At 31.8% G+C, this 71,245-nt stretch overlaps 7 protein-coding genes and 1 non-coding gene across 11 annotated transcripts in view; 3 read left to right on the top strand and 5 right to left on the bottom strand.

The window, feature by feature from the left end:
• The window catches only part of LOC106779448 (ATP-dependent RNA helicase DEAH13), a 7,167-nt gene extending 4,313 nt beyond the window's left edge, over positions 1–2,854 (bottom strand). Inside the window, exons 1-9 of the mRNA XM_014667550.2 lie at positions 2,696–2,854; positions 2,365–2,442; positions 2,191–2,263; positions 2,037–2,108; positions 1,908–1,957; positions 1,753–1,813; positions 1,311–1,664; positions 719–955; positions 407–622 (exon numbers count right to left, since the gene is read on the bottom strand). Coding sequence (XP_014523036.1) covers positions 407–622; positions 719–955; positions 1,311–1,664; positions 1,753–1,813; positions 1,908–1,957; positions 2,037–2,108; positions 2,191–2,263; positions 2,365–2,414 — 1,113 coding nt within the window. The 5' untranslated portion in view covers positions 2,415–2,442; positions 2,696–2,854. The remainder of the gene's footprint in view (positions 1–406; positions 623–718; positions 956–1,310; positions 1,665–1,752; positions 1,814–1,907; positions 1,958–2,036; positions 2,109–2,190; positions 2,264–2,364; positions 2,443–2,695) is intronic.
• A 1,522-nt stretch (positions 2,855–4,376) lies between these two features.
• Positions 4,377–4,904, top strand: LOC111240809. The gene is made up of 2 exons (XM_022776575.1): positions 4,377–4,421; positions 4,500–4,904. Exons 1-2 carry the CDS (start codon positions 4,377–4,379, stop codon positions 4,902–4,904), a joined length of 450 nt encoding a protein of 149 aa, XP_022632296.1.
• A 4,254-nt stretch (positions 4,905–9,158) lies between these two features.
• On the bottom strand, positions 9,159–23,357 carry LOC106779431 (protein transport Sec1a-like). Its single transcript, XM_014667532.2, has 21 exons — positions 23,050–23,357; positions 22,260–22,315; positions 22,066–22,147; positions 21,146–21,224; positions 19,104–19,154; positions 18,863–18,959; positions 18,733–18,765; positions 18,118–18,243; positions 17,277–17,468; positions 17,120–17,203; positions 16,550–16,648; positions 16,024–16,100; positions 14,645–14,741; positions 14,261–14,383; positions 14,085–14,177; positions 13,479–13,601; positions 11,325–11,405; positions 10,394–10,599; positions 10,192–10,282; positions 10,014–10,103; positions 9,159–9,425 (listed from the first exon to the last, which is right to left on the bottom strand). Exons 1-21 carry the CDS (start codon positions 23,123–23,125, stop codon positions 9,366–9,368), a joined length of 2,016 nt encoding a protein of 671 aa, XP_014523018.1. The 5' UTR covers positions 23,126–23,357; the 3' UTR covers positions 9,159–9,365.
• A 6,456-nt stretch (positions 23,358–29,813) lies between these two features.
• On the top strand, positions 29,814–33,808 carry LOC106779441. Its single transcript, XM_014667541.2, has 7 exons — positions 29,814–30,058; positions 30,168–30,224; positions 30,404–30,529; positions 31,282–31,351; positions 31,878–31,970; positions 32,095–32,208; positions 33,482–33,808. Exons 1-7 carry the CDS (start codon positions 29,907–29,909, stop codon positions 33,533–33,535), a joined length of 666 nt encoding a protein of 221 aa, XP_014523027.1. The 5' UTR covers positions 29,814–29,906; the 3' UTR covers positions 33,536–33,808.
• A 912-nt stretch (positions 33,809–34,720) lies between these two features.
• Positions 34,721–40,767, bottom strand: LOC106779437 (tRNA 2'-phosphotransferase 1). Its single transcript, XM_014667537.2, has 8 exons — positions 40,532–40,767; positions 39,131–39,238; positions 38,685–38,832; positions 37,884–37,973; positions 36,807–36,861; positions 36,386–36,508; positions 35,214–35,270; positions 34,721–35,075 (listed from the first exon to the last, which is right to left on the bottom strand). Exons 1-8 carry the CDS (start codon positions 40,702–40,704, stop codon positions 34,951–34,953), a joined length of 879 nt encoding a protein of 292 aa, XP_014523023.1. The 5' UTR covers positions 40,705–40,767; the 3' UTR covers positions 34,721–34,950.
• Positions 40,768–44,755: 3,988 nt separating this feature from the next.
• LOC106779439 (probable leucine-rich repeat receptor-like protein kinase At1g35710) lies at positions 44,756–47,505 on the top strand. 2 transcript variants are annotated; one of them, XM_022776580.1, is made up of 3 exons: positions 44,756–45,339; positions 45,487–46,893; positions 46,995–47,505. In XM_022776580.1, exons 1-3 carry the CDS (start codon positions 44,919–44,921, stop codon positions 47,366–47,368), a joined length of 2,202 nt encoding a protein of 733 aa, XP_022632301.1. In that variant the 5' UTR covers positions 44,756–44,918; the 3' UTR covers positions 47,369–47,505. The 2 variants fall into 2 exon arrangements, with proteins under 2 accessions (XP_022632301.1, XP_014523025.1); XM_014667539.2 differs by having other exon boundaries at positions 44,757–46,893.
• Positions 47,506–47,545: 40 nt separating this feature from the next.
• Positions 47,546–47,619, bottom strand: TRNAV-AAC. Its single transcript has one exon. It is a non-coding gene; the product is annotated as a tRNA-Val (tRNA).
• Positions 47,620–61,750: 14,131 nt separating this feature from the next.
• Positions 61,751–66,701, bottom strand: LOC106779426 (AT-hook motif nuclear-localized protein 7). 3 transcript variants are annotated; one of them, XM_014667525.2, is made up of 7 exons: positions 66,589–66,700; positions 66,385–66,481; positions 65,060–65,498; positions 64,665–64,732; positions 63,895–64,026; positions 62,498–62,659; positions 61,751–62,375 (listed from the first exon to the last, which is right to left on the bottom strand). In XM_014667525.2, exons 3-7 carry the CDS (start codon positions 65,448–65,450, stop codon positions 62,037–62,039), a joined length of 1,092 nt encoding a protein of 363 aa, XP_014523011.1. In that variant the 5' UTR covers positions 65,451–65,498; positions 66,385–66,481; positions 66,589–66,700; the 3' UTR covers positions 61,751–62,036. The 3 variants fall into 3 exon arrangements, with proteins under 3 accessions (XP_014523011.1, XP_014523012.1, XP_014523013.1); XM_014667526.2 differs by lacking the exon at positions 66,385–66,481 and having other exon boundaries at positions 66,589–66,701; XM_014667527.2 differs by lacking the exons at positions 66,385–66,481; positions 66,589–66,700 and adding an exon at positions 65,615–65,740.
• Positions 66,702–71,245: the final 4,544 nt, after the last annotated feature.

The raw sequence follows: 71,245 nt of genomic DNA, 5'->3' as shown, positions 1-71,245 counted from the left end.
ATTCAGCAAATCTGTTACATATCTTGTTTTAGTGTAACTAAAGAATGGAGTCATCATCACAACAATACTAAAATAATAGCAAATGACAGGAAAATTTTTAATAAACCAATTTTCAGTTTCCAATCTAAAGTGACATGGAATATGCATCATTCTGAAATGTGCTCACATTCACATACAAATAGTAATGTTCTCAAATATTTCACAAATGAATACATGTTGAGTGATTTTCCTTGGAATGAATAAGAGGTTACACAATAAATAATAAATTCATAGATCTCATCATGTATTAAGTTTTAAGTAACATAAAAGGATCCTTGTTTCTTGATATAAAAAGGTTTCTACTTTCTTGTGATTATGATAGAAGGACTTCTCAATATTAAAAATTGTTGGTAGGGTTAATAACAACCTGAACTTCTCGTAGCAAAATTCCATCAGTCATAAACTTGATAGAACAATTTTCACCAATCTTCTTGTCATATCTGACTTGAAAACCAACCTCCTTCCCTAAATGAAGACCAAGCTCATATGCCACACGCTTAGCTGTAGCAAGAACGGCCACTCGACGTGGTTGAGTAACACCAATGATACCCTTACTTGAGCCATAACCAGCTTCATAAAGAAACTGATCAATTTAAAAAATTCAAAAGAAAATAATCAACAGGTAAGCTGAATAAAATGAAGAATGGTATCACCATAATCAAGCATCAGACAAACTCACCTGAGGAACTTGAGTTGTTTTACCACACCCAGTTTCTCCGCATATGATAACACTCGAACAGTCATTTATAGCTTCCATTATCTCTTGCTCCATCATAACTATAGGCAAATCCTTTCTTTTATCTTCAACTTCACTTGGTCTATACACATGCACAACAGTAGGAACATTTGAAGGCCTTGGTGCAGAATAATCAAGGTTGCTCAATCCATTCGGATTATGGTTCTCATCTGTTCTATCCTGTCCCATGTCAACAAAAAAGTGCCAAAAAGCATTAAAGCAAATTAAAGAAAGACAAAAAGGGATCTCAAAAATCATGTCATCAGTTAATAACAAAATATGAGATGTCAACAAACTACTGTTACAGGTATTAAGTATAGTGTAGTGTGTGTACAAGATTATTTCTCCCCAAAGTAGAAAATAAAATTTTGAAAGAATGTATAAGTTTTACATACACAAAAAGAATGTAAAGTGATGAATATAAGAACTAAGTGTTATATTTGGGATATTATTTCAATGGTCCAAATGAAACAATTGAATTATATCATAAGCCTTGATTATCCACACTAACTTGCAATTTAATTAGGCACTATACCTTTAAATTGGTGTTTTTTATTTCATTGGTCGAACAAGACAATGGAGAACTTCTGATTTCATAAAGTTGTTTATCAATGGAAATGTCAGCAAGATTTCCAGAAACATATTTATAATTTTCAACTTCATTGCCATGAACTGTTTCTTCAGAGGACTCCATAGGTGTTGAAGTTGTATTTAAGACTTCTTCCGATCTAATGGGTTGAATTTGAATGTCATTTTCTTCAACTTCATCATCCTGTGCTAAATGAATCTCGTCCATCTCAGGTTTCTTAGATAATCCATCATATGAAACCTTCAATCCTTCTTTCAATAAATGAACAGCCCTCCTACGCTTTTCCTTCATAGTCTCATTCTATAAATATATGACAGCACCAGTAAACTATCAGTGTCAACACTAATTAATTTTACCATAAATCTACTACTGTTACAACAATACATACCCGATTTATATTGCATGAAGACTGCAAAAGATGATATGCATACTCTGGAAGTGTGTTCTCGCTGGAAAAGAATTACTTCAAGCTTTTATAAACGACCCACAGAAAACCACATCAAAGAAAAAAACTGTAACTGAATAATAAAGTCATTCACATACTTCATCGTCTTAATAGCTTTTTCCTGCAGTCGTTGTTTCTCCTTGTCATCCTACATAGGCAACTAAACAAACTGAGACTAATAACAGAAGAGAAGAGAATGGAAAGCGTTAACTTTTTACCCAACAAACCTCAAACTTCTTCTTCCTCTTCTGAGGTTTGCTCAATTTCTGTTTCTTATTTGATTGAGCTTTTCGATGATCCTAAGTAACAGAAGTTTGCTCAGACAAAGTTTGTAAACATTCAAAATTGAATGAACAAAATCGCATGTTCAACTGTCTCTACCTGTTCCTTCCCTTTCCTTTTCTTCATCCTCTTTGCAGGCAAAATCAGTGCATTACTACCACCATCTCCCAGACTAGCCAAAAGATAAACATCCAAATCATTTAAAGACGAATTAAAAAAAAAAAAAGTATTTTCCCTCATTTTTGCAGCTTCCACAAAAAGGTGTAATTTTACCTTTGAGAATTGATTTCAATAATATCGCCAGAACTTTCCCAAGTTTCCATCTTGCTATGCTTAGAAACCAGTGCTTCCCTAAACACAGAGGAATTGCGTGCATTTTGAATTAAGACAGATAATTACGAAAAAAAAAAAAAACATTCTCTTTGTTTTTAATGTGCTACTCAGAAATCAAGAAGCAGAACTGCAAAGATAGCCTATCTTTACTTCTAGGTGTATGAAACTAACAAGCACTCAAAATATTATTGTAATTTAGATAGAACCACAAGTTTGATTGGAATTTCAAATCACTACAGAATTCGGGAATCAGGAAAATAGTGTGGCTAACCTGCAAATGCGTGAGTATGCCAATTGCACTGGAGTATGGTGGTATGGTACGCGGCGGCAGGAAGCTTCGTTGGAATTGGACGGCGGCACACGGCGGTGAGGGACTGGGAAGAACTGGCTTTGTTCTGAACTTCTTTCAGTGTAGCCAATAGGGTAAGCACTCCGCTGACCCAAACGGCGGTCGTTTTGCTGATTTCACACTACTTTATTTTATCATTATTTACAATTTTTTTCTTGATTATTTGTTTTTTTATCTCTAATTCTAAATTAAATTTTATTAGCTTTTAATAATTAGGAAGAACCCTGTAATAGAATATACAGTATTTATTTTTATTTTAAAATAATTTAATAAGAGAAATTTCATCTATATTTTAGAACATTAAAAAAAAGACATTATTCCTATTAACTAACTATTTTTTTTCTTCATGCACAGATCTTTGTCATTTTATCCATCAAGTAATTATTCTTAAACTCAATTAACTATGACAATAAAAAACAAACTCCATCATAAAAACTATTTACGATAAAAAAAAATTAGGTTTAATAGGTTCGGAGGTCCCTATATTTGGGGGTTTTTCACCCTTTTATAATCACCTATGCACTTGAAACGATGCCACCTGGAAGCGTCAGCGTGCCACATGTTCAAAAACTTCACGGCCTTAACTGCATGGAAGGGAAAGACTTTTATTGATTCAAATTGTCAAAATTAGGGACCTAATTGATCACTTTCAAAATTGGAGGACCCAATTGAAACAAACCTCCAAATATAGGGACCTCCAAACCTATTAAACCAAAAAATTATAAAAATTATTTATTTTTATGATTAATTTTTCATTTTTAATAATTATTATGATAATAAATATTTAATTTTCGTTATTATAAGAAAAAAAGATAGAAACACGTAATTCCAGTAATAAGGATGAGATCTATACAAATTATGCACTTATATATTTTTTTATAACATCAATATTAATATATATATATATATATATATATATATATATATATTAATATATATATATATATATATATATAATATATATTAATATATATATATATATATATATATATATATAATATATATATATATATATATATATATATATATATATATATAATATATATATATATATATATATATATATATATATATATATATATATATATGGTTTAAACTATTTAGGCGTCCTTATTTTTGTTAAGTATTTTCAATTTGGTCCCCTTTTTATAAAGTTTCCCAATTAAGTTCTTATAACGGCTAATTTCAACCAATTGAGTTCCTGCCGTCAAATTTCGTTAACGGAGTTAATTTTCTGCACAGGTGGTGGACTGACGTGTCTAAATGGTTTCAAAGTGTCACTTTCTTCCTCCCACGCCATTTTCCTCTTCCTTCTTCCTCCTTGTGTTCTTCTCTCTTCCAACCACTCCCAACCTTCTTAAAGAAAATTCCAGATCTGCATAATTCACTGACCACTACTAACTCCCACCTAATCAATTTCGTACTTCTTTCTTCCAACAACGTTTTTCATTCTAGCCTTGATACTCCACCATCAACGCTACATCACCAACGAGATCCACCCACCATGACTACTATCTACAAAAGCATAACTTTGACTGTCATTGTTGATGTCGCATGTATCTTAGGCGGACCAAATTTGAGTAATCAGTTAAAAGAATGAAGCATGAATACTGGAAGCAATTTTGTTTGCCTTTCCAAAGAGTTATTGGTAGATGATTAATTTTCCTTAGTCTTTCATTTTACAGTTGTCATACAAAGTGATGCTAAATCACTTTATTTCATGCAGATTTCCAGCAAGAAAGATCCTTTGGTCAACCCTTCAAGGAACCGGTTGAAAACTCTAAGCTGGCAAGAGCGGCGAAAACTTGAAAGAGAAAGGAAGCAACAAGAAGAGGATGAGCAAACATTAGCAAAAGTGGAAGGATTAGAAGATCCAGTGGGAATTGAAATTTTGCGGTCACGAGCTGGTGTAGGATTAGAAGATCCCCACAAGGAGAAGAGGAAAAAGGAGGAAAACATGATGAACATGAAAAAAATGTGGAAAGAAGAGGACCTAATGAAAGAATTTGGGTCCAGGCAGAAGTCACAGTGGCAGAGTAAGAGAGTTATAATTAATTATAATAAGACACATACCCTTGTCTTACATGATGTGTTTAAAGTTAATGGGCTTCATATGAGTTTGAAGCTTTGAATCTGCATGTAGGATCTGAAGTTAATTTGTTGCATGTAAAATATGATGCTTATCTATTATACATTGAGTTTGAAATTTATCTATGGGAATTTGTCTAATAAAAGTTTTCATTTTCTTAGTCTTAAAATAAATTCCTTTTTAAAGGAATAATTTTATGAAATGAAATATAGTGAGAATGTTGTTTAGTTCAAGTGAGTTTGTTTTGTTGTTAAAGTTGTCAAAATTTGAAATGTTTAAGCAAATGTATCATTTGAATCCCTTTAGTGTGTGGTTTTCTAATATTTTGTTGAACAAAAATATTGTCTAAGTCATTTATAAAGACATCATTTAATACTTTCGCTCAAAAAAATATGAAACACTTAGGCCTTGTTCATTTAAGTGAATTTGAGGGAGAATAATTTAGTGAATTTGAAAGGATTTGAAGATAATTTTTGTTGTTGTTTATTTGAGTGAATTTGGAGGTAATCGAGAGTGAATTTTGAAGTAAATTTTTTTAATCTGTAACATAAATTAAATTCCATACTAATAATTCTTATAAATTTTATTTCAAATAAGCAAATGTATCATTTGACTCCCTCTACTAAGCATTTCTCTAATATTTTATTTCAACAAATTATGAAGTTTTTGAGGAAAAATACCATTTAAGTCTTTTAAGTAAGAATTTTATTTGATATGCTCACTCCATGGAAACTATTTTATCTCATGTGGAAATATCACATGATATAGTTTTTTTCTTGGTTTTTTTTAATATATGTGTCATGTATATGTATATTTATATCTAGAAAGTGTTGATTTATAAACTTGAATAATTTTTTTTAATTTTAAGTGAATTATGGTGGATGCATATGATTTGAATTGTGAATGACATATGTATTGTACGACCGTTTGGTCAGCTACCTAGTCAACTATTGGTTGAATGGTCCACAACAAAAGCATATTAGAACTCGAATTAGCCAACCGCTAAGTCAAACTCTAGGGATGGTCAAATGATCATAAACATTTAAGCACCTTAAGTATCATCAATAATCAAATTTATAGGTAAACATGCTTACATGTTATTGGGCTATAATTAAGCCTATACTAATTACAAGCTCATTTCGAAATAAGTTTAAGATAAGAAGGTAAGTGATTGTATTTATTGCGAATTTAAGATTTTACTTAATTATGTCAAAAAGGGTTGGAACCCATGAGCCAACCCAGTCCGAACCCGTGATGGGTCGGGTTGGGTTGAAAAAGAAAAATGAAATTTTGGTACAGACCAATTTTGAGATCGACCCATTAAGAACTCGACTCACTCAGGTTAAACCAGTAGTGTATCGAGTTGGCTCGTCAACCCACTTAATTTTATTTTTTGTGTTTGTCTTTGGATTATATTTGGAATTTAAGATGTTTTTTATTGTATTTTGATTGTATTATATACTTTTTATTTTGATTTGTCTTTAAAATTTAACATAATTTTGGATTGAAATTTATTTAGATTTAAATTAGAAAATATTTATTATTATTTTTTTTGGAATTGAAAAAAAAAAAAAAAACTTGTCATTAAGTGAGCTAGTGAGTTAACCTGTTTAACCCATCAACATGTGGTGAGTTGGTCTGTGTTCAAATTTTTTCAACTCGTTAATAAGTGAGTTAGGTTAAGTTTGCTTCACTAACTGACCAACCCATAATGGATGGGTCGGATTGAATCGGGTGACCTGTTTTGACAACATTAATTTTATTGTGCTAATAAAACGGTCATGTTACTTACTTGAATACAGAGTACTGCAAATATCCTGCAAGGATTAAAGAAAGAGTATTAAGGATTTAAGAGAAACTTTACAACTTATTAGAAAGTTTGAAGAAAAAAATGTGATATAAAGTGTTTTGATTGTGACTCAAAGCCCCACGTTCGAAATAACATGTTTATGCAATGTATGATGGGTGAATTGAAGTCACAAATCTTAGATAATTTTATGAATTGTTATTTGAATTTTTGCATATTGAAACTTATGAAAGCATCTTTTACCTTCATTAATATTTTAGGTTATATAGAATAAAATACAATAATGAGAGAGTTTATTACTCATCTATCACATATCTTAAACTTATCTTGTACCATAAAACAAAAGTGTTTATATAAAAATATGTTAGTATCTTATAAAACTTGATTGTTTAAAAAAACATCAATATGTACTTCTTACAGTATATGAGTATATGAGTATATATATATATATATATATATATATATATATATATATATATATATATATATATATATATATATATAATAAAGTGGAATGGACTAATTGAAATGTGATCTTATTGTTAAGATGAATTTGTACAAGTAGTTGTGGTACTATAGTAAATTTCTTTTTAAAAACTTATTTGTTACTAGTGTAATGATTTGTTATTGATATAGTATTCATATGAATAAACGTAAGTGTACATCATAAAATTATGTCCGGAAAAGATTGAAGACTTATTTTGTGTTGTTGTTCAAAAAACGTCTAAATACACATATTATGAAATGAATTAAACTTACTATTTTAAATTGCTGAATATTACAAAATACTTTTAATATTATATAATGAATTTATTTTTACAAATCATCGGGTTATAGATTATTGATACAAGGTTTTGGAGTGTTATATAAATTATATTAAACTTAAGTTCCTTAATATTAGAGTCCAATATTGACTCATGCGAACAAAGAAAAATTGTTAAAAGCTATTACTTTAACGTTAACCCAATTACAACTTTATTTTCTATTTGTTTAATTGAGATTTTTAGATCATAAAGACATATTTATCGATTCAACTATACAATTAAATCTTCTTAATGATTTGATATTTCATTAAAAAATTAATGTAAAATATACTTTTTTAAATATAAATAAATATTCATTGTAAGATTACATTATAAATGTTTGATTTATATACAACTCAACATGGTTGATCATGTTCATAACAAAATTTTCAATCATGAGATTAATATAATTTAATATTATATATTAATCAATAAAGAAAGTAATTCCATAAAAAATATATTGTTAGTTAATCCTAAATTCCCTTCTTCTGCATTACTAAGGGTTGAACCACGCACGGAAAGATGAATTGAAGGCTTTCTTTTGGATCACAGCTGAAAGGAAGAAAATAAAAGACAAAGTGATAGAAATAAAACAAAAAGGAAAAATGTGTTGAATGAATAAAATAAAGGAAAAAAAGGGAGAGCAAATACATGTGAACGAACGAAGAAGAAAACTAAAAAAATAAAATAAAAATGATATACTTTTTTAAGAAAATGTCTTTTTTATTATTATTATTTTACCTATGATGCATTTTTTTCCATAAAAATTAGAACTAGAGTGAGAGGAAATATATTACTGTGCACTCTCAAATTATTGCAAATCTTTATAATTCTCCTCAAAAAAAAAAAATCCGATATTTCTGGTAACTTTCTTCCTCCCTATACCAATTTCCCCTAATCAAACACAACTTAAGTTATTATGTATAAAAAGAGTAGCTTTTGGAGAGAGAGAGAGAGAGAGAGAGAGAGTAAAGAATACAGTTTCTAACGAGACGCAAAGTTCTCTTAAAGGATGTATAAACCATAACATTACAAGACTACCTGCACTGTTATACAATAATTTGGTTTTTAAGCAGAGCTAAACTAACATTTAGAAAAACTGGCAGTGAATTATACCAATTTCTCAAGTTAAATCAAAATAATTTTATACAAATTCTATGATTTTATTTAATGGTTAGGTTTTGAATTTTGAGATTTAGATCTACTTGTTGAATTATCAAAACTATAATCTCATTAATTAATATTTCCTTTTCAATCTTAAATAAGTTGTAGAGGTAGGGTAAAGAATGACATTATGCAGCATAGAGAATGGACTGAAACTTTTTCTTACGCGAAGAAAAGTCATAATAAGACAGCTTTTTTAAGGTTTTTGTAATTATCTTAAGGTGTTAATATTATTTAGTAGAAAATTACTTCTTTTAAGTCATAAGTGAAAAATAATAATTAATACTCTAAATACAGCCTACAAAGTTCAACCTTTGAAAACATAAAATTAAACTATATCTTTAGTTGGAAGAGGCAACAAAAGATAGGGAAGAGGCAAATATAATTTCTATCCCAAATCAAGGTATCCTAAATCAAGTATCTCATTTCACTTGAAATCGACATGAAAAATAAATATACTTTAATAGCTTATGACAAAAATGTCCATTGTATACACTCAAAAGAAAAAAAAAAAGATGTCCTTTGAATATGTATGAGAGTGTGGTGTGATGTTTTAACAAAATTTGATATCACAGAAATTGAAAGGGGCCCCTGTGTTCATCCCTTGTCAAGAGGGTATAAAGTTTAAACTTCTAATTTATAAACAATTAGGGATAATTATAAATTATAATTGATACAAAAAAGGGATATTGCCAACCTGCTTGTAATTATCAGTTCCCCGAAAAAATGTTATATGCCGAGGCCATTCAATGGTGGTTCAACTGGTCGTTCGCCCAATGACCTTAATTTCTGTACATTCACCACAGCAGGAAAATGTAAATCAATGAATAATATGAACAAAAAATAAATATCAGCAGCCAGCTGCTTCAGTTATACACTTTTTCCTACCCAACAATCTCTGTCTATCATGATTTATATGGTATTTTTTCTAACTATATATCCTACTTTTTGCGATATTTCTAGCATTACTCTATGTTGTCTTTAGTAAATGGTCTAAATAGTTTCTTGTGGTTAATTAACAAGGTGTTTGGTTTTCAGTAGAAAAAAAAAAAAAATCCCAAAGGTTAAAATGAAGTTTCAAATAATACGCGGATAGTAGCCTCAAACTCAAGAACTTAATAGAAGGATATCGTGTAACTACAGAGTCACTATAAGAGTTAAAAGGGTCACTTTAATGACGTCAGTTGAACCAGAAAATTTAAACTGAAATCATTTGAGAAGAATTTAATTCAAAAAGAAAACCTTTAACAGCACAAAGCAAAATACCAACACGATGATCGACAAAATCGGGGCATTGCTTAACATAAAATCTACATTATAAGAGCCCTTCTCATTGTGAGAAAAATTGTGCAAAAGAGAATAACATGGGCTTATTACCGTCATATATTGCGGAGGATCGTCCATGGAAGTAGTACCTAGGATTACTTCCCTTTTTAATTTTGTTGTCAACTTGTGACAAACTCGCAGCTGAAAAAAGTAACAAAATACAAGTTAAGATTATAATTTAAACATTCAAGATGTTGTTCCTAAAGTTTGTTTTTTCATCACACTCTACCTCGGATCGAGTAGCCCCGCCAATAATAAATATAAAGATTCGCTTTCCCATCTTCTTGAAATCAGAAAGCACATTCTTCAACGTGGAGTCACTATTGAAGGTGGGAAAAATTATAAAATCAGCTTTGAAAATTGAAAACCATTAAAACACAACTTGTTTCTGGTAAAGAAACAAACTTGGGGGAGATAATAGCTCATGTCACCTTGAATATCCATCATCTGAAGTACGAGATCTTCCCCAGTTTGCTGTCCTCCTAGATCTAATTGAATGAGGAGCAGTGGTTGGGGCTGTTTGGGGAGTTTTGCTGCCTTTTGCTGGAACTCCTTGGGCACTACTTTTACTTGGCTCATTTATACACGAATATTCATTCTTAGGCAATTCACTCTTATTGAGCTTTTCAATGACCTCCTAATAAACACAATATCATAAATATTTTACATCTGATCATATAAAAGAAAGCAAATAATATTTTATACTAATACCATGCTATGTTTAAGCAAGCAAAATGATTTCTTACAGCTCAGCTTGTTGCACTCACACACTACAAAGAAGAATACTCGATAAGGTAATTTTATCAACTCATCAAATATGATACTCTCAGCACAAAAATAATGAACTACCACACTGGATAAGAAACAAGCTAACGAGAAAAATTATTGCAACTTATGACTGTTGACATCTAACCGAAACTAATGTCAATTTTAGATAAACTTCATGTTACTCATAATAGAGAAAAACTTAAAAAACATATTCAATTTTTTTTTAAAAAACTAAAATTAATTAATTAATTTAATTTTTGTAAACATCTTATTATTTTTTTTTTCAAAAAGTTGAGATATATAACTTATAATTTATGAAATGTTTTTTTTTTCTTTTATAAGCATTCACTGATAAATTTATTGAAAGAGACCTAAATTAAGCATGTTGAGTATTTGGAATGGGCATATTTTACTAAGCCAACAAATTTTCTTTTATCTTTTGCTTCTTTCTCTATGATAAATTCAAATGACCGATGAACTCAATTTATTTCTTTAGTTCCAGTCAACAAAAAAGGATAAAGAATAAATCAGATCAGGTAAAGGTTGTACACAAAAAATTTGGGAAAGAAAGAATTGCATGAACTTTAGTTGTACCTCTATCATGGGAAAAAATCGAAATAGTTGCCACGTTTCTTCCTCTTCGTCAGTCCGATCTTTGCGTGCTGCATGTTTTGTCTATGAAGAAAAACAATCCTTTTAAAGATATTTGATGTGAAAGAGTTATGGACAACGCCCATGCAAGAGATATATCATTCTTGGATATAAAACCAAATTCTTAAAGAAAAAAATCCACTGTTTAAATATTCTGGTTAAGACAAATATGATTATTAACCTATAATAAGACTAATGTCTTAATAGATTATAATATGTTATTTGTTGTGTCTTATCACTGTAACTTATATTTTTTTATATTTTTAAAAAACATATAATTTTGTTGATATTAGTTTATATAATAATTTATACTATAATTTTATTTAATATATTATCTAATATATGTTTATAAGCTTTTTAAACAAAAATTTAAATTACATTATCTATTAAAATATTAATTATAATTTCAAAGTTATATAATTTTTTTATGATAAAAAAGTAATTGTATATCTATAATTTGGTTAAAACTATGTTTTTATAATTTATAAAACAATTTTAAAATAAAAAAATTTTAAGAAAATTTATATGTAATTTTAATGAAAAATATACTTTAAACATAATTTATACTAAATTTTATTATTAGTTATTCTGTTATCTTCTGTCCATCCATAATGATGAGAAGGACAATTTTATTAGGTAAACTATATACATTAATCAATTTTTGCTTTTGTAAACTATTCATTGTACAATATCCAAATCATATAAAAAAGTATTAAAACATAAAAAATGTTAATTATAATTACAAAAAAAACCTGCATATACTAATTATTAGTATTCAAAGATAAATCAAATCTTTTTGAAGAAATTCACTAATACAAATATTGACCATTAGATTTATTTGTCACAAAAAAAAATCATTATTAGTTTATAATGAAAATTAATATAGAGGTTAATTTTATTTTTTTGAAATCATTAATTCTAACAATTGATCAAATTATAATAAAATTTCTCCGGGTGTTAATAGTTAACTATGAAAAAAAAATATTTTTTAAACTGATATAGTAAACATGGATATTAAAGTTACTTTTTCACATGGATAATGATATTTAGACAACATTTGAACATTGATTACGTGTCAATATGTGATTGGTCAAAAATTATTCATAATAATGTTTATGATTATTATTATTGATTGTGGAGTAATTTTTGTTCAATCACAGATTGACACCTCATCAATATTCAAATGTTGTCAAAAAAATGTTGTCTAAATATCATTATCCTTTTCACAAATATGAATGAAACCCAATATTTTTCTTTTTAAAATTTACTTGACAAGTTTGGATCTTCAATAACAGCATAAAATCATTAGAACATTAGTGTAAGTAGTTGATGATTATATAAAAGTGTTTAATTTAGGATTTAAGATTTGAGTAATATTTAACATGCTAAATCATGTATGAGTATGAACATTTTGTTGGAAATATCCCTCTTTTATGTTAGGGAAACATTTTTCTAGCGAACAAAGAAAATAGTTTATTCTAAGCTATTCAAATTATTTCCTTGCTATCTGCTTGCATTTTTTTATGGAAAAACATGAATAATTTACTATGAACAGGGGTATTGAGAGAGTACGAAGATAAAAAAAAAGTAGGCACCTAGAAAATAATTTATTCTAAGCTCTTAAAACTATTTTCTTTATATGAAAAAACATAAATCATTTACTATAAACAGGGGTTTTAGGAGAGAGCAAGAAGAAGACAGACAAAATTAATAAAGAGATCCTGCTTATAAGTTAAAGAATAGTAGTGAGTTGGGAATCAATTAAGAGAAAAGAAAGATTTCATCATTCTTAATAAAATCTTTGTAAGTTATCCGAAAAAGAGTAAGTTAGTGTTTCATCCTAAAGATTTTTTTTTTTTCCAATCTACTTTTATAATGAATTTTATAGTAGGTTGAAGCCACTTTCTATTTTTCTATTTGAGTGAATTTTCCATGTTAAAAAGTTTGTGTTATAATTTATTTTCTCTTACCAGGTCATTATCCTATCTCATCTTTTTCTTTTGTTAACTATCATATATATATATATATATATATATATATATATATATATATATCCTTGATATACAAAGATAATGTGAAATGAATATGTATGTTTACCTTCTGGTTATTGAACTTGAGTGAGAAACCACCTTCTCCGCCAGAAGATTTCTTGTTTGATGATCCCGCCAGCAGTTGCATGTTAGTGATAACTTTCAAGTCATCAGGTGATAGTTTTGCCAACTGATTAGATGAGCAGAACCATCAATATATGAAATCACTTTACTTAGGCACAACTCACGTCTTTTGTAAGAATTTCTAATTCGTGCTGATCTTGAATTATCAAATTAGTTTTGTAATAGTTGATAGAGGCTGAATTCCTTGAATACGGATTGGTGCCTAATTTGTCCTGTCTTAGACACCTCATCCAGGTTTATATAGGAGTAATTTATAAATAAAGCGAGGCAAAGTTATATGAGCAAAGTTCATTTACAGCAAACAAAAAATGAGAGTTAGGCACAGTCACCCATGTGCAATTTAGTCAAATTTACCTAACCTTATGAAGATTATGAATCTGACAGAGATATTGAGACTCTTGTATAACAAACGCTGAAGTTATGAGAAATGGGAATACCATGAATATGTTTTCAATTTAATTATTATATTCATGTGTAATAAAAGTAAAAATTTGGACAATACAATAAACATTTAAGAGTTGATAATAACCTGGATTAGCTTTGAAGCTCTATCACCCTCAAACTTTTCAGGGTAGACAATTGCATAAATCATCAACAAACGCAACTTATTTTCAGGTGTACTCTGCACGAGCAAATTTTTTTGAATAAATAAAGGGATTATAATAAAATACTATTGACTATCCAGATATCTCTTTATTTCAAGACCTGCTTTCTTAAAAATTGAATAACTTCCTTTGATCCAGCATCCCCAAAAACAAGATCTTGTTCCAGCTGTCCAAGCTCTCTAAGTTCTGTTTCTCTGATAATTTTGTTGATCTTTCCAGCTATCTGCTTTGAATTCATCAAGCAGAATGGTTAGCATAGGAATATATTTATTTTGTTATTACAGTGCAATCCTTATCAAGTTGAAAGAGATATGTCATTTGTGTCAAAGCCATCACGAGTTCTCATTTCTCAAGAAGTATGTCGTTTCGTTTTCTCACATTCCATTGCCATTATTCTCAAGATGCAATCAAATACTATACTTTTCCTAGACAAACCATAAAAAGAAAAAATAGAAGATGACGAAAGTTAGATGGAATAAATCACCTCCACATGGAGTGAAATCTTTTCCACTTGCTCAGTGTATTGCGGCAATGCTTGAACCATTTTTTGCAAATCTCGGGTAGATATTTCACCACCATCTCTGCAGAAAGTTAAATTTATAGGTCTAAAATAAGTGGCACATGGTTTTGTCAAAATAAGTGCTCAAGGTTGGAGGCAGCAACGTAACCTGTTTTGAGAAGGCTTGGTAGGCTATATAAGTCTTCCTGTCGGATATGTAATTAATCTTAGTTTAGTCCAAGTTCACAGTTCATCTTACTTAGGTTCGGTTGGGATCAGTATACCCTCATATTTGTGTGGTATCATCACCCATATAATCCATAACTATTATAGCGAGACACACTATATAACTTTATTTTCTTACAGAATTAAATGTACACTCCTATTTCTAATTTAATCTTCATTTTCTTTCTTTTTTCTGATGTATGCTATCTTAAAAATTCATAGCAAGCACAGAATGTCTCTTTCAAAATAAATTTGTACATATAATGGCGTTGTTTTTTTTATTGCAGAAACTGTCCCGATCAGTGTCTATGTAATACAAAATCAAAAACTGTGCTAATAAAACTAAACTCCTTTTCTAGCTCTCTATTTTTTCATTCTAACAAGAATGAAACTTAGAACCCTGTGTATACCTAATGGTTCCTTTTCATGCTCTCTCTGATTCCCTGGATTGGTTCTCTCGCTCTCTATAATTCTGTGTAAAGCCTACCGTCATTGTTTCCCTCCTATTCTTTAGGTACAAAGTCAACTATTTAAGTAACTGTGTAAGTTGTACACTTTGAGTCTGAGACAGTTCTAACTTGGACCAAGTATCAACTAATTCTTGCTCGGTGTTGTTGTATACACTATGTAATACTAGCCACTAATCGTAGAGCATTTATACTTCCATTAAACATTTAGAAAAACACCCTGTTACAACTTCATTTAAATACATTTTCCTTTTGAATGAGATTTCTTAAAAATTAAAAATTTATATAAGTTTCATTTGTTATTCAATAAATGTCACTAATAATTTTGTATTTTAAATATATTTAAACGAAAAACAAAACGTGCTTTAAAAAAGCCACTACTCCACTTGATATATTATAATTATTCATATTTTCCCTTTAGTTGCAAAGCAAAAAGCGAGACTTTGGTTATCACCATGTGTTTGGATTGGCAAAGTATTTTTAAATAAAAACCCTTTCTAAGTGATTTTAAAAAAAAGTAATTATTTTTCAGAAAAAAAAGTTCCAAACATATCATACCCGAAATGAATAATGACAAATGTAGTGAAAGCTAGGACCTTAATTAATTGGGAGGTATTTCACGAAAATGGCCATTATTTTTCATAAAGGAAGAAGAAAGGTGCCAATGCAAACCTTCCCCTTTGTTGAATTTGCGCTGCTTTGTTCTTTGATACGAAATTGGTAAACTTTTCATGCAGTCTTTCACTAGCCTGGCATTAATGTCGGTAAAAGAGCAATGAGATTTTAGAAATATATGAACAGTGAGTTGATAATATTAGATGAATTAGGACAAGAGTAACACTATAATAACACATTTTTACATTATTTTGGAACAGAATATAAGGATAAAATGGTTTTAAAAGTGTAAAGTTTTGTATTTAAAAATAGTAAGTAAGAACAGTGTCAAATGAATATAAAAAATTTAGATGTGTCAAATAATCATTTTTCTTCAGATAAATTTGTTATAAATATCTATAAAAAAATAAAAATAAAATAACTTTCTTTTATATGTGAAATTTAGTTTATGCATAACATAAAAATAATTTTTAAAGAAATTAATAGTACATAAAATTATTTCATTTAACAAAATCTATATATATATATATATTATTTACTTAAAAAAAATTATCAAAATATATCGATTGTGAAAGAGACGTACATCTGCTATATGAGCGTGGCGAAGTTCAAGCCAGACTGGATCATGATCTTGTAGAAGGACCTCCTTGATCTCAGGGTCACCCCCGGTTTTGCTAGGAACCTAACATGATTGCTACGTTAAAATCAGAACAAGAAAAATGCAACAACTTGTATACCTGAAAAGGCTGTGACTCAATAAAAGTGATGCTAAAATAAATTGAGGGACCTTTTTACTTTAAATGAGAGAGCTGTACTTTTAGTTCTTTAATCAATATATGTAGCCTTTTTTTTTATTTATAAAAACTAATAAAAAATAATTTTTTATTTGTGAGTCCAAAGTTTAATTTAATAACCTTATTTTTATAAGGATAATAATAATTAGACAATATTTTTTGACAATATTTGAACATCATTCTACGTGTCATTTTGTTATTGGTTCATGATAGTGTTTATGATTATTATTATTGATTGTGGAGTAATTTTGGACCATGACACGTAAAATAATGTTCAAATGTTGTCAAAAAATATTGTGTAAGTATTATTATCCTTTTTATAACGATGAAGGGAAGGGCAAGCTAAAAGAAAGTGATACCTCATGCATATATTTATCTCCATCCATATTCAACAAATCACGGCACATAGCATCATAAGTCCATTCATGAATGACAGGAGCAATCTGTGATGCAGATTAAACAAAGTTAAAGGTGAGATATAAAAGGAGACATTCATTGTGAACAGACTATTTTAACCTGATCTATGGTTCTGTCAACAATGAGCAGATCACAAGTTTCATTTTGTGGAAAGCTGGGAATGGTAGATTTATATTTAGAAACCATGTCCCAAACAGCACTAGCAAGCTTTGTAGGAACTAATTCTCGAACTTTTGCTGCAGTAGACTCGTCACTTTCCTTTGAAGCACGATACCACACACATGGTAACTCCTAAAAAGATACAAACATTTTTAATGTACTCTTTCAGAAGTTATACCTTATATGGAGAAGATTAGGAATTTAGGGAAACTCAAGAATAACTTGTGTAGTAGAATTTGAAAATATGTTATAGATTGATCATGATTGAAACTACGTTTAAACATCTAAATCGATGATTGTTAATATCTTCAATAGATTTAATTACTATCATGATTGCCTTATAAATGTTTTTAATCTTCACTGTCATTAAAAGAATGCCCTTTGTTGTACCTTAAATTACAAGTAAAGAGTAATCTAGTTTTATTTTGACTCAAATTCGCCACCCACGTAAACAATCACAGCATGCTTGAACTGATATAATGGCTAAAAGTTACAGAAGTGGTCATAACTATGAAATTTATTGCATCCCACGAAATCATAATGTTGTAATTATTTGATTCTGAGTGACTTCTGTTAAAATAGTTTGTTGGACGTACAGCAAAATATATATTCACCAAAAACGAATGGAATTAGAAAAGGCTATATTACATAAAAATATGTAAGAATCAAAAGGGATAAAAGAAGAACAATGATGACTTAATTACACTGAGTCGAGAGTAGTCCATTAATATCTTAACCTACGCTAGTGGCAAATATAGAGTACAAGGAGTGTAGGTCATACCTTTAATGAAGCAAAAACAGTAGCTATTCGAATAGCCATACTATTCAAGCAGGTGTTAAATCTGCGAGTATTCTCAACGTTGCCATAAAGATCGTCCATTGCTGTGTCTTGATCAGTAGTAAACCCCTGCATCATACACATCTCAGTAGAAAATCCCATTTTCCCCCTCGTTTTGAACATCATTTAACAAGTTCAAGGTGTTTCTTAGCTTGATAATAAAATAAATACACTATTACTCTGTTGACCAAATTTCCATGGATTTGTATTTCTTATGCTAGTATTTATATATTGGTTGTCTCACGCAAATCATGACTTTGAATGCACTGCAATCCCAAATTCCTTGAGAACACTGCTAAGTTTATACTTGGTAAGATTAAGAATATAAATAAAACCTTTGGATCATATGACAAAATCATGCATATAGGAATTTCATTTTGAAATCAATAAATTCATCGAGGTAGTTTATTCTTGCAACTAAGATAGTACCAAGAACAATTAAATAAATGTGTTTTGTTATACACGGAGATTTTGAGTAGGTAGGTAGGTTAATGGTTACTAAACAATTTAATTTAAGGTATGCTTGAAGTTAAATACTCCAAATAAATTGCGAAGTACCTGGCTATCTACGGGAAAATATTCCAAATTCATCTGCAAAATAGAACCAAAGTAATTTCAACAAATAAACAATTTGATGTTGACCACCTGCTAATATCAATTAGATAGAAGGAGACAACAAAGTCTTGACCTCTCTCAATGCTCCTATGCGAGGTAAAACACTTGTATCACACTTGATGTGGTTTACAAGTTCCTTTGGGATCGGTGAACTGAAAAATATATAGGCTCTGAAACGTGCAGAGGAAGAAAGAAAGCAGCCCCCGCCCCATTTAAAAAGAAAAAACAATGCTGTTAAGTTTTCTCCTGAGTTAAGCTTTTAAAAATCTTGAAACAATATTAAATTTGGGGAAAATTTAGAATGCTTCCCATACTTCTTATAGAGGGGCTCCCTTCCAGACATATCAGACAGAAACATGACCACACTGCAAGCTAGCAAAAGACATGTTTAATATGGATAAACTATGCGAGTGAAAATAAAAGGAACAACAGAAAAAAGCAGTTCGTTTAAATTAATGCATGGAAGAGAAAACTTTAGACTGGGTTAAAATAGGAATAAAATTGGAAACAGAAGGGATAGAGAAATAATTGAACCCTGACTTACAATTTAACACAAATAATTGTGGCCTTTTATTGCTGATAGATTAAGATCGGAAAGGTACACATAAAATAATGTACTTTTCTCAATTCAAAGGTAAAGTTTATACTTAATTGGAAAAATTTTGCATATCAAGTTGTCAGCCCTTTGCAAGCTTCAATTACTTTAAAGTGATGCAATAAGCTAATGAACATCCACTTTTAACAAAAAGAAAAAAACAGTTTTCTCTTAAGAATAAGAGCTCCACATAAAAATATGAAAAAGACCCACAATTCATTGTCTAAAACATTTACATAGAAGTTAATGTTTTGGTCTTTTATGAGTTTATTAACTATGCATTGGTGTTGAATTTCTTTAGTGTTTTCTCTCAAAAAAACCAACAAATGATATCAAACTGACTTGGTGACTGACTAGAATGAGTATGATATGAAATGCGTGAAGAATCCTTGAAAGTCTTCTTAAAAGACTTTTCAGACAAGTGTGATCATTTTTGGTAAGTATCACCACGGTGGTTAAGAAATACTTATCCTTAAGGAAGGAAGAATTTCAATATGGAAAAGACTCACAAAAGGACATTTTTAAGAATTCAAGTGAGTTGGAAGTCTCATTAAATAAGAATGAGATGAACAATATATATAAAGAAATACCCACAAATTTATTTTTCTTAATATTTTAGGTCAATACCAGAATTATTTTAAAATATCTATATTTTCTGTCTGACGTCTTGTATTATGTAAGTCCCATACTCATGGTCATCTTTCTGTTTAATCTTTTTTGTACCTGTATGAACACATTGATACTCCAAATATTTGTATGCAAGAGCGTGATAACTTCATAATTTACAAACATCTAGAGCCAAACACCAAATAGTTAGGAAATTTTCTGACTTATACCTAGTCAAAAGAAAATTTTGAATGATATAAAATCCTGGCAACCAGAGAATCTTCTTTCCGTGGTGATGTCACGTAAAGGTGAGAAGAAGAATCAGTTATTATCTCTCCTAGTTATTTCTCTCTTTCTCTCTTTTCTCACTTATTATTACACATACTCCTAGCCTTAAACTAAAGGAAAAATATACCACCATCCTCAACAGATTCACAGATATTCCCTAAAATAACTCTTATGTCATCTCTATCACCAAAATCATTGTATGAGATCTTAGTTTCTTTAAGATTTTATAATGTCAAATCATTACTAAGATCTCTTTATAATTTTTGTTCCAATACAAGGGCTTATAAGATTCACACTCTTATTATTGTTTTATTTGGTTACAGATAAAAATATACATTTTGTAATGTAGAATAATAATATTTTTTGTTGTTATGGCCTAGAGTCTTATTTAAGATTTAGGGAGTTATTTAAGACCTGAGATTTTAAATTTCATGTCATGTGAACATATTTTAATAAAAATAATTTATAAACTTAAGTCTTAAGCTTATAATTTTGTATATATGACTCTTGTACTAGATGCTCTCACTAAACAATTTTCTAATCGAAACTAATTAAAAATCAACACTTAGAGATTTTTTATATTTTGATACAACATGAAGTTGTGTTGCATCAAAAGTGAGATTAGGTAATAAGGAGGTTAACTGTACATTTGCAAGTGTGGAAGTGAATGCTAGCAAAATCTTTTTTGTCCCTATGTTTTATATAGCAAAAAATAAAAATAGAAAATGCTAAAATCTATGAAAATTCAATTCATATTGTGTTATATGAAACACTCTTCCTGGAATAATAAAACAATTATTTAATTTTTAGATGATACTTTTCTGTTTATTGCTGACATGGAAAATTCTAATTAAGAGAGGAAGTTACTTCTCTTTAGAAGGTTGCATGAAATAAACAGCATCCAAAGATGGTAATGGCTGCCTTCTCCGAAAGAGGTCTTCCACCACTGCAATATGATATTAACAAATGATACTATATCAATATTATAACCGAGAAATCACCGAACAGATGCTGTTTTAAAGTGGATTCAGTACAATATAGAGGAAAAGCATAAGATAAAATGAACGGAAAAATAAAATGTAATGTTCAACTTTCAAATCTAGAAGAGCTTGACAAATGTACATTGCCAATTAGAGAAGAGAGGACTATGTACTGGAAAAAGAATGAGACTAACCATATCATGTGCAAAATGATAATATGTCTTAAACAATGAAAAATATTGTGTCAAATGATTTTATATTTGGAAAATATTCTTTTCAACTTTTTTTCAACAACTTTTTTTTTAAATACATATATTATATTTATTGACAAAAAAATTGTTAAAAAATGTTATTAACATGTCATTTATATTTTCTACAAGTTCTGTTCTTCAATAAAAAAGATGACACCCAGATGTTGTTCATTATATTATTAAATAACCTCTCCCAAATGTGTTGCAGAATTTTAAATAGGAAATCCATTTGTAACCATTAAGTTGAACTCGAAGGTAAGGATACAAATTGGATGTAAATTTTGTCCTTTAATCCTTATTTTTCCCTAATCTCTTAAAATAGCATACATTTGAGAAACACTCCTAATCTTTTTGAAATCGTTAAAAAAGTATCATTTGATATTTGTTAGACCATTGGATCGTTATCATTAATGATAAGTTTCTAACAAAACCAGTGATTTCATCATCGCTCCTTTAGATTTTGTGCCCTCGATCATAGAAAGTAAGTCGGGCCCTTGAAGAAGACATACAGAAAAATACAGATTCAAAAGGTGATATCATTTCGAAGGGTTCTCACAGGAAATTTCTTGGTCCGTAATATCTGCCATTTTACACGAATGTGACATAACTTTTACAGTGACTTTATCCATTATGAGCACCTGTAATAGTAAGGAAAAAGTGACCAAATATATCACAGCTTGAATTAACTAAAAATGAGATAAGAATATATGAACGTTGTAAAAATATGCACTTTAAACGCTGAAGACACACCTTCCATGACTTCGAATCCGGTGACTTTGCCGATCTAAGCATTTCATATAATAGCCCTATTAGCATCCAACGATGAAAAATTATTAGAAACATGTCACGAAAGTGAAGCCAGCACCGTACTTAATTAAATTTTGCTCTCTTATTTGATTTAAATACAAAAAATAAAACCAGGAGAGAGCACAGTTACGATCTTCATATTTCATTGCACACAAATTTTCTCTATGGATTCATTTTCATGATAATTTGACTCATCAAAGATAAGGAGAAAAAATAAAAAAAAATCACAAATACAACATTTCCTTTTGCAATCATGACATTATTGTAGAATATACTACTAATAGCTTAATCGATCCAAAAAAAGTCATTCAAAATTTGAATGTAAAACTTTACTGAGTCTATCTACATTCAGTTTATTTCATAAAACAACTTATTATCAGTTTCAAAAGACCGACTTCCAAACCAAAAAAAAAAAAAAATTCCAGCGAGATTCACAGTAACGAAATTCATATTTTTTGTCACAGAACTTTCTACCAGACAAAACCACTGATTCATTACCTATATGATTGGACGAAAGAAAAGCTTAGGGAACGAAAAAAAATAAAAAAATTAGAAAATAAAAAATCACAAACACAACATATTCGTTAGTTTCTAATGACACGCTGAGCCCCGTTCAACGGCGAGAAACCGAAGCTTCGAAGTCAAATTTCCAGTCCTAAACCAAATACATTAAATGGAGAACGAAAGAGAAAGCGGAAAGGAAAAGAAAAATGCGAAACGAGAAGGATCTTACGGTCACGGCTGATTTGGCGGAACGGCTTGTAGTCCGATGATCCGCCGGAGGTGGTTTCGGAATCGGAAAACGACATGGTTAATTGGTTGCAGCAAGAGGTGGTGATTGGAGCTGCGAACGCGGATTTGCTTATCGGAAGCTGTTGAGAGAGAGAACCGTTGGAGTCGTGAGGCTGAAAATTTTGTTATATATGTGAGAGGGAAGGAAGGAGCGTTGGACGTGTGACACTTGGAACTTGAGTTTCGGTTACGGTTTTTCGCTCTCAATCTCCATTCATGTCAAACTTGGTGCATGCTCATCATTTTTTAAAATATCATTTCATAATTCAATAAGTAAATTAAATACGTAAGTTCCACGATATAGAATTTAAAAAAAAAATAAGTAAATTAAATTACATTAACAATTAGATATTAAATAATAAAATAGCTGGAAATAATACCATGAACCATAGAACATTACTCTCTTTTTCTAATTTCATACCACCTAGGATTGCAACATAGATAATGCAAATTTAATAAATAATTTTAAAAAAATAATTTCAAAAACATATTTTATTTCTTCATTTTATGAAAATAATGTATAAGATATCTTTATAGCCATAAATTATCTTTTTATTTCAATTTAGATATTCATTTAAAGTAAAATAAAACTTTACGAGAGTTTCTTACAAACTTTTACATACAGATGTTCGCGGTTAAGCAACTCAATATTTTTATAAATTTTTCTCTGTAAAATCTTTTGCATTTCAGTTTTTATTATTTAAAATTTGATTTAATAATTATTAACTTAGTTAATGGTATTGTCAATCATAATAGTTATAAAATTGTTATTATAATAATTTAATATGTTGATTATTACACCATTTAAATTAAATAAGAAACTACATATAATGATCGTTTAAAAATTGTTATTATAATGATTTAGTAGTTTTGATTTAAATAAATAAAATCAAATGTAGTCAAATTAAAAAAAAACTTGATGATTTTAATTATATAATATTTTTATTTTTGTTGCTACTAAATTTAAAAAACAATAAATTTTAATTTTTAGCAAAACTTTCTTGTGTTAATCATTTATGCTTGATGAACTCAAGCTTACCATATTCTGATTTCTCACACATCAAAATCAAAGTGACAGAATCTCATGTAAGTTTATTGCCAATGAATTTTCCTTTAGCTCGAAAGACCTCCTGAGTTTATTACATATCTATTTTTTTCTTTGATTAAGATGTTGGAATTTATGATTGAGAGATAAATAATTAATAAGCAAGGGTTAGATATTGGAAATTAATGAAAAAATTAATCTCTAATCATTTTTTGGATTTTCTCTTCTGATGAAGGGTAAAGAGAAAGAAACAAAAATGATGCAATGTCTTTACAAATGGGACTACAACCCTTTAAATATGTCGAAAAAGAATCGAAATTTTAATTTGTTGAAAGAATCAAACTATAATTTCTGGTGGAGTCAAATTATCTTCAATATGAGTCAATGGAATAAATTTCTATTCTATTGTTTCCATATAAACGNTACTCTCATAAGTAAGAGTACGAGTAAGACTGCTCGTTCTTGAACTCCTATTATTATTCTGATAGATTGAATATCGTTTATAAGTATTTTTATAATAATATGAAGATTTTTTCTAGGAAATCCCCAACAAAGAAAACATACTTCTTTTTTCTTTTTTTATCGAAGATATCAAAACCACCGCCTTTATCCCACAAAATAATCCACCACAAATAAAAACTAATAAACCTTATTCCATTAAGTAGACCATGAGTATATGAATTTATATTCTTTCTATTATCTATCCATAGGAAAGATATTCAGTGTGAATTTATTAGTTTAGTTTTCTATCTATATGTGTATAGGTGCAAAATCCAGCATGCCTTTTCGTGAAGTAAAAAAAGTATCCTCGATCCAAGCCACAAAAGGGTTGATAATAAGTAAAATCAATGACTTCATGATAAAACCCTTCTGCATTTCTCCATTTACAATTTTTTTTCAATTAATATTAAAATAGGCATCAAGGGGTTAAGGGATCAAATGGTAAAGTTATTTTGTTGGTAAATGTAGTAAAAATGCTGACCAAAAACTCAAACCGCATTTCCTGAGGCGTGTAGATCACTGTCCTTAAAGACTTATTCGCAGTGTATTGTGCAAGTCCCCCAGGATACAATAGGAACTTCTCGAAATGTATTCAAGGGTCACAAAACTAGCAAGAAACAACTCTATAAAGAGTATAAATTAACCCAAAATATTTGTAGGAAATGAAAAGAAAAAGAGAGGAAGAGAAAATACCCATTTTTGGTGTGTTTTGGAATGGGGGAAGAGCTCTCCATTTATAGAGCTAGGAAAGAATAAAAGAAATTAAAACTAATAAATGATTTTAATGTTGCAAAATTAATTAACATTGAAAAATTTGAATGTTGGAATATTACAGTTAAGCAACGTTTCTTTTGCAATAATCTAACATTATTACAACAATCCCCCACTTATTGCAAAAGAAAGTTGAAAGAAAAGAAAAAAAACTTTTTTATCCTAGGTCTCATAAGATGTAATGCATTAGAGCTGGTATAGCAAGCTATATGAACCAATCTTAGATCAAGAAACTTAACACACAGTGTAGTTGGTATAGCAAGCTATATGAACCAAAGACACTTGACGTGTGTTAGAGGTTTATCAATCACAATAAACCCACACAATTCTTGCTGTTATCGTTGTATTGTGCTTACTAGGCCATGCACGTGCCCGATATTCATGAGTGATCTAGAGATCATGCCAAGATCTCATGCAAGCGGCCCCACTTGACACTCATATAGGTGATTTCATCAAGTATATACTGCAAATCATACACCACCCATAAGGGATATGAAAATCATTAAAAACTTTATTTAAGCTAAAATTCTATCTCCACATAGAATTTTAATGATAAAGTTTATCCTCTCATAATACAGTCTATAGCACTTTCACACACACATCATAGGAAGGGACATAATTGATTAAAATCAATTTAGTGCTATCAGAACTAACAAGTGACTTGTTTTTACCCATATGAACCTTATTCATGGGATCTCCAATCACAAAGGTTGGGTTACCATTACTTGTTTGTTTGCAAGTGGCTTAAGTCTCATTCCCCTCGATGTTTCTAATATCATTTGTCTTCCTAGGGGTTTTGTCAAAGGATCCGCTAGATTCCGTTCTGACTTCACATAATCAATGGAAATATTTCCACTCTTTAGTAGCTGCTTCACCAAATTTTGTCTCAATTGAATATGTCTATTCTTTCCATCGTAATTCTTCTCTTTTAGCTATAGCTATTGTCGATTGACAATCACAGTGTATAGACACTGACGGGGTTGGTTTCATTCCTAGTGGAATGTTTGGTAAGAAGTTTTTCAACCACTCAGCCTCATTACCAGCCATCTCAAGAGCGACAAACTCAGATTCCATTGTTGATCTTGCAATAATTGTTTGTATGGCTGATCTCCATGTAATCGCACCACCCCAAAGTGTGAATACATAACCACTAGTGGATTTTGTCTCATCTGAATCAGAGATCCAGTTAGCATCATTGTACCCTTCTAGTACAGCGGGAAATCCACTATATTCAATGGCATAATCCATTGAACCTCTTAAGTATCTCTAAGTCTAGCAAGTGCATCTCAATGTTCCTGATTAGGACATTGAGTGTACCTACAATCTTAAGGACTTATTCGCAGTGTATTGCGCAAGTCCCCCAGGATACAGCAGGAACTTCTCGAAATGTATTCGAGAGTCACAAAACTAGCAAGAAACAACTCTATAAAGAGTATAAATTAACCCAGAATATTTGTAGGAAATGAAAAAAAAAAGAGGAAGAGAAAAGACTCGTTTTTTGTGTTTTGGAATAGGGGAAGAGCTCTCTATTTATAGAGCTAGGAAAGAATAAAAGAAATTAAAAATAATAAATGATTTTAATGTTGCAAAATTAATTGACATTGAAGAATTTGAATGTTGGAATATACCGTTGAGCAACGTTTTTTTTGCAATAATCTAACATTATTACAACAGTAAATTGGAGGATTAGAAACATGACTATTGCTTTCCAATTAGATGTTTTTGCATTAATTGCTTTATTGATTAGTTTCAATAATTATAAGTTATTTCCTTCAACAAATTAAAGTTATCTTCAACAAATTAAAATTATTGTTGGTCTTTACACATTATACTTTTCATGACAAATATACCCTTAGCCATATTTAGTTAATTAGATTAATTGACTAATAAAATATAATGACCCTAATACATTTAATAATTACTTATAAATTTATATATATATATATATATATATATATATATATATATATATATATATATATATATATGTTAGACTTTATGAGCTTATAAATGTCATTATATACTTTGAGCATATCCAAAAGTCTCCTCCATTGATTATATATGCATATGAGCAATATGCTTATGAAAGATTCCACAAATTGTAAAACATTCATATGAGCAATATGCTTATGAAAGACCTTCAAGAGCCTTATTAAGAGAATATATTATCAAGGAGTTTGTCCCTAAGTGTTCTATGAAAATCCATCTACTCTATATCTTTTCTTTAATAACTAATTTGATGTCACAATATAACCTAAGTGTGGTTTTTCAATTCCTTTTATAATACATAACTCTGTGACAAAAATCAATCATATACCTTGATTTGATGCCTCATAGCTACAAATTCTACAATCATAGTGGATAAAGCCATAAGAGTTTTCTTGTTACTAGGCCAAGAAACTAGCATGAAAGGTTAGTAACTACTCTGAAAAATTCCACTGCTCATGGAAAAATTCACAATATGCTTGTTTACTTCTTTGTTTTCAAATTCGCACTTCCTAAAGTAAATCCACAAGTTGTGGAAAAAGCTACAACTTAGTTGTTGAACTTGTTGGTTTTCAATTTGTCTCTCTCGAGACAAATCCACAGGTTGTGGAAACGTTCATAACTAGGTTGTGGACCTCTCTAGTTTCAACTCTGCATCTTGGATATCAATTGTTTTATGTGTTCTGTGATGACTTGTTGGGTTGTTTCTAGTTATTTGAAGTATGTTCATTGTTTTCATACGTTGGTATTGATTGTAAAAGTAAAGTGATACATATATGGTTTCAAAGTTATGAAAGTTAGTTCCAAGGTGGAACTTCGTGGTGTGGTTTCAAGTATCTTTAATCTGAATACAAGGAGCTCGGCCTTGGGGATTATCCTAACACTCTAATGGTCATTCGTTCTCACATAGAGAGGATTGACACATGTGGTGAGAGTAGTAGGAGGTCTTAGTCTTGGGTGCTTCCAGTATGATCCAAGGCGTGAAACAAACTGACCTTGTGAGTTTGGTAGGGTGAAACTTATTGGTAATGATTTTGCAAAACAGTAGAAGCCATCACAAGTGCAAACCCACCATAACTCGGCATTCATTCTAAGTCTGGACAATCTAGTCAAAGTATAGTCGTGCATAAAGTGTTTAGTTTGTTGGTGTGATATGTGTATCATGTGTATAATGTTTAAATGTTTATATATATCATTAATTGTTTGTATTCTAGCTTACCATTGCTTTATGTGTTATCTGCCATTGTAGATGTTTCTCTTTTTTTTTTTTATGATCACCTTAATGAGTACGAGCTTAAAGAGAATATATCTCCAGTTATTTCAATGTGGGAGAAAGAGAGAAACAACCGTATATATAAGAAATTTTTTCATATGTAGATATTTCTTTTATAAAAAATCTCAAGTTTCTTTTATAAGTTATCATCTTTGTAACTCTTATTTTAGTAATTTTATAATACATATGTTACATTTTAAAAATGATGATAAAAAAAAGAAGCAAAGGAAGTATTATAATCTTTTCATATGAACCTTGGATAATAATAGTATGCAACACCTTTGTTAGAAAGAATACTTTTACAAGGATCATATGTATTCTAATATAAGTTTTTTCTTCTACTTATTAATTAGTCTTTACAATTAAGAAGAGTATAATTTAGTCCATCTTATGTGTTTATGAGGGTAAAAAACTGTCATGTAAAACGAAAAATTACTATTACATATTATATACTTTTTTTTTGGGTTAAATATGTTTTTAGTCCCTATACTTTGGGATGATTTTGGTTTTTGTCCCTCTTTCAAACTAAAGTACAATTTAGTCCTTCAACTTTAGAAAACTCTGGTTTTAGTTATTTTTACCAAATTTTTTTAATTTTATTTACTGTTTCAAACACGTTTTTCAGTTAACATTCAAGCAAAAATGTATCAAACAGTTTAAACAATCTAAATGTTATAATGAAACGTGCTTGAAACAACAAATAAAGTTAACAAATTTTGGTAAAAAAAAACTAAAACCAGAGTTTACTAAAATTGAAAGACTAAATTGTACCTTAGTTTGAAAGATAGACTAAAATTAAAATCCCTCCAAAGTATATGGACTAATAATGTATTTAACCTCTTTTCTTTTTATCAATTTTGAAACAATAGAAAAGTATTCATAAATAATATATTTGAGTATAAAATAAAACTAAAATTATAGATTTTAAAAAATTGATTCTGAATTCATCAAGTTAAATCATGTCTAAAAAAAATTCAACGTCAAAAACTTCTTTCTTTGTTCTTGATTAAACATTCAAATATTTTTTTTTTCTTAATATCCAATCCAAATCATTAAAAAAATGTACTGAGAGGAAGATTCCCACCGTCCACCTTCTTTTATTCATCACATGATTCACATCTTCTTCTCTAATATTTTAAGTATCACATTATTCAATTTCGGATCATAAATAGTCCCAAATTTCTTAATTTTCTCAAACCTTCGTCACTTTCTCCTCCAAACAATGGCTTCAGCGACACCTTCAAGCTCCTTCTGCAGCTACCTAAAGGTTTGCTCCAAACCCAACAATGGTAGAACCAGAGCTTCCTCTTTTCCTCGCATTCTGTTCTGTCAGAAGCACCACGATGATGTTCCCACCGACCAAATCAACCGAAGGTTCTTCGCACTCTTGCTTTTCTTACACTTATCTATGGATTGTTCATCACTGTTCATAACCATCTTCTAAAAATTATTCATTTTTCAATTCTTTTTTGGAATATTGAAGAGAACTCATATTGAGAAGCAGTGAAATAGCGACCATTGGTGCTATCTTCAACTTCAGGTAACCCACCTTTGCTTTTCAATAAAAAAGGTATTATTTTAGTGTAAATTTAATTCAAGATTTGATTTTATTGATGGGTATTGAGACCCTTTTGGTTTTTAGTTTCGGTTTTGCTTTTTGTTGGAAATGGGTGGTTGTTAAAGAAGATAATTTGGTTTGGGTTTTGGTGGTGCATTCAGTGGGAAAAAACCTGATTATCTTGGAGTGCAGAAAAACCCACCAGCATTAGCTCTGTGTCCAGCAACTAAGAACTGTGTATCAACTTCTGAGAATATCAGTGATCGCACACATTATGCTCCTCCTTGGTAAAACATCCCTTCTTTTCCTCATTTTAATTTTAGTATTGGTTTTATGGGATTATATGAATATGTGAATTAATTGCAAGATTTTAGTTGTGTTTAGATAAACAACTTAAACACCTTAGTTCAGTGTTTATGGATTAAGTGCTCGTAATGTAGGTAATTATGTATAAGTTGGTACTGTGATTAAATTATTTTCATACAATACAGGTTCTAAACTATTTCCACAAGCTATTCTTGAAAAGGTTGTTTAAATAAACCGAAAACAACTCATAAAAACATCACAAAGTTATTTTAAACACCTAGACTGCAAAAATACTTGTATTATAAGTCTAATTAAGTTTTTCAAGCATTTTCAAAGATGATGTATTTCCAGTATGTCGTTCTTTGGAGCCTTGATTTTTGGATAAGTGACAAGTTGTGTCAAATTTGCGTGCTGAGAACAATCTGGTGAGCCAAATTTAGGAGATAAGTACTCAGGGTTTGTTTATTTATTATCTTTTGGATTTCGTGCAAAAGATGTTATGAAATACTTGTGAGAATCACGTTGCCATAAACAAAGTGCACTTGGAACAATTTATCACGTTTCAAACTGCGTGAAAGTTGTGCAATCTTTACTTTTCGTTTTATCAGACAAAATAAACTTTTCTGTAGATTGGTCTTTGTATTGTGTATGGTCCCACCAAATTCCAAACTTTATTATTGGACATAGATAAACCATGATGTCAGTTTGTTTTAATATTCTCCTTCTTTTTCAGGAACTATAATCCTGAAGGCAGGAAAACTCCTGTGAGCAGAGAGGAAGCAATGGAGGAACTGATAGACGTTGTAAGAAAATCTAGCTGAACTGAAATCATGAATTATATCATTGGATTGAAGTTTTCTTTTCCTTCCTTTACTCTATCAACATTGATTAGTAATTTATAACAATTTATCAATGGAGGGTTACTAAGTAGTATACTTTGCAACTAACTATTTCTATTACACTCTCTTTTCTGTTTATTAGTTACAATTTATTGAAAGTTATAAAGTTACAAAGGAAACTCATTCAACCAGGAGTGAAACCTGCATAATTTGAACATTTTTAATAAAATGTTACTAGTAACAAAGAGTTATGTCAAAAACAGTGTTGAAGATCCTTCTTTAACTGGTGATTTAGTTAAATCAAACTACTTGAGTGGAGATAACACTCATCTTAATAGTGAGTCTGTTTTGTAGGATCAAATTAGATGTAAACTTTAATTATGATGCTAATCTTTTTCTAATTTGTAACTTATAACTGGGTTGTAATAGTTATATATTTGCACTTTTTCAATCATGTAAGTTAAAACCCAGTTCTGGATTACTTTTACAGATTGAGTCAACAACACCAGACAAATTTACACCAAAGATAGTTGAAAGGAAAGAAGACTATATCCGTGTAGAGTATCAAAGCTCAATCTTGGGGGTATGTGTAACTTACATCTAAGGAAACTCATCATGAAAAAGAAAAATAACCATTTTAAATATTTTAGCTGATATCAAGAGCCATCTTTAATTTCCTGCTCCTTTTCTATGTCTTGTTTTAACAGTTTGTGGATGATGTTGAGTTCTGGTTTCCACCTGATAAGGGTTCTACTGTGGAGTATAGATCTGCCTCTCGGTTGGGAAACTTTGATTTTGATCTGAATAGGAAAAGAATAAAGGTATGGTTTGTTTTATCCTCCTATCATGTGCTTTCTCTATAGTTACATAAAAAATTCTTGGTTTGCATGACAAAAAACTCATTTTCCCTCGTATCATGTCAAATACTTGTTCAGTTTTGGTATGATTCACTAAGTTCACTTGAGTGGATTTGAGAGGGAGTAATTGAGTGGATTTGAGAAGATTTGAAGATAATTTTTTTTGTTGTTTATTTGAGTGAATTTGGAGGTAAACGAGAATGGATTTGAAAGTACAATTTGTAAGAATTAGTATAGGATTTAATTTATGTGACAGATTAAAAAAATTTACTTCTAAATTCACTCTCGATTACCTCCAAATTTACTCAAATAAACAAAAAAAAAAAATATTTTCAAATCTTTTAAAATCCACTCAATTACTCTCCCTCAAATCCACTCAAGTGATCAAGGTCTACATGTGTATCTCAGCAAATCAGAGGTGTCAAAGTGAGCCAACTTGACTCACGAGTTGGCCACCACCAATTCAGTTAAAAATGAGTAAGCTCAACTTGCTTTCATTTTAGTGAGTAAGAAATTTTGTAACCTAGCTTAACCAACCATGGATTTGTGGGTTAGTGGAATTGACTCACTTAGTGATGTTTTGTTTTTCTAATTTATTTTATATATTTATTGCATCAAAGTGATTGACTCGATTCATTATTTTATAGCACTACAATCGAAGTGTTTATTTATTTCACCTAACATTAGTATAAAGATAGTGGTTGAAAACTAAAGTGTCTACCTACATCTCTTGACAAATAAATAAATTTAAACATTCAAACTATTTCAACATTATTGAGAAATATTCTAGTATTTAAAAAGATCAAATTGTCAACCTACATAATTAGAAATAGAAAATAATTATAATAAAAAACTTATAAAAAAAAAAGGTAAAAAATTAATAAAAGATTGTCATTAGTGGCTTAAGGACAATTCATCTTTAACCTAAAGTCCATAGGTTAAGTGACCTAGGTTCAGTTTGATTCACATTTAAAAAAAAAAATGATTTTTTTCCAACCCAAATCTTCTCAATCGTGAAGAGTCTGACTGGCTCACAGATTGAAACCCATTTTCATTTTGATATCTCTGCAATAAATTAGTCACATATTTTAACCGAAGCTAAACTTAGTTAATTGTACTTAAATCATAAATAAATTGAGATTTGCTTTAAAATGGTAGAGATAAAGAACATTTTTGCAATGGATACAAATCCTTACCTTAAATATTTTTGTGATGAAAAAATGTTGGTTGGTGTCAGGCACTGCGACAAGAGTTGGAGAAGAAAGGATGGGCATCTCAAGACACGATATGATGATAAACTCAGCCAGAAATCACACATTGAAACAAATCTCACATAATCATCATTGAAATTAATTTTTTTCTTTGATGATTGGAACTAACCTCATATCTTCTTCAACTTCTTTAGTTACTCCACTTGTTAGTTCAATCTACAATCAATCATTCTTGTTTCAAGAATTTTTATTTCTTGTGGTGGAAAGTTTGTCTACGTTTTTCTAATTTATGATACATCGATGCCATGTTTTCAAAGACTTTCTAATTTCCTTAATATTTTTAAATGAGAATTAAGTCTGTCAGTTTGCATAAATTGTTTTGCATAATATAAATGCATGTTTTGCAATTTATATTAATTTTTATATTTTATTATTGTGTAGCATTATTTCATTAATATAATATATTTGTAAGTACAGATTTTATTTTGTAGTTTACTTTAATATTTTTTAGTTCATAAAATGTTTATTCTCTTACAGTAAAAATAATTAATTTTTAAAAATTTTCCAGTAATTGTTGTATTTACTAAATTCTGGCCTTTTTATAACATACTCAAATTTAGAATTAAGAAATTACAAAACATTTTGTGAATTTATTTTTGAAATTTGTGTCAAATTTGAGGCAAATTAATATTGCATGAATTTTTTTTGTACATATTTATATATAAAAAAAACATGATTAATTAAAATTTAAAATTTAGCTTATTCACTTCAATACTTGCACAAGTTTTTTTCTTAACAAACTACTTCAAAAGTTGAGAAATATAAATTGATCATAAGGTTATCAAATTGATACGTTAAATAACTGATTAAAATAAAATAGATTACTTTTTCCTGTGATAAATTGTAAACCAAGTATGGAAATATTTTTAGATGGCCTCTCATGGTAAATAATTTGTGAAACATACACTTAAAAATAGTTCAATTTTGATACATTTCCACTCTTAAATTTTGAATTGTAAATTTTATTAAACAAAATTATATGATTTTGTTAAGAGAATTATTTTAAAAATTAATCTTATTATACTCTATCATCCATGAAGAAATAATGATATAAAAATTCTTTAAATTATCAACGCCCCTTATTATGTTTTCGCTGATAGAGATTCTGTCAATGCATCCCAATTAAATTAAAAAAAAAAAAAATCACTCAAAAATATAGAATACTCAAAAACTAAATAATTTTAGTATTTAGTCATTGGAAAGGTAACTCCTATAATTTCCAAATAACTATAAATGATTAGAAGTCGAACAAGATATAATGATAATGGTACATAATACACTATCTCTACATATATGAATAATAACTCAATTATCCAAAGTAACGTGACTGAATTCTCTAAGAAGACAAAAGAAACAAGAAGCCAAATAATAATTCTTGTAAGAGGTTTACACAATCATATCTAATAATCCTCAATTTACTATAATTCTGAGAGTTTCAAAAGGGAATAGGCTGTCTGCTAGGCCATGATTCTATCTTCTCAAAAAATTTGGGAGGAACAACGCCATCAAAACCTTCCGTCAAGATTACCTTGTTGTCAGAAATGTAAAGCTTCATACCTTCTGAAATAGGATAAAAAACATATAAAGATGCAATCAGTAGTCTTTTACTTACCATCATCAAACAACAAAGAAATTAACATTTCAAGATGAGGTTATTCGTATGAAGAACACATTGTTTGGAATATTGTCTTATCATACCCTCCAATGCTTTTCTCACGTCAATAAAGATAAGAACATTGACATCTCGCCTCATACCTGGGAAAATCAAAATAAAAAAGATGAGTGATTGGTACAGTGAGGAAACAAGTCTACGTGCCCAACTGTTAGAGCCTAATGCTTCTAAGGAAATAGCTGAAACTACTAAAGATCATGCCGCACATTAGTGCTTTCATATGCTAAACTAATTTCATAGGACGATAGGGATGACAGAACATAATAATTTCCATGTCAGCCAAGAGCAGTGATAGGAACTGAAATTCAAGGAACTAGCCTTGATTATACTCCAATTACCATAAGAAGCAATAGAAACTGCAAAAGGAAAAAGTACTCAGAATGTTTTCTGCAGAGTGACAACAATAACCCTACAGGGATACTCCTCACTCCTGGCCCCGTCATAACCATGTCCCCTCCATGATTCCCCAGCTCTGCCTCTCCAATCCCCTCATGACAGCTTCCCATTTAGCCCCCTCCACTCCTCTAACAAAATTCTCCTTCCCAATTATATTCTTAACCCTTTTCTTCTTTCTCTCATAAACTTTAGTTGGAGGCCCCACTGCCATCTACCAAAGAGACTTCCAGTTCAAAGGTCTCTCCACCCTCCAATCGACGATAAGTTGTGCAGGGCTTAAAAGATGCAACTAGATCCAAGCTGTGATCATTAATGGTACTTCTGAGACATGTATTGTTTCACTATATTGAAACAACCATCTATAATATTAATATGGTTAATAACTAGTTACTAATGGAGTATAAAAGTATACGAACATTTTTCTACCAAGCTTACCTAAAGATTTAGGTAATCACATATAACTTTGGATGTTGGGCTAATTATTATTTGAATCCCTTTTATGAGTAGGATTTTAGCATTTCTACTACCCTGGCCTTGGTGAAAACTCTTGAACAAAGTTGATAAAAGGAAAACTATAAATTGGTCGTTTGGATTCCATATTTGGTCAAAGATGCATTATCAACAAAAAAAAAGAGATCTCCAGTGTTACTCCTTCTGGCTTTTAAATTTAAGTATCAACATTTCATCCTTAATATTCCCCTAAAGGAAAATTAACTTGCCTAGCTAAAATTTTAAACAAAAATATCAAAATTTAAACTACAATATTTAAATAGGATTCGTTTTAAATAGTATATCACATTACCACTAATTACTTCTCCATCTGTTGGTAAACCACGAGAGAAATGAACATGCAATCTTTTCATGCGCTTCAGCCCAGATCCTAGAATTGATTCCAAGTTCTTTCTGTAGGTTCCATGGACACAAACTGCATACAGTCACAAAATCAAGTAGATGAAACAAATAAAATATAAATACAGACAAAAAAAATTCACAGAATGAGTTGAAAAGGCAGATGTACAGATCTTAAGTAATTAAAATTTTGTTAATATAATATCAGGTTGTTGGAAGACATTAAGTTTAGTAACATATCCACCATTAAAGAGATAAACTTAAATTATAAATATGTACAGCATCATAACATACAGAAATTAATGTGTTGCTATGTACAGCGTTCATCATAGATTGAGTCTAGTTAAAAAATTCCAAATCTAATGATTATGCACCTGGAACTTCTTCGGCTGAAAGGATTGGTTTCAATAAGCTTTCAGTTTCAACAGTCTGCAGATGAAAAGTCAATAATTGTAAGGGCAGATAGACAAAGTTAAATGAATTCAAGATTCAAAAGTTCAACATAAAAGTGACAACATTATTTTACTATTTTTAACTGGTAAAAAATTGGAAACAGAAGAAGTATTAGTGACACATATGCTTAAGAGCAAAAGGCAAGCAACAGAATTTGGCAAGGCTGGGGACAACATTACAGGCATAATTTTTTCCTGTCACTTGACTGGAAATTTTAAAAATATATTAAGAGAATATCTAGCCAGGGTTAAAAAAGGTTCATTAACAATAGAAAACATTGATAATACTTATCATAATTATTTCTTGGCTTTCAAGATAGAATACTGGCTGCTACAATCCCGATTCCAACTAATATTTGTTCTGTTTAAACCTTTTGGTTTTATTATATCTCCATCAACCTTAAGGCATTGTTTAAACAGGTTGAAACAGGAAAAAGCATAATATACGAGTTCTGCTCCATGTCTGGTATAGTTTAAAATGAGAACAGAATATAAGGTTAGAAAAGTAGTACACTTTGGTTTGCCACTCTGAAGCCAAAGTGAATAGAATAAAACAGACTGTCCTATTCGATTATGTTCACATGCCTAGCTCCACTGTACGGTCTAAAGGCATAAAAGGAAAGAGCTCACATGACAAATGTGTTATTTTCAGAACTGAGGAACAATAGTGTAATTTGTATCTAAAGTGCTTTGGACTTCATTTAACCATGAAAGAAATTAATATATAATGGAAGTCATATTCACGTTCTTATAAAGAAACCAAAAAACTCAGGAAGTTGACAAAGGAAAGAGAGTACAACAGAAGACAGTAAGCCTTGTTGAGTTTTTCATTGGCATCTTAACACGACAATGGCAAAAGAAAATTTTAACACGAAATTAGATGCATAACCATATGTTGCATTCCAGAGTATAGAATTGACGTCCTATTACTTCTTCAACACTTCAAAAGTAAATTGGATACAGGAAGTTTTCATCACTTGATAAAGAGGAATACGCTACCGTTACTGTGTGGCCTTGGTTTGCACGTATTAATAGTTCCCCATTCTCTTCCATGAGGCTAAACCGTTGCTTATTGTCTCTTCTAACAGCCTAAGAGAGTAACCAAAAGATATTTTAGAATAAAATGTTTTTCTTTCAGTTAATTCACAATATGATAATATGGAGTTACAACAAGTTGTTTACAAGAATGAAAAAAATAAAACCAAATATAAATAGGTATAACTTAGAGAAAAAAAGGTTATATAAGCATAAATAGTCATTCAAAGGCAACAGAAGCCACATACAGTACTAAAAATTCAGTTAAAATTTAAGAGTAGGTCAAAACCACTAATGTAATCAACATGTAAATTCTTTGCATGACACAAAAATACCATGCTAATGTTCCTAGTCAATTTCCTAAATTATTAACTTATAGCAGAATTAGTTGCTGAAAGAAGAAATGATAGATCAGGTACATTCTTAAGCTGTTAGCCATATTCTGACTACTTTTACAAGAGAAAAACAAATATCAATCTTCTAAAATTCTACAGAAGTGAGAAAGGATGGTAGTACATAAATACAAGGAATTTATCTTTGACACACAATGCAATGAAGTGATCTTCTATGCTTCATAAGAATAAAAATTGAAGAGTTCATCTATTATCAACAATATGATAATCTTGTATCCTTTATATTTTTACCCATATGCTTCTTCGATAATGTGACTCAAGAATCTAATTACAAAATAAACGGTATTGGCAAGGCAGAATAAAAATGGAATGAACACGTGCTAAAACAGAGAAGTATATGAAAATAATTGACCTCCTTAATATCATCAAGAGTGTGTGATCTCAATGGAATATTAGCAAATGTCTTCATATTCAGCTTTAGCAAATCATTAACTTTCACAAAACCATCATTTCGCATATTCAAATTCAATTCAGATGCCATATGTCGCAAAATTCGTGTCCTGCACATATTAAACCAGAGATAAATTGAGAGTATTTACTTCCTAGAAGAATCAAGCAAAAAACAGCTTAATTAAGATATATCATAAAGCTCGTTGGCTCTGTTGCTGAAATCTGAGGCAAACAAATTCCGTATGTTTCCCAAACTTCTTTCCACACAGAAAAAGAATAACAATGCCACTGGATATTTCATACAAAAAACAAAACACTGATGAAAGTCACGTTTGGCAGCCATGAAGGAAGGAAATAAAGGCAATGTTTAGGAAAAATAAAAAATCATTAGAGAGAAGTAATGCTTACAGGAGCCTACCAAGAGCATCAATTTTGTCCTTTCCTGAGCCACTTCCACCACCACGCCCTCTTGTTTTTTCTCTATCATTTTTCATATCAAAAGCCTTTCCACGGCCACTGTCAGAATTGAACATAAATATCAAAAAGCATAAAACCTCCTTATTGATTCCATGATGGAAGCTACTGAGTGAATTGATAAGTGTACATAATGTAAAGCAATCTATGACATTGAAACTTATTCATAGTATTGAACCACAACAGTGAAGTAGGAATTCCATTACATTGAAGGAGATACAATCAAAAATACAAAAATTAAAGAAGAATTATAATGAAGCTAATTAAAACTTTGAAGGAGATGTAGGGATAGAAATCTAAAGTGAAGAGGGAGACTAGTACAGCCCTTAGAAGGAATACTAATTGATTCCTTGCCTTCCTTCTCGTTTTACTGTTTTATATGCCTTAAATTCTTTTGATCTGCAGTTCCTCCTTCAAATCCAATCCAATTCCCTTGTTTTAGCTACAATCAACACTTGTCCTTATAACCAACTAGACAAATTCAGCACAAGACTCAATAATCACTACATTACCTCACCTCCCCCATTAAGAAAAAAAAAAATACCTTGTCCTCAAGGTCAAAGTTACGATAGTCCAGCCACAGGAAGGAGCACACTCCCAAAGTAGCTTGTGTTACGTCAAACCCATTTCCATGAAATAAGAGCTACAATCCTACTATCACTAGCTAAAGCTGATGTATACAGACCAATAAAACCGCACATCTTAAGCTTCAATCCTCAAGAGTTTAGTACACTAGAAAAGAATACTTCAAGATAACTGCATCATTGTCCAAGAGAAGCATTGAATCACCAGCCATGTAAAGCCAACAAAACGTCTCTATTTCATCTCCTTGAGTAGTGAAAACATCAAAATGTTCAATCACAATAATTCACCCACAACAAAACGATGGCAATCTCCAATATAATGATATAACCGTAATTCCAAATATGAAAAACGACGTAGCTTCTCATTGCACGTAGCTACATCAATAACATCATCTAAGCCTTCGATTCACAATCACATTCCCTAAACCGAACAAATCCTTCGAAATTCACAACATTTGAACAGAGGCATTCTGATATAAAGAAAGTAATTCCAAGTATCCCAATTCTAAGACGTAGGGGATTTGGGCCAGAATAATCCGAACTGAATTTTATTCTAGAAGAAGATACAAAGAAGAGTCTGAATGAAATTCATTACCACACCTACAACAGCAGCAATTATGTTCTTATATAATTGCTAATTAAAATGAAAAACTAACTCCTTTACTACTAACAAACAATTATAACACATTTCGAAAAGAGAAACGAGAAATTGGTGAATTTGGAGGAAGGAGAAAGAGATACGAGAAACAACCTGGGAGAGGCGTGAGCGTAAGAGGAAAAGTGGTTGTTGCTGCCATTGTCCATCGGAGATGAAGCACCGAACCTGTGCAGGAGAGAGCAAAATCCAACAGTGAGGACACGTGGACGGAGGAGACCGCAGTGGCGTAAAATATTGATGCTGCTGTTGCTCACCGAAGCAAACATGGATTGGAATTGGAGATGGCAGAAACAGAAAAATAGAATATGGAAGACGATTTTGGAGCAGTGGAGAAATATTAAATTGCAAAGTAGTCCTTATCACAACATTTTCAACTTTCTTTTTTAAAAGATGAAAGAATTAACCTCAATAACACATCTCTTTTTTTTAAGTGTTAATTGTTTAATATTTATTATTTTTTATTTTTTAAACGTGTATGTTAAAAGAATTCTGGAACTTGAATTTAAAATATATGAGAAGACAAGCCTTAATAATTTTGCTTTGAATAATCTAAAGGTTTTGAAATGTACTTTTAAAAATTAAATAGCATAGTAAAAACAATTAGAATGTTGGTTAAAAACGAAAATAAAGAATAATATATTTTTTAAAGTGACATTATTGTATTATTATTAAAAATGTATGATTTAAGATATTTTAATTAATGAATGCATTATTATGAAAAATTTAGAATTAAATCATGACTAAGAATTATTAATTTATATACATTATAACGGTCAACCACATAAATAAGTAATTTAATGGAGTGATGGATATGCTAATTTAGGAGATGCAATTAACTGGACAGTATATTAATTTAATAGGTGTTGACAATAAGAAAGAGTTATTTTCTAGAATTGGAAAAGTTAAAATTGTTCAAATTCCAAATTCTATAAGATACATAATATATTTTTTAACAACTAGAAAATAAGAGAAGTACTATTGTTGGCATATCATTTCTTAGGTTTTAAAATATGAGTCACATGTTGGTATCATTTCTTAGGTATCTCTCTAGCATCTTCATCCCCACAACCAGCAGCTTCTTCATCCGCTGCTTCTTTAGTTGCACCTGCAGATTCTTCATCAAGTCCACCGGCAGCTTTTTCCTGAGGTTCTTCATTGCAATCAACGTTTGCAGCTTGACGAATTTCAGCTATTTCCTTTGTAAGAGATGCAATCTTTGCATTCAATTTTCTTAGTTTTTTTTTTTTTTTTCAGCAATCTCTCCAAAACAGCTACTTCCCAACTCCAGTCATTTGTTTCTTCCTCACCCCTAGATCTTTTAGCCATCGATCCTTTAGGCCTCCATCCTTTAGGGCCTCCATCCTTTAGGTGCTCCCTCATCCATGTAGAAAGCGGCACGGATGATGGGGTATCCACGATCCAGCTATTTACCAATCAAAATATACCTATAACAATAAAACACAATAACCTTAGTCAAATAAGAACATCAATCATTCAAGAAAACAAATATCAGGTTAACACACTTACATATCTTGTCTAAAACAAAGCTTTTATTTTTTTTGTCCTTGACTTAAACACCACATGCAAAGAAAGCTGCTCAAGCGCTGAGAGCTACAATACAAGGAACAAGCCAAAATTTACAATGTAATTCATTCCATTAACACAACCAATTTAATAACTCATGTAACCTACAACATTGCCACTTAGACTCAAGTACTCACTCCCTGATATCTTCCGACATTATTTTCTTATAACATCTATTTAAACAATGTACAGTATATTTATTTATGTACGATGACCCAATCATATTGATCCAAATTTTCCAAGCCATTTAACAATCCACAAGGCATGTTAGAAACATACATGGACTTCCTAGAAAAAAAAAATACAATGAAACATATTAATATATACAACCGACAAAGTACATCAACTTCAATGTCATCATTATGCACAATCATATTAAACATGTTCATGACCTACTTCGAAGCAGTTGTTTTTGGATTAAAAAGTTGACCTACCATACAAACTATTGATTCATCAGAAGAGATGTTTAAACCTAAGGTCATAAATACATCAAAGACATAAATGGATTCCAACATTGACCGTGTCTTCGAGAACTACTCGATACCGGTTAACAACCAACGCATAATTGATTATGTCTTAAGTAATTGATATATTCTTTCATCAATTATTGTACTTTAATTATTGTACGCTGGTTATGTACATTCTATATATTTAACGCTGGTTACTCTTTCAACATCAATAAAATACATTTGTTACAATTCTTACATGGTATCATAGCCAGGTTGATGGAAAATTCTATTCAATGTTGTGAATAAGTCTGGAATTATGAGAAGATATGAAAAGTGTAAATTGATCAGAAAACTCAAAATCACATTTTGAAACCAATGTCAAAACCACAAGCGTGACAACCCTTGTTAAGAAGATGTGAATGTAGTGCCTATGCACCAGATTCACCTGCCCTAATCAGAACCACTTTTAAGATGGCGACCTCATCGATAACGATGCTAAATTCTTTGGCACCACGGATTAAACCTTGGCGTACGAGGGCGCAGACCCCTGACTTATCCGTGAGTAATTCCTCCGCTTTGACTTGAGAGATGACGTCCGGGAGCACCTCGTTGACGATAGTGAGAAATTCCTCAGATAGGATGTCTTTGATCACCTCGCTGACCTCGCTAGGAAAAGATTTCTTCTCATATGCATTCTTAACTATGAACGACAGTTTGGTGATGTCGGTACGATAGAGAACTTATAAATGGATGTCGGCTTTTCGGAGGTCTTGAGTGGTGGTCTTAATGTGCGTTTGGCGATAGCATCGACCAACATCAACAATATATGCTTTCTCGATGAATGGAATCCAGAAATGGATTCCAACACTGACCGTGTCTTCGAGAACTCCTCAATACCGGTCGACAACCAGCGCATAATTGATTATGTCTTAAATAATTGATATATTCTTTCCTCAATTATTGTACGTTAATTATTGGTTACTCTTTCAACATCAATAAAACACATTTGTTACAATTCTTACATGGTATCAGAGCCAGGTTGATGGAAAATTCTATTTAATGTTGTGAATAAGTCTGGAATTATGAGAAGATATGAAAAGTGTAAATTGATCAGAAAACACAAAATCACATTTTGAAACCAATGTCAAAACCACAAGCGTAACAACCCTTGTTAAGAAGATGTGAATGCAGTGCCTATGCACCAGATTCACCTCGCTAGGAAAAGATTTCTTCTCATATGCATTCTTAACTATGAACGACAGTTTGGTGATGTCGGTACGATAGAGAACTTATAAATGGATGTCGGCTTTCCGGAGGTCTTTAGTGGTGGTCTTAATGTGCATTTGGCAATAGCATCGACCAACATCAACAAAATGGGCACGCTGGCCAGCATCGACAGTGTACATGGATGATGTCGCGGTGGTCGCCACGCCCAGGCAGATGATCCTTCCTTACCCTTTCTTCTTTTCTTTTCTTCCCTATGGCAAATAGTGATAGTGCTTTTTTCTTTATCGCCATGATCCACATGTTAAACATACGCCTCACCTTCACGTTGGACCAAATCTCACGCTTTGCTTGAGGGGATGATAGGAAATAATATATTTGAGTATAGTTTACCGTTAATTATTGTACGCTGGGTTCTCCGATTATTTTCTTTCCGCCTGGGCCGTTGATCGCCCACAATCTTGGTCGTTCGGTGATCTTCAGGCTTTGACCGCTTGGTCGCCTTCCTGGTGGAGAGGAGGAGGTACCTGCAAAAGACACTCCGACACCCAAGTTAGGCGTGTATTGAAGAGCCTCGACTCTTGATTGAATATTTAGTGAATGGTTATCACTACTTGAGTATTTGAGAGTATGAGTTGAATGTGAGTAGAATGTGAATGAAACGTACCTGGCTATTGGCCTTGGCCATAAGTTGTCACATGGACCTTAAAGTAACATAAGCCCGATAAAATATAAACAAAATAAAATATAAACATACTTACTTAAAAATCTGGTTAGTTACTAAATATCTTTAATTATATATTCTTGATCATCTTATCTTCTACTTATCAATATCTTTAACAAGATATTCATTAATAAGATATTCATTCAGATATCCTCCATTATATACCATACATTATAAAGTCCACTTTTAATATTGGTCTTCCTTAATTCTACTTTTCGCAAAGATGGTCCCTTCAGACATCTTTCCGTTGGTCTTACGGCAAATCATTCAAACAATTTGGACAGTACAAGCCGTTTGACATTTCAAACGTGATCATGTTGGATTCAGTTTATCTTAATTATTGCACATGTAAGTCTGACTTGTTAAGAGCTTACGGTGTTATTTCAGGAAATGGAGAAATTGCAAAGAAAGTTTGAACATTGGAGTGTTGGACTAACCCATTGGGCACTATGATAAATACGAAGTCTCAAGGCCAAAATATATCATCATCATAAAGTTGATGAGTAACCAAATAAGTATGAGAAGAAGATCTGAGTGCAGTTTATTAGTTACTGCGCTGATCTTTGTTACTTGCTATTTTTCCTTGTTCCCACTTTCTAATTCTTCATCCTTGGATGAAGAAAGACAGGCCTTACTCAAGAGTGGTTGGTGGAATGATTACAGAAATGTTTCAAACCATTGTCATTGGGCTAATGTTCTATGTGATGAAGCCGGAAGTGTTACTTCGATCGGCTTGTCTTCTCTGCTGCTCCCTTTCACAATTCCTCCAATGCAAGAACTGCAAAACTTGAATGTGACTGCCTTTCCCAATTTGCAGTTTCTGGATTTAAATGGAATGGGTCTGAGGGGAAGCATCCCTGCAGAAATTGGTACACTTACAAAGCTCACCGATCTTGATTTGTCTCACAATAGCCTCCAAGGTAAGCTACCATCTAAAGCTCTTCAAAATCTCACTCAACTTGTTCGTCTCGATTTTTCTGGAAATTCTCTTAGTGGTTTCATACCATTGTCATTGGGTGAATTGAAGAACTTGGTTTATCTCAACCTTGATTCAAACCTTTTTACAGGCCATATTCCATCACAAGTAGGGAATTTGACAAATCTAACCCAATTACGCCTCTCAAACAATTTTCTCTCTGGTTCAATCCCTCCTACATTAGGTCTACTCAAGAATTTGACAGATCTCTACCTAGAATCTAACCAATTGCATGGTCATATACCTGTTGAGCTACAGAATTTGTCCAGTTTGGTTGCTCTACGCCTTTCTCAAAATAATCTCTCTGGTTTAATACCTCCAAAACTTTTTCAAATGGACAAAATGCTCACTTTGTATATCTCATCGAATCAATTATCTGGTTCAATTCCATGGGAGACTATGAAATGTCCCTCCATTTCAGTGATTGGTTTAAGCCACAATAGATTAAATGGAAGCATAACTTCTCAAATTGCTTGTGTGAGTGACCTTGATCTTAGCCACAATTTTTTTGTTGGTGAGATTCCATCTCTTTTGGGAATGAAATCAATACTAGATAAGTTGGATCTTAGTTATAATAATCTCACTGGTAAACTTCGCAGGGAATTTGCCCATCTATCAAATATAAACCTTTCATACAATTCTTTTAACTTTTCACCAGATCCTGACTTCAAGTTACACTCACCAGATTATTGTTCTTTTCCAAGACACTCGCTGATCAGTAACAACCCACCAGATTTTTCATTGTGCTTTAGTTCCCTCCAAACTAATTCTCATACTAGTGAAGTTAATCTTAGCATTGAAATTGCTCTTCCCATCATCTTCACCCTTCTTGTTGTAATCCTTCTAGCTCTATATTTAACAAGACACAAGTCTAGAATCAAATTTGATGCAAGCTTATCGAAGAATGGAGACTTGTTTTCTATATGGAATTATGATGGTAAAATTGCATTTGAAGATATCATTACAGCAACAGAAGACTTTGACATCAAATACTGCATTGGGACTGGTGCATATGGCAGCGTTTATCGAGCCCAATTACCGACTGGAAAAATTGTTGCAGTGAAGAAACTTCACCGAATTGAATCTCAAAATCCATCTTTCAATAAAAGTTTTCACAATGAGGTGAAGATGTTAACAAAAATCCGTCATAGAAATATCGTAAAGCTTCATGGCTTTTGCCTACACAATCGGTACATGTTTCTTATCTATCAGTACATGGAAAGAAGTAGCTTATTTTATATGTTGAATGATGATGTGGAAGCTGGTGAGTTGAATTGGAGTGCAAGGGTGAATATCATTAAAGGAATGGCATATGCTTTGTGCTACATGCATCATGATTGTACCCCACCAATTATTCATCGGGATGTAACAAGTAGCAATGTTCTACTAAACTCACAATTAGAGGCTTTTGTCTCAGATTTTGGCACAGCTAGACTCCTTGATCCAGATTCTTCAAATCAAACCTTGGTAGTTGGTACATATGGCTACATTGCCCCAGGTTAAGTTCAATTTTCTATTATAATCATCTTCCTAAAGTTAATTTAGTTACATAGTTTGAGAAGCTGAGATAACTTATCTCTACTTTTTGGTTCATTACAGAGCTTGCATATACATTGATTGTCACAGAAAAATGTGATGTTTACAGTTTCGGAGTGGTAACTTTGGAAACATTAGTAGGAAGACATCCTGGAGATTTGATCTCAGCCTTATCAAACACAAGTACTCAAAACATGTTATTGAAGGACATCCTAGATCCACGAATTCCTCTTCCTAACTCTCGAAAAGATGCTCAAGATATAATGCTTGCTGCAACAATAGCATTAAGATGTTTGTGTTTGAAACCAAAGTTCAGGCCATCAATGCAAGATGTGGTTGGAGAGCTCTGTAATTTCAAATTGGTAAGACCTTTTTCGTTCAGTGAGATTTTGATCCATCAATTGATGACTCCAAAAGAACAAGATGCACAAGTCTAAACCATCTAAAACATCTTCTTTAGACTAGATTGCACTGAAAAAGAGCAAGCTAGTTTTTTTTGTACATGTATTTCAACCATATTGTAATTAAAGTAACAAAAGAAAAGTACGACATGAAATAGAAAGTTTAGTTTGAAGTAAGATTGAAATGAAGAAAAAGAAATATAAAACGAAAGTTGGCGTCGCCCGGACTCGAACCGGAGACCTTCAGTGTGTTAGACTGACGTGATAACCAACTACACCACGACACCATATGCTTAGGTTTTTAAATTAATATTTTGTCTCATAAAGCACTGAATAATTTATTCCTGAAAATATATTGTACTAGAAAATTGGTTTTTAAAAGCAAAAACTTGATAAAAATGTCCCTAAAATTAAAAAAAATGTCAGCCACACGTAATATGGTATGTGCTTGTGAGATTCATGCATGTTGGATATTAAATGAGATGGTGTATATAAATGATGGATGTATTGAAAAAGTCTTTTACTTGAGAACTATGGAAGATTAATTAATTGAAACTTTTTCTTCTTTTTTTGGAACAAATTATGCTATGTTTCACTGTTAATATATTTATAATATCATGAAAATCATATGCTTTTATTCAATGGTCTTTTATGAGTATTTCTGATGATAACAATGACGTCTTTAAATTCATTCACTTATTTATGAATTAAAGGATTTTTGATAATTTTTAGTGAATACTTGTACAAATAGTTACATACTTTTCTATCCAATATACTTTTCCATTTATAATTTTGGTTAATATTATTGGACAAATTCCAAAAACCTTTTAACTTTATTTTCGTACTTTTTAGCAACACAACTTACGTTTATCCCGTTGTGGTCCATTGTCCAATTTATTGAACACGAGCACTCTATAGCATGCATGCACATCTCAGTATTTTATGAAGAGTGTAATCTTATCTCGTTTGAAAAGTTATTCAATAAGTCTCATCATTTTCACAAACGCATACACACATAAATTATTTTTTAAATTGGTAACTGACATTAATATTAAGGTTTAAATCTCTTTTTGGTCCCTAAGTTATGAGCGGATGTTCAGTTTAGTCACCGCTTTTAAAAATGTAAACCTTTGATTCCTAAGTTATAAAAAATGCATCAAATGAGTCATTTTTTGATGTTTATGGTCAAAGTACACAGAGAAATCTAAAGTGTTGTTATTATTAAGAAACAAATCAGAGCAATCTAAAGATGTAGCAGTTGTTAAGAAACAACCAAAAACAATATTTCAAGTTAAAAAAAGGACTCATTTGATACATTTTTTTATAACTTAGGGACCAAAGATTTACATTTTTAAAAATGGGGACTAAACTGAACATCCACTTATAACTTAGGGACCAAAAAGAGGTTTAAACCTAATATTAACTACCAAAGTTTTGATAAAAAAACAATTGATCTCTAACTAAAAAAAGTCTTTAAATATATTTGATCAATTAAGGTTAAACACAAAAGTGAATGGATGAAGTTGATAATATGAGATGAGTTTGCTGTTAGGGTTTAGATTTCACCTAATCACTCTCATATATCTATTATTCTTATTTGTTATCAATGTTTATGCAACTTTCTAATTTACTCTACACTCGCTCCGACGGCAGCACCATCTATTGTTGCCAGTGATGCCATCATCTACTGCAACCATTACCAAAGTTTTATTTTCAACCAATGATCACATGATTTTGATCGTCTCAGCCAAGTAATCACCATGCCATCGATGACGCCTTCATCAAGGGTCCTACGTGCTTTCAACGCTTTTTGAAGTTGTGGATTTGCTCCCTTTTCTGTCATGCATGGTGGCATGTCTAGTAGCAATTCAGAGTGTCGAGGTCGCTCGTTTTCCTCCTTCAAGTTCATCGTGTCACACATCCTGTCTCCTCTCAGGCAGTTATTCAGAGTATCGAGATCGCTTTTCTTTTTTCTTTTTCAGGTGCCTTAATTGGAGAATCTTGAATTTTTATGGTTTCTCTATCTTGTTCATCCATGACTTATTCCACCGTCATCTCTTCTTCTAACCTCCTTTTTGTCACCATTGCATTTGACCCATTCATATATGTTTTTCCTCACATGGAAAAGATGGTTTTTGTTAGTTTATTTATAACCATGGTGGCTTTCCAACAATGATCTCTTTATCCACTGGATGTCAACAATGCATTCCTCAACGGCGATTTGCAAAAAGAGATTTATATGAAACAACCTCCCAGGTTTGTTGCTCAAAAGAAGTCTTTTGAGTTGGTATTTTGTCATTAGCAATTTAGTATCACTCGAATACAGAAGCAGATATATTCACTAAGTCTTTAGGGATTATATTAGTAACAAACTCAGTACACACAATTTGTATATACTAGCTTGAGGGAGAGTATTAGATATATTATCTTTATTTTATATTTATCTTTTATCTTTGGTTAGTTTTGTTATTATTTCTTATTTGTATTTTGTGCTTAGTCCATATTTCTTCTATTATAAATAGAAGACCCTATATGTATATTCAACAAAAGAGAGATTAATCTTGTACATAATTTTCACTATATTCAACAATAGTAAAAGACATTTTATCAATAACTTGGAGTACTATAAGCATGTAATCACATTCAGTTAGAAAAAAACATGTGATAATTATAGTTTCCATAGTGCATTTCATACCAAAACAATATCTTTCAAATTTAATCACTTTTCTGTTCACATTTAACCGTTTTTCTCATACAAGACAATATTATTAAAGTTGAGGTGGTTGATATTTTTTAGACAATGTTTTGGTATATGAAAGCATCATGAAGCAACATAGCAAGGCATTTATTGGGCAGTAGTTATATCTAACCTGCCCTGCAATTGCTAGACCATCAGCAAGAAGAGAACTGCCAACCAAACATGCAGACAGACAGACCTGATAATTTTCTTGGACTTCAACATTCCTATAATACATGCAATTTTATATGGAAAATGATATTTTAACACCATTTTTTGACACTATTTTGACATTGCACACGTGTCAAAATGTGATTGGACGATTTCAAATTAAAAAAACAAACTTTGGTTTTTCTCTTCCAACCTGCCTCAACTTTTTTAATTTGAAATCGTCCAATCACATTTTGACACGTGTGCAGTGTCAAAATGGTGTCAAAAAATGATGTTAAAATATTATTTTCCATTTTATATAATCAGATCATATATCATTCAACTTTCCCCCTCATTTCCTCCTTTTCCACTGGCCAAATTTAAGCATGAAAAATGTGATAATAAAATGGTACTGTTTATTAAATACTGCTAGGAAATAGATATTGCATCTTCAGTAAATAATTTTCATTATGGTTGAAACATAACACAAGAAAATAGCATGGCTTTTTCCTCCTTCCTCAGTTCTTATTTTTTGTAGGCACAATAAACTCTTACCATTTTTAAGAAAACGGTCTAATTGCAGATGTTTTATGCTCGGAGGTATAAGGTCAACTTGTTGCAACAACCTCCATAGGAGTATAGCTGAAATCAGGTACCAACACAATTAATTTGAAAATAAAGAATAATTAGTATTAAAAGAAGCAAAGGGAAAGCACAATGCAACTTATAAGATAGATTTCGCAGAGTCTTCCACACTTGTAACAATGGTATAATCAGAGCATTTGAATTACAGTTAAATAAAACATACTGAGATATATAAACATGAATAAAAGGAAATTACAAAAACTTATCTCAAATCTAAAATTACATTCTTAGAACACTTATTTTATAAAGTTCGTTGGTGTAATGCCTTGAAAAAAAAAATTTTAGTGGAGTACACGTGGCAGCTAGTCTTTGGGCAAGGCTAAATGCACAAAAATAAACTTTTGTAAAAACTTTGCACTCTCATATTCTTTCACGAACCACACCTCTCTTTCTTCTCCTCTTTTTCTCCCTTTGCCTTACCTTCCATCCACCATTACTCAAATTCTAACCATCTGTTTCTCAAATTGAAGCTACCTAAACCTTCAGGACTCCACGAGCTATGTTTCTACCGATCGATTTTCCGTTCTATCCAACCGGTAAGAAAGCCCTCTTTCCTCCCTTGCCCTAGGGTTTAAAGCATGAGATTTCTTATTTCATGCAACCCATTTCGTTCCTTCCACAATCTAACTTCAACTTGGTGCTAAAATTCGTTCTCCATCATCAATTGATGATTTTAGGTGATTCTCACACTTTGGGTTCAAAGTACTTGGTCTAGGATCATTCCTCGAGTTGGCCGTGCACCCTAGAGGTAAGGGGAGCTAGCTTTCTTTCCATTTTTATAGTATGTTGTGAATGTATGATAAATCTTAAAGTTGTATGTTGTTGGAAGCATGAAATTGGTTGAATTGGTTTGAAATTNATGTATGAAAATGGGTATGTTGTGTAGAATTGATGATTGATGATTTTGGACTATTTGGAACCCCTTGGTATGTTAAATTAGGCATGATTGGGACTGTGATGATGATCGAAATCTGTTGTGGTAGTGTTTGGAAGAAAATCAAGTCATTTAGAGCAACTTTTAAGCCATTTTAAGGGAAGTGAGGTAGTGATTTTGAGTATATGGGGTTTGCTGTGTTTGTGGACTGTTGGGACAGTTTCACTAAGTGTATTGTGACTTGTTTGAGTCACTAAAATGTTAAAAATAGGTGCAAAGAGGTAAGATTGAGTTTTTGGTCTCTATGTGGGTGAAATTGGAGTTATTTGAAGATAAGGGAAGTAGTGAATTTGAGAGGTAGAGGTCTAGGACTCTTTTGAACTGTTGAGGCAGCTTAGGCAAGTTAATTATAACTTGTTAGAACTATAAAATTGGTTAAAATGAGGTTCTAAATGGTAGAAGTGGAGTTGAGTCCTTAGGTTGAGGAAAACTAGTGTTTTGAGTGAGTTTAGAGGAAGTGGGAGAGTGTTTTTGAGTAATTGAGGTCTAGGGTGTAAGTGGGCAGTGGGGACAGTTTGACTAAGTCAATTATGACTTGTTAGAAGTTTTAAAAGTGGTAAAAACATTGCTTAACTGGTAGAATTAGAATTGGGCACATGTGTTGATGAAATTGAGTAATTTGAATGTAGATTTATGTGAAATCACTAGAGAATTGGTTTAGGAAGTGTTAAAGTTGATTAGGCAAGTTAGATTCATCATATAGATCAAGTTAGGAGTGCTAGAAATCCACCAAAAGGCCTAAAACGAAACTTAGGAGTGTGAGTTTGAAAAATCTGCACTTGCTGTCAACTGGTGTGGCGCTCAGCGCCACTAATCCCGCTCGAGCGCCACTGGACGCAGCAGCACTTTTCAGAATTTGTTTTTGGTAGTTTTTGGGGTTTCAGATGTCCGTTTTGGACGTTCTTTAGGTCGTTCTGGGGGTTTTTGACCCTTCCGAAACCATTGGTGAGGGTCTCAAGGCTGTTTGAATTACTTAAGTATAGGTAATTATAGTTGATAAAGAAATGGATATTAATAAATGATGTTTCTTTGAAGATATGTACTGTAAGAGTTATATATGTTTATTTTGCTCCTGAATGAAATGGTATGATTGATTGGATGAGGTTGGTGAAGTGAAACAAGATTGGTGATATGGATTATGAACTTTGAGAATTATTCTAAGATCTCTAGGTGAGATCACTTTAGTGTATGAATGAATATTGAGGCTCCTTCAAGGGAGGTTATCCCTAATACTCTGACGGTCTTTCATTCTCAAATAGAGAGGATCGATGCGGGTGGTGATAGTAGTGGGAAGTCCTAGGGTAGACGCTTCCACCGTAGGTCTATTCCGCGGTAACGGACTCGCCTTGTGTGTGGTCGGGTGAAACCCCTCGGCAATGGCTTTGCAAAGCAGTAGAGTCCACCACAAGTGCAAAACCTGCCCAAGATCAATATTCATTCCTAGTCCGGACGAGTCTAGGTCAATTAGGATTTATTTATGTTTGATTGGTTGTTGCTTGTATGCTCTGTTTCTTGAAAATGCATTGAATATGTTTGTTTTAAATAATAACTCACCCTTGCACTTGTATGTTGTGTGTGTTTGCTTCCTCCCTTGCGATGATCATCCAATCCTTTGGATGTGAGCAGTAGGTGATTATGTACCTCTAGAGCAGGCATTGGAGACCGAGGAAGATCCAGCACCCAGTGCTTAGGCGATCATGTTGTTTTATTTCTTTTTAGCTTATCATATTTTGCAAAACCTTAGACCTTTGTACTTTAATTATTTGTCGTTTTAATTTTTCCCTCTATTTTGGATGATTGTAATTTATACTTATACAGTTATTTTCTACTCGTAACTGTTTTCTATTATTATAATATGTTGCATTCCATTTGGTATGAATTATACACATATTTTGGGATGTTACAGTTGGATTGAATATTTTGAAAGACATTTTAAAAATTTAAAAATATATTATGAAACAACAAAATAGAAAATATTAAAATTAAAGAGAATGAGAAATATTTTTATTGTACTTTCAATGAGGGGTAGTTTCAGACCTCACTTTTTACCGTTCCATTTTATACCTTGTAAATATTTACGAGGTATAATATTTTTACACCCTTTTAATTGTTTAATAATTTGATACAGTCATTTAATTATATAGAAATTAAATTTAAGAATATCAATTTAAAATTTTTTATTACTACTATATTGTTATAAAAAGATTGTAAGTGGATATTATCTAAAATAAAGATGTGAACATATTATTTTTTTAAATATTTAGTCGCCTTCCTTTTTATTTTGAAAAGAATTGGATAATATATATATATATATATATATATATATATATATATATATATATATATATATATATATTAGAATTCAGAACGTTCATTAAAAAAAAAGTTGAGATAGACCGTCAGATGAAGATAATCTTATGAAGAGTTTCTGTCTCTGTTGAACGTTCTCCTTACTTCTTACTCCAAAATATTAATCCGTATAAGGCTCCTCACTCCAAATGACTGAACGGGTAGGCCTTTTGTAATTCAATAGAAAGTCCAAAGTGAGTTTACCTCTATATTAGCCCCTATTTATAGAATTTACAAGAATCTGACCAATTAATGAGTTTACCTCAAAATTAGCCCCTATTTATAGAATTTATAAGAATGTGACCAATTAATTTACCTCTTAATTATCATTAATACAAACCTTAATAGCTTAACAGTAGCTGTTATGACATTAATTACGCTTTAACTCTACTCAACAATTGTCGAGACCGACCAGTCCTAAGTGCCCATTGTTTGTTAGGATCGAGTGGTCCTGCTATGCTTTCTGGCATGTTTCCCGCTCGATTCTTTACCTCAATTTCGTCATTGCTTCCTATCGGTCATACTTAAGCCCATAGTAACATATATTAATTTTTTTATTTTTTTTATTTATGAAAGAACATGTATTTTTTAGTAAAGACAATTTTTTTTTATTTACTTTGTTAATTTTTTTTCAAAAGTTTTAAAAGATAATAGTTCAATTCAACTTATTAGAAAAGAAAATTAATTCAATAAATCTGAACTGATTTTCCATTCAAACATCGTTTTGAGTTACTACAACTTTTAACACTTCATTCCATTTTATTTTGTCCACTAGAAACAAATCCAACATCCCTTATATAAATGTAAACAATGTTCACCAGTTCTTGAAAGGAACCACCACAGAAAGAGAGAAAGTAATACTGCAGATAGAGAGAATAACAGAGTTTTTGGAGGAAATGAGCATTTTGTTGTATATGCCTGCCATTCCAATTATTATGATACGCTTTTATAACAGCATACATGCTATGAAAAATGTAAAAAGGTAAAGGAATAAAGTTTGTTAGGATTCCAAGGTGTGACTGAATCCTTCTAGAAGCCTAAACACTGCCAACTCATCACTCAGTCACGTAGTCATTGAGGTGTGGGGGTTTCCTTCTGATTCTTTTGGGTAATTCTCCCCTCTCAATGTTTTCCTGATCCTGTGTTGGGCCCTGAGGTTCTTCATCAGTAATAATGGGCCTAACATTTCCTCTCTCTTGAAGAGGCACCTTGTCCTCAAGGTGAAATTGGGCTTGGATTTGGGACCGATGTTCCCAGCTAGCCTCTTCTAAAGGTAAACCCTGCCAGTGTATAAGTATCAATTGTTGGGGATTATCTTGGTCCTCAAACATCTTCCAATCCAAAATAGTTGTAGGGATAAGGACAGGTTGGTTGTCCACGATTTCTGGAGGAAGATTTAGTGGTGGTGGTGAGGGAGTTGGCCCGTGATGTTGTCGAAGAAGACTCACATGGAAAACATTGTGAATTTGTGTTGAAGTAGGGAGGTCCAGTTTATAGGCCACTTCGCCTATTTTCTCCAAAATTTTGAATGGTCCAAAAAACCTTTTCTGCAATTTACTAAGGTATGGACCTGTAACTGAGTGTTGACGACGTGGACGAAGGCGCACGTAAACCCAATCCCCAATTGAAAATTCAAGATATCGACGATGCAAGTTTGTCCACCGTTTCATCATGTCTTGCGCCTTCTTCAAATTGGAATGTAGTTTTTGGAGAATGGCATCCCCAGATGAAATTTCAAACTGAGTTGTCGCATTAGAAGTGTCAATGTTCAATAGGTGAGGAATGCTCGAGGGAGGACGACCGAACATGACTTCAATAGGTCGAAGCATTTTTGGTTGTGTTGAAGCACCACTTTGCCCAAGGAAGAAACTTACCCCAAGAAGAAGGACGATAGTGCACAAAGCAACATAAATATTGCTGCAACACTCTGTTGGCAACCTTAGTTTGACCGTCAGTTTGAGGATGGTATGCGGTGGACATTCTCAATTTGGTCCCACTCAAGCGTAATAACTCCCTCCAGAATTGGCTCAAAAAAATGGTGTCGCGATCAGAGATCATGCTACGAGGGAGACCGTGTAACTTGGCTACCATGTGTACCAACAATTCAGCAAATTTGGCAGCGGAAAATGAACGTGGTAATGTGCCGAAATGCTCTCCTTTAGAGAAGCGATCAACTACTACCAGAATGGTACTCTGTCCTTGATATGGTCCAGACCTATAATAAAATCCAAGGATAAATCCTCTCAGCAACCAGAAGGTGGAGGAATTGGTTGTAGCAACCCTGGTGGACGTTGAGTGGGTATCTTAGTTTGCTGGCATGTGGTACATTGGTTCACAAAAGTCTGCACATCCTTCCTCATGTGTTCCCAGTGGAAATTCGCTTGAAGTTTGGACAATGTGCGAGTGATCCCTGGATGACCTGCTAAAGGAGTAGAGTGAAATTCTTTTAACAATAGGGGGATCATGCTGCAAGATTGAGGCAGCCACAGTTTCCCTTTGAAGAGTATAAAATCATCGCACAAGGAATACTCAGGGAAGGATAGTGGTGATGCTACAAGCTTCCCTTTAAAATAAAAGAATTCTTTATTTGCACTAAGAGAAGATTTGAGATCTTGTAGAAAATCCAATTGTGTGATTGAAATAATAAACAGGGAAAGTGCATGAGTAGAGGGAGTTGGAGGTACTCTAGAGAGTGCATCAACAACGGTATTAGTTTTGCCTGGTTTATAGTGAATTTCAAATTCATAACCAAGCAACTTTGCCACATATGATTGCTGAGCGGGAGTGAGAACCGCTTGAGATAGCAAGTCCCTGATGGATTGTTGATCAGTATAAATAATGAAATGACGACCCAACAAGTATTGTCGCCATTTTTGTACCGCAGAGGTGATGGCACACAACTCCCTGATGTAGGTGGGTGAATTCCTCAATTTAGGACAAAATTGCTTGCTAAAGAAGGCAATAGGGTGCCCTTGTTGTGATAGGATTATGCCTATTCCAGTTCTAGAGGCATCTCTTTGTATAATGAAGGCTAAATCGAAACGAGGCAAAGCCAACACCGGAGCATTAGTGAGAGCTTGGTTGAGTTTGTTAAAGGCATCGGTAGCATCATCTGTCCATAAAAAATTATCCTTTTTCAACAAATCAGTAAGAGCAGAAGCGATAGAGGCATATCCTTTGACAAAGCGTCGATAAAACCCCATAAGGCCAAGGAATCCACGGATAGACTTCAAATTCGATGGGATAGGCCAATCGATAACCGCCTTTATTTTAAAAGGGTCCAGACAAACCCCTGTACAGGACACCAAATGGCCCAAGTATTGGATGGACCGTTGACCGATCGAACATTTAGAAACCTTGAGGTGGAAACAATGATCCAGTAGAAGCTTGAAGGTTGTCTCGAGATGAGCCACATGATCATCTAGTGTGGAGCTGTAGACGAGTATGTCGTCGAAGAAGACGATGATAAAGCGTCAAAGGTGTGGTCGGAAAAGGTCGTTCATGGTAGCTTGGAAGGTGGAAGGAGCATTACACAAGCCGAAAGGCATAACCTTGAATTCGAAATGCCCATTGTGAGTTCTAAATGTTGTTTTTGCTGCATCCGATGGTAGCATCAAAATTTGATGAAACCCGGAGAAGAGATCCAACTTGGAAAACCAAGACACATGTCCTGGTTCGTCCAGTAATTCGTCGACTGTAGGAATGGAAAATTTGTCCATGACGGTGGCGGCATTGAGAGCCCGATAATCAACACAGAAACGCCATGTGCCATCTTTCTTTTTAACGAGAAGGATTGGTGAATGTTAAGCCACTGGCAAGTGTACCAGATCGTTATCAAGTAATATAATTGGTAAACCCAATATCGTTCTTCCCAAAGGACTCTTATGCCTTACTTTTCATGTAAACAAATCGCGTAAGACTTGAGAAAAGAATTAAGTTGGTGTTTGTATGCAAAGAACAAAAATAAACATGTAAATGTAGTTGATTCAATTGGTTTTAAGAAACTATGGATGAATGGTGTTGTTGGAGTTTACAATTTCATCTTATCCACTCTCATATATTTACTTTTCTTATTTGCTTCACTTATTTATCCAATTGTCATGCAAACTTTCTAGCCTACCCTTAACCCAATCCCTTGGTGAAAAGAGCGTATTATTAATTACCGGCTTGCTATCCCTAGTCTCCCCTAGTAACCAATAATGCAATGTGAACAAAAGCAAAATAGAATTGATCATCCTACCCCTATCCCTAGACAGTATTAGCATAATCAAGGAATTTCTCACCAGTTCATGACATTATCGTACGTCCCCGTATCAATAAAGACAAATAACGTTTACTCAATGAGTTAAAAAATAAAAGCATTAAGCATAGATGAGAACCCAACAATTGATAAACAAGTATATGACAAGCATATGAAATAAATAAGAATTTGGATATATGGGAGTTTCAAAAGATTACATTGTTCCCCAACAACAAAGGGTTTAGTTCACCATAATCATGGTGAAACTAGATGAAATATGATAAAAGAATGGAAGAAATAACCCTAAACTTGGTAGATTGGAGCCTAAGCATCCAAGGAACCTCCTCCAAGGTGTGTGGAATAGCTCTAGACGTTTCTCTCTGCCAAAAGAATCCCCTTTTGATTCGCACTGGGGCTATATATAAGTCCAAAAAGATAACAAAAAGATTACAGAATCTAGCTAATAAAAACAGACAACCGCCTAGGCGCCAAAGTTCACTGCTCAGCGGTTTGCCTCTTGCCGCTTTGACCGCTCAGCGGTTAGTTTTGTCGTTGAGCGGTTTCCCTCTAATCGCTCTGAGCGCTCAGCGGACCATTCTGGCGCTCAGCGACTTACTTGACCCTTCTTTTCATCATTTTTCTCCTTCTTTCATGGGTCTAAGTCCACCTTACTTCACTTCCATCTTTAATTCATCTAAAAACCCTGCAAAATAATGTAAAACAAGCATAATATCTCTAAAACCAACTGTTGACTCTCACAAGACTCAACTAAGTGTTTTACTTTATTTAAAGCTCATTCTAAGCCATAAAGGGTATGTTTTGCTATCAAATTTAAGTATGAAAATAACGGTTTTTGAACCATTATCAGTGAGGAAAACGGACTTGTACTGGGTGTAATGAACCCTGATGCCAACATTTTATGAACCTGAGATGCAATTTCCTCCTTTTGGAAGTGTGGGTAACGGTAGGGGCGAACGGAAATAGGCGGTGTGTTGGGAAAGAGGTTGATGGCGTGATCGGTTTGGCGAGAAGGGGGAAGTGATGTGGGTGTAGAGAAAAGGGTTGAGTATTGCTAGATTAGTTTTTGCAGTTAAGAAATGGTGGATGTTGGTATATCCGCGGTTGACGAAGCAGTGGTGGAAAAAGAGGATGAGGTGATAGGTTTGGGCAAGGGTTCTAAAGTAAGTTGAAATAAGGCTTCAACACGGTTTGTTTGTTGGAGGCGTCTGAGTTGATGGGCAGTGATGGGTGAGGGATTTGGGCTTTGTTTGCCTTTTAGCTCTACCATTTTGTTTTCCCACATAAACCTCATAATGAAGGGGCTGATCTGTGAAAGCCACTCGACACCCAAAATTAAATTTGTTCCAGAAAGATCAAGAGGGTATAGGTCCACGGGAAAAAGAAAGGATGCAATAGTGACTTGGGCCTGCGGGCAAAAAGATGTGCAAGGTAAAAAATTCCCATTACCGACCATCACACGTAAGGGGCTTGGAGTGGGCTCCAGGAAAAGATTCAGAAAATGGGCCACTCTAGATTGGATAAAATTATGGGTTGCCCCACTATCCACCATAATTTGAACCTTGCATCCGCCTATGGATCCACTAATCCGAAACGTCTTGGGGCTCCACTATCCCGAGAAGGAGTGTAAACTGATGAGACCCGCTTCTAAAGGAGTGTCATTAGGGGAATCAGCCTTATCGGTGAGTGGGTCGGGGAACTCCTCGTCATCAGCCACTGTGAGGAGAAGGAACTGGGATTTGCAGCGATGGCCTTGCGTGTATTTCTCGTCGCAGTTGTAGCAAAGATTTTTTTCTCTACGGGCTTGCATTTCGGCCTCCGTAAGTCTCCGGATAGGTAATTTGGATGTGGGTGTTGGAAGAAGAGGGGGAACTGGTTTAGGGTTAGGGGCGACGGTAGATGGGATGTGAGTTTCGGGTGGTCGGGAAAATCTGGAAAAGGGTGGCGATGATACTTTGATTTTCTCATCGTGGAGTTTCGCAAACGCCACAGTTTGGGGCATATTGGAAGGTTAGAGAGCAGTAACCTCGCGTCGAAGGTGAGGCTTGAGACTGGAGACGAAACAACTAAGGTAGAAGTTAGGGGGATCCTAGAGATCCAATTAGCAAGGGATTCAAACTCAAATATGTACTCTTGAAGGGATTGAGTCTGCGAGAGCTTGCAAAGAGTTGCAATGGGATCCTTAAACTTGAAGGGCGCAAAACGCAACTCCAAGGCTCTAAGGAAAGCTTCCCGCGAGGTTAGGAGACTGTTGTTGTGCATCCATTGATACCAAGCTAAGGCAGGGCCCTCAAGGTAGAATGATTTTATTTGGGTTCTTTGATCTGGTGGTGTCTGGTGGTAATCAAAAATCTAGGTGATCTTAAAGATCCACCTCAGTGCATCCTCCCCGTTAAATGAGGGAAGGTCAAATTTGAGAGGGCGTGGGGACGATGAGGGAGAAGGTGAAAGGGATGAGGAAATTTTGGATTCAAGAAGAGAAGTGCGGGCATCGATGTCATGAAGGGTATTAGAGAAATTTGCCTGAAAAAGGAGGATCTGTTCCAACTTTTTGTCAAGGTGAGATATGGCGTCAGAGTAGGAAGCCATGGAGTCACTCTCAATGAAAGCACCAAAATAAAAGGAACCACCACAGAAAGAGAGAATGTAATACTGCAAACAGAGAGAATAACAGAGTTTTTGGAAAAAATCATAATTTTGTTGTATATGTTTGCCATTCCAATTATTATGATACGCTTTTATAACAGCATACATACTATGCAAAATGTAAAGAGACAAAGAAATAAAATTTATTAAGATCTCAAGGTGTGACCGAATCTTTCTAGAAGCCAAAACACTGCCCAACTCATCACTCAATCACGTAGTCATTGAGATGTGTGAATTTCTTTCTAATTCTTTTGGATAATTCTTCCCTCTTTCATGATCCTATGTTGCATAGGCTTGAAGTTCTTCATCAGTAATAATGAACCTACCTACCAGTTCTTTAGAGATGAATTACATTTATACTCATTTCATAGTAATGAATAAGTATAAATTTGCATCAAATAGGACAACCATACCCAAAACTACAAATGTATTGAGATCATGTTCAAAATTCTATTTGCCCACAGCTTTTAACCAAAACCAAATTTCTTTTAAAAATAAATTCATTTTTAAGTTTCATCATGGTTTCTAGTTTTGTAAATCTTCAAATCACTGATTTCATGTATAAGAATAATTTAAGAGTGCACAGAGACAATTAATATTACAACTTTTCTTTAAATATGATCAAAACACATCCTTAAACTAAATATAGAAAGAACTAAGAAATCTCAACATACCAATGGTAAAGAAAAAAAGAAGAAATGCTTCAACAAATTCAGTCATAAATAAATATGCAAACAAGTTTTGATTACATCCGAATTAGCCTACTCATAATACTGCAGAGTGCAGCATCTACCTAATGAGCCGATAAATAATATATCAGATACTCTACCTAGCTGAAACTTACAACACTGAAACTACATCCTACGGTAATAGACATCCGACATCAGACATCAGACATGTTTGAAACAATCACTGTAGACATTAAATAAAACATCTGAGTCATGAACTTTGTCAGCAAGAGTGCTTGAGGTTGTTGATCTTCAACTTAACAATCAGGCAAAGATATGTTAATATCAGTAGCTGACTTTCTTGAGTCTGCCATAGAGTGCATGTTCACCCAGTTATCTCTTCTAAAGGCATGAGGAGGACTCAGGTTAGAGTTAATACTTCCTGAATTTTGCACCACATGTGCTCCACTCATTACATTAATATTCACATCCTCTTTTTCAGGATTGCTCGCCGGCGGTGGTGGTGGCGCCGGTGCTGGTGTTGGAGACACTGCAATTACCGGAGAAACAGCTGCTGCTGCTGCATAATCAGTAGACTTAGGCTTTTTTAGTTTCTGCTCTTGCTGGCTGCTTGGTAAAAAGCTTCCCACCACCACCTAAACATAAACAAACACACATAACTCATCATCAAAGAGTGAGAATGAGTATTAGCAAACTTTGTTTTGGACATTGATATTTCAAAATTGAATTTTGTTTAATATTAAGGAAGATCACTTGCCTGCACAGGACTGGCAGCTACAAGAAGACCGGCAACTCCACCACCGACAACTCGGCCGTCAGGGCTAGCCAGAGAGACAGACATTCCACCAGACCTGCTTCTTGTACCTTGGTTGTCAGTAGGCATGAATGATCCGGACAAGGAAAGTATCTCAAAACGGCCCTGCAAGAGAAAATGATTTCAGAAAAACTGTAACAGTTGTTATATATTTGAGATCAAAACAGTTCAACATTTACAGAAAATGGTAGTGGAATAGTAGAAATCAGACCAAGTGATGCAACTTATGATGAAACTCCCAGACCAAGTTGAATTTAAGAAGTATAAATCAGAAAGAGAGAGAACTTATGATGAAACAACTTACTTTTGCATGTGATCATAATACAGATACACAAAGATATATAAACTATTTATAGACTTAGTAGAGACTATTCCTTAAGATTATGGCAAGTGATGCAACTTTCAACTTTCTCAATGCTAATACCAATGAACAATGATGATTTATTTGGTTGAGTAGAGAAAGAGAAAGGAAGAAAAATAAGAATGATAGAAGTAAAAGAAAAATAGTGCAGAGACTTTTCTTTCCTTATTCAGATTAGGACAGTAAAAGGAAATGAATAACTTCAATGCAAAATGTTTATACAGTAATTAGAAAATTTTAATTTAGGATGTGTTCGGATAATATTCTCCATAAGTACTTCTTAGAAAGAGAAATTCGAAAGTTTGTTAAATAAGCTTATTCATAAGTTAAAATTAGCTGATGCAGAGGCAAATTTATAAAAAGTTTAACATATAACTTCTCTAAGATTTTATTTGTGAATTTGTGCATAAGCTGATTTTAGCTTATAGAAAAACTCATTGTATTCTTTCTTATTTTTCTGTTCTAAAGAAGCTTGTACAATCAGACCTTTTACCCAAAAAAGATTAAAGTTTTAACACCATTTTTTTTTCTAAATAAAAATTATTTATTTTTCTCTAGCAATTTTGCTATAAAAAATTTATTGAACTCTTTAAGAAACTAAAATGAAAAAGATAACCTATTTCTCTTCTCCTATCAAGAAAAAAAAAATTGAAAATTGGTATTTCTATCATTTCTCCCGTTTCTCCATCTCCTTCCTCTCCAATTACACCCTAAGCAAACAACATGTGCATTCATTAAACATGAAATATAATGAACATGTTTCCTAGGTACATTAAATGCCATTATTCAACCAACAAAGTTTTAGCAGAACTACAAAAAATGAATGCATCCACTTGTTTATCAAAGTTTTTTGTTAAACTGTGATTCAAATGGATTTACAGCCTTAAACAAAGTGAGGATTCTTTGCATTATAATATCAGTTTGAAAAAAAAGGAAAGCTCACAGAAAAGAAACAAAAATAAAACAATAAATGACACACCTCATAAGTTAAAGTACCCCCAGAAGAATCAGGCTGTCGAAGTGTAACATTTGAAATTACACCATTAGCAGATAAGATACATATAGCTCTTGGCCCTTGTTGAGAGAAGGATATCACCTTCATTGTAATGTCCTACAACAGCCAATGTGAAAAGCAAGATAACATCAATCAACTATAATCATTATAATATTATGAACTTTAATAGAATCATCGAATCTGTGTCGTACCCTTGTTTTGGAAAAAACCATAATAAAGCATGAACACAAAAAATAAAAAAGGGGTAAAAAGAAAGTTCAAATCCAGTTCATAGCTGTCACCATGCGTATAAAAATGACTTTTACTTATTAGAATACATTATCCATGTTAAAATAACGTGCACCCATTTGATCTGAATATTTTAATAGTATCAATTTTACAAAAAATTATCATTATTAAACAAAAAGTACTTGTTTCACACCAGAAATAAACTAATATATAGATAATTGAACAGTAGTAATCAATGAACTGTCTTGAATTTCCATTGTGAATTGCTAAGTCCATTCACAGAACAAATAAAAGGTTGTATACTTTTGTCATCCACAAAACTACAAATAAATAAACAAAAAAAAAATTGCAGAAACAGATATTACAGTGGATTTTTAACAGATTTATAATTCAGAATAAACAAATATATAAAGGGCTACCAAAAGTTTACTGTCTACTTGAAAAACGAAATGTAAAAATGTGAATTCAATGATGGTTTTCCTTTGCTCTGTCCCAGTGAAGCATACCTCACCAGCATTGACAGTGATGATGTGTGGCATAAAATTTGTACCATCAGAGCATGCATTCAAGTCACCTACAGAAGCGCCAAAAATAGATATTACTGAACAGAGTTGAAACTTAGAAAGCAATCAATGATATCTAAAAATAACTCATATTTTGAACAAAAAGGCTGTTTAAAAATTAGAACTCAATGAAAGATTTGTGGAAAGTAGTTTCCAACTCCACAGTTAGACAGGATGCAAAATTCAAAGAAACACAACCAAGTAATAAAACATCAGAAACATGTTTGAAACTTCACTACAAGGTAACACAAAATGAAAGTCACTTGATAAACCATATTAATTACCATCAACAACAATCAACATTGAACTCATCAAAGAGACAAGGATCCATGATTTACCTAGATAATCCAAACCAAGTTTTTTCGACTGCTTATACTCCATACCCCGCATTTTCCCCCTCTTGCCAGATGAAAAATCATTAGAAGATGGTGCAGAAGATGAGATTGGCATTGGTGACAATGCCATAGTGACAGACCCATCAGGCCCATATTTCCTTGGTCTACCTCTTTTCTTCTTTGCTGATCCATCCAACCCCACACTCACTGGTGAGATGACAATAGCTGCAGCACCACCAATGCCGCCGCCACCGCCACCACCAATGCCGCCGCCACCACCATCAGGGACATGAACCTGGTTTGGAGCTTCACTCCTTGGCGCCACATGATAAGCTGATGGAGCTTCTGCCCCTATCACTGTAACCCCAGAACTAATACCTTCTCTGGCTTCCATGCAAATATTGATTTTTCACTCCCCGACCCTGTATCACCAAACCAACACCTACAACCCCAGAATAGAATGAAGAACAATAAGTAAGTAAAAGGAATATTAGAGCATAATCCATTAAAAAAAAAATTCATAGCTTTTGCCAAAAGCATCAATGCATTCAAGCAAACCTTCTAGAGCATGATTCAAAGACACTGTGAAAACCCATCTAAGGATCTCACTGACGACTAAGAAGGTAATGAAAAGATGCAAACTTCAGTTTTACAAGACGCTGTTTCACTTGATCAGCAAGATCTGTTGAGATTTTTAGCGATGCAATAAGAAAAAAAAAATTAAAAAAAAAATAAAAATAAACACTTCTTGTTTCTAGTAGAGGAATCATAATAAGAAATGCAGATATCTGGTAGCAAAGTTGAGATTTTTGGCCTTTGTTCATGTCTGGAAACGGGTACTTAGTTTCAAACACAGGAGCAAGAAATTTACCTCTTAGCAAGAGAGGAAAAAAGAAAAATCAAATATTAGCTACTAAAAGCAAAATAACAAAAACTAGTAAAATAGTACAATTGTATAATTTTTCAAAAAATTCCCCCACTCGGCTAAAATAATTATGAAAAACCTGGTAAAAATAAAAATAAAAATCATCCATTTGTTCAAATATTTCTCAAGCTGGAGTGTAAAAATAAAGCAGAAGCCACACAAAAACATCATAGGCTTTTCAGAAACAGAAAAACAAACAACACCCTTTGCCATAAATCTGCTTCACACCCAGCATTTTTTTCCAATCTTTAAAAGACAGAAGAAAGCTGGAAGAAAGGAGAAAAATAGTAATAAATACCAAAAATACAAAATAACATTACGAAACAAAGCTCCTTATATATTCTCTTATGGAAAGCAAATCAACATCAGGTGTGGATATTCTTCAGAATGCAAAGATCATGACCTGTCACAGTGATTCCACACTTGAGCAAGCTTCTTCAGAAGCTGAAAACTTGTATTCAGATTTCTCTTTCAGCTCAACAAGAAACTCATCAACTCAACTGGACTCACCCCAGAGAGTGAAAACACAAAAAAGAAAAATAAAACACAAAAAAAAAGGAAGAAAAAAAAAATACACTGTTTCCTCTGGAAAATTGAAGCCACTTACAAATTTCAGAAGGTGAAAAATACTCGCTGGCTGGTTGGTTTTTCCAAAGCTGCTTGAATTGAGAGTTGAAAAAGAAAGAAAAATGGAAAGCTCAAAATAAATACTACTGTTACAGCAATTAAAAGCTAAATAACAATACCAATAATAATTATTATTATAATAATTCAGGAAGAAAAAAAAAAGTTTAATAATAATAATAAAGTGTGCTTCAATTAAACAAATAAAATATATTAAAGATTTTATTTGATTTGAATAAATTCCTAAACCCGATAAATACAATTTGGTTAAGAAGAATTTGGCGTCCGTGAGGGGCAATTAAAAATTCTGAAAATCAAAATCAAAATGAAAATGTGTGTACACATTTGAATCATAGGTTATTATGGTAAATTTGTCGTAAAGCAATCAAATTTATAGAAAATAAAGTGTTCTCTTTTTCTTTTTTTATTCTCAAATTAATTAATTTTCCTATTTAAAGCTGCAAAGACAGTGTTGGACGGCCAAACCTTTATGTTTCCGCTGACCTCCTTTTTGTCTTTTTTCACAAAATGAAAGATTGTGTCACTTATCATACCCTTAATCTTCCTTTTAATTACCATTAATGCCACTGAAGTGGAACATTTTCTTATATTTATCTTTTTTATTAAAGAAATCTGTTAAATTCATTGAATGTCTTTAGATTGGTGTTAATTAGGGTTGCTTCCATTGACAAAATTCAAGTGTGACCAACAAAAAGTTGTTGATTTTTCTTCATAAATACCCACCAATTATTATAATATTATTTTATATTAATTAATATAAACAACAAGGCTTGTAGATTACAAAGAGGCAGAGAAATAAATACTCCAGACTTTCAAAATATATAATGCCAATTACTTCTTTGAAAATATCATCAACCTCACAATCATCTTAATTATTTCCAAGCCAGAAAAAGTTAACAAGAAAAACATTAAATTTATTTTAAGACTATTTAATGTCCCCCTTTTGCTTTTTCTTTTATTTCACCCATAATAATAATAATAATTCTAAAATAATACACAACTTGTGTTTATAATTAAGGATAACACTTCAATCTCCTCATAACTCAGCAGCAAGTGCTGTGATCAGTAATTAAATTATACAACTATCTTATTAAAAAAACAATTATTCATATATTATTTTTCGCGAACTTTTTTTAATAAAAATTATGTTTTTCGTATATTAAAAAATTCATTTTTTTTATACAAACATATTATTTACAGACTTTTAATCGTGAAAAAAAAATATTATTTTCCACATATTTACAGTTTTCTCTTATATAAAGATGTATTAACATCTAATATATACTTAGAAAAGAATAAAAGTAGTAGATTTATAGGTTATGTATATAATAATAAAAGAGAAATAAAAATATATAATCAAGACATAGTGGTTGGAGGGTTTGGTGTTCATGCATCACATGTAAGTGAGTTTTGGTGAGGAGATTGTGGAGAAAGGAAAGAAAAAATTTCTATATTAAGCAGTGAATTTGATGTTCAAGAATTTAGGATTTAAGAAAAAAAATACAATTGAGTTAATTTTAAACTAAAGAAAAAATGAGAAAATTCGGGATAGCCATTTTTTTTCTTCATCAAATTAATTATTAGAAAGTAAGTTTTCAAGTCTAACTTAATCTCATAAAACGGGTTTGTAAAGTGAGAATTGTATTTCACTTATATATTATAAAAGTTTTGATACCTTATTAGAAAATGGATTTGTAAACTTAACTCAATCTCGCAAAACCGACTCGTAAAATAAAGTTTGCACTCATTTATATATTATAAATTAACCTTATTTCTAATCAGCATGACACTTCCAACATTAATGATTATATTTATATAAGAGTTAAAGTTATTTGCAAGCATTACATGTTGAATGTTTTGAATTAGAATTTATAATCAAAAGAAAAAGTCGTGATTCTATTCACAATAGTTATCTAAAAAGATGGAGAATAATAACATTAAAAAGTTGCTGAACTATTTAAAAACATAATAATTAAACTCACTTACAAATCTTAAAAATTATTATAACATCGATTTAGCATTTTTTTTACTATAAAAATATTAAAAAAATATATATTTTCCAGAATCAAGGTATGTTGGTCATATATAATAATGGTTTATAAAATATTTCCGAGTTTTGCATTTCAAAAATAAATTAATATTTTTGTCACCTATTTCATGTAAAATTTGAAGTTTGTGATTTTAACTTATGGTAAAAACGATAGTACGAATGAAGGACAATTGAGTAATTTTGTTATATATATGATAAAAAAAGGTTAATTGAATTTAATAATAATAAAAATAAGTGTTAGATATTTTTGTTGGTGTTGTATAAAAAGGGGATGGTGAGTGATGTATGGGCATTGATGACATAATGTTTATGCATGGAATGTGTAATGTGTAATGAAGAAAAAGAAGATGTTGATTACATGGTAGAATCTGAAAGCAGAGAGTGTCACGTGAGAGAGTCACGTGAGAGTGGGGATTGGTCATTGTAGCAGGTGTAGCCACCTGCCTCAGTTAGGAAACACTTTCCTTACCCGTGAGTTAGTGACGGAAATAAAATATATTATTTATTATTATTTTTTGGATAAAAAAAGAAATTAAGAAAACCATATCTTGCCCACAAAGTCATGCCTTCCTTCAACAAATTTAAAGTTACGTTTCATCTAATCTAACTTAGATCTTATTATTTTTATTATCATTCAAAACCCTTTTCAACGATGAATTTAAACATTTTTAATTAAATTTTCCCGCTTTAAATATTTTTAATTTAGTTTTTCTGTTTTTCTAGTATTTGATTATTTCAGTTGTAATTTTGGTTTGCCATGTTACTTAATTGTCTCACTATATTAATATGATTAATATAAAAATGATATCTTATTTAATATAAAATAATGAGTAACATTTATTATTTGTATTGAAAATATTTAGAAGTTGATTTGATAATTTCTATATCATAATTCATGATAATATGGTAGATACAATTCTAAAAATAAAAATAATACTCAGACAATATTTTTTTATAACATTTGAACATCATCTATGTGTTATTCTTTGATTGGTCTATGGTGGTGTTTATGATTATTATTATTGATTGTGGAGTAATTATTGACCAATCACAAAATGACACATAAATGATGTTTAAATATTGTCAAAAAAATGTTATCTAAGTATCATTATCCATTCTATAATGGTAGTGTTAAATATGATACTTAATCGTTATAGTTGGTAATGTGAAAATTATCAAAAATTCATGTTTACTTGATATTCTCTCAACCTATATGTTAAATATGATACTTAATCGTTATAGTTGATAATGTGAAAATTATCAAAAATTCATGTTTACTTAATATTATCTCAACCTATATATACATGACATCATCTCGAATTATATTACACATGTTATATACGTCATTTGAATTTGTATCACACATAACATAGATTATCTTAAACTAGATTATCTTAAACTAGTTATGAGTATGTATATTTAAAATAAAACCAATATAAACCAACTATAATTACATAAGTTAAGATGTAAAATAGATTAGTGAAATCCTAATTAGAATAACAAATGTGATTTATGTAGTTCGGATCCAATAACAAAAAAACAAATAAACCAAATATAAATAACACTATTTATAAAATTAATTATGTACTTCATTATGATTTTTATTATCATAGAACATCACCTCGTTTAATATTTTTTCATAGTTTTGAATTGAGATAACATGTGTACTTACTTGAAATGAAAGACTTGTTTCGAGTAAAAAATTGAGAGTATAGTAGAATTTTTCATGTAAATCTTAATAATATGATTTCCTTTTTACTTAAACAAAAATACTATTTATATTAATTATAAAATCTTATAATCTCTTTAACATATTAGAACAATTAAATAAAATAATAGTCATTACATCTCTTAACATATTAAAACAATTAAATAAAATAATAGTCATGGTGAATTAAAAAAATCCATAAAACATTAAAAGATATTCAATTAAAAATATAAAATTTTAAGTACCTAATAAGTTAAAAAATTTAATGAAACTCAATTAAAAATGTTCAAATTTATTAAAACTTAAAATTTAACTAAACTTAAATCCTATTATTAAAATGTTAATATATTTTTATTATATTTCCATAACCTTTTATTTTTTAAATTATGATAGGAAGGAAAAAAAAAAGTAGGTGAAAAACAAAGTAATTATGAATGAATGGGTGTTTAGTTTTAGGTGGGATGAATTTTCAAAGAACGTTAAATGCTTATGATGGTAGGTGGAAATTACGTGCTGGTCCCTTAAGCTTTATCAAAAACAACACTTTACCTATATTTATTAAGAAAATATTATTATTCTAACAACCCTTTTTTATAATCAATTTTTCATTGACTGGAAGACGGGTAGAGAAGAATATCAATTCTCTTTCTTTTTCTTTTTTTCTTTTTTTTTTTAAATTAAAGGATGTGAATTTTTTGTACACACCAAACCAAATTTATCACGAGTTAGGAGATGCATTTTCTATAAGAGGTATTTTATTATTTGTCAAAGTTTATTGAAAATGCAAAATTGATAAAAATTCAGTAAATAGGAAGTAATAAGATTGTTTAAAAGTTGTAATTTAGAAATAACAAATGATTA

Source organism: Vigna radiata, unplaced genomic scaffold (assembly GCF_000741045.1).
Source record: "Vigna radiata var. radiata cultivar VC1973A unplaced genomic scaffold, Vradiata_ver6 scaffold_281, whole genome shotgun sequence".
Taxonomy (NCBI): domain Eukaryota; kingdom Viridiplantae; phylum Streptophyta; class Magnoliopsida; order Fabales; family Fabaceae; genus Vigna; species Vigna radiata.
Note: the sequence above shows the minus strand (reverse complement) of the source record. Positions and strands in the feature narration are given on the sequence as shown.

Bases quoted from the DNA above. Each gene is read 5' to 3' on its own strand.
- LOC106779439 (XM_014667539.2), top strand. From the start codon at position 44,919: ATGAGTAACCAAATAAGTATGAGAAGAAGATCTGAGTGCAGTTTATTA. The intron at 46,894-46,994 runs GTTAAGTTCAAT...GGTTCATTACAG, and splicing joins ATATGGCTACATTGCCCCAG to AGCTTGCATATACATTGATT.
- LOC106779426 (XM_014667526.2), bottom strand. From the start codon at position 65,450: ATGGAAGCCAGAGAAGGTATTAGTTCTGGGGTTACAGTGATAGGGGCA. The intron at 64,733-65,059 runs GTAAATCATGGA...GCGCTTCTGTAG, and splicing joins ACTTGGTTTGGATTATCTAG to GTGACTTGAATGCATGCTCT. The intron at 62,660-63,894 runs GTGTGTCATTTA...TTTCTCTTGCAG, and splicing joins GGGGTACTTTAACTTATGAG to GGCCGTTTTGAGATACTTTC.
- LOC111240809 (XM_022776575.1), top strand. From the start codon at position 4,377: ATGAATACTGGAAGCAATTTTGTTTGCCTTTCCAAAGAGTTATTG. The intron at 4,422-4,499 runs GTAGATGATTAA...TATTTCATGCAG, and splicing joins GCCTTTCCAAAGAGTTATTG to ATTTCCAGCAAGAAAGATCC.
- LOC106779441 (XM_014667541.2), top strand. From the start codon at position 29,907: ATGGCTTCAGCGACACCTTCAAGCTCCTTCTGCAGCTACCTAAAGGTT. The intron at 30,530-31,281 runs GTAAAACATCCC...CTTCTTTTTCAG, and splicing joins ACACATTATGCTCCTCCTTG to GAACTATAATCCTGAAGGCA. The intron at 32,209-33,481 runs GTATGGTTTGTT...GGTTGGTGTCAG, and splicing joins TGAATAGGAAAAGAATAAAG to GCACTGCGACAAGAGTTGGA.
- LOC106779437 (XM_014667537.2), bottom strand. From the start codon at position 40,704: ATGTTTGCTTCGGTGAGCAACAGCAGCATCAATATTTTACGCCACTGC. The intron at 37,974-38,684 runs GTCAATTATTTT...TTACTCTCTTAG, and splicing joins CTCTTGATGATATTAAGGAG to GCTGTTAGAAGAGACAATAA. The intron at 36,509-36,806 runs GTGCATAATCAT...GACTGTATGCAG, and splicing joins TTCAGCCGAAGAAGTTCCAG to TTTGTGTCCATGGAACCTAC.
- LOC106779431 (XM_014667532.2), bottom strand. From the start codon at position 23,125: ATGTCGTTTTCCGATTCCGAAACCACCTCCGGCGGATCATCGGACTAC. The intron at 21,225-22,065 runs GTGAGAACCCTT...ATCATATTGCAG, and splicing joins TACGGACCAAGAAATTTCCT to TGGTGGAAGACCTCTTTCGG. The intron at 16,101-16,549 runs GTACGTCTCTTT...CATTAATGCCAG, and splicing joins GCCACGCTCATATAGCAGAT to GCTAGTGAAAGACTGCATGA.